Genomic DNA, 60,999 nt, shown 5'->3' with positions numbered 1-60,999 from the left:
CACTGTCCATTTTATCAGCTCCACTTACCATATAGAAGCACTTTGTAGTTCTACAATTATTGACTGTAGTCCATCTGTTTCTCTGCATGCTGCAGGTGACAAACTGTACCGAGCTATATATTGGCTACAGTCAGTAATTGTGTACACACAAAGTTCATCTGTATGGTGTGGTGGCTTATAAAAATGACTTATAAATGTACTTAATAGATTGTTGTACCTATTAAAGTGCTCAGTGAGTGCAAGGTCGACTTAATGTCAATGGAAAACCTTGAAAAACAGCAGAACATAATTTCGTTTTGTCTTGACTAAATTTTCAAAATAATTAGTATTTATGAAGGACCTGCTGGTCTTGGCATTACACTACAAAGGTGATTTTAAGGCCTTTATTTAATAACATGCTTACTCTTTTCTCAGTACAGAAGTACAGAAAATGTGCTTGATCAAAAACATTGTGAAAAAACATAATACTGATCAGCCATAACATTAAAACCACCTCCTTGTTTCTCCTTGTTACTGACTGTAGTCCATCTGTTGCTCTACATATTTTTTTTTTGCCTGCTTTCACACTGTTCTTCAATGGTCAGGACCCCCACAGAGCAGGTATTATTTAGGTGGTGGATCATTCTCAGCACTGCAGTGACAATGACATGGTGGTGGTGTGTTAGTGTGTGTTGTGCTGGTGTGAGTGGATCAGACACAGCAGCGCTGCTGGAGTTTTTAAATACCGTGTCCACTCACTGTCCACTCTATTAGAAACTCCTACCTAGTTGGTCCACCTTGTAGATGTAAAGTCAGACACGATCGCTCATCTCTTCCTGCTGTTTGAGTTGGTCATCTTTTAGACCTGTATTAGTGGTCATAGGATGCTGCCCACGGGGCGCTGTTGGCTGGATATATTTGGTTGGTGGACTATTCTCAGTCCAGCAGTGACAGTGAGGTGTTTAAAAACTCCATCAGCATTGCTGTGTCTGATCCACTCATACCAGCACAACACACACTAACACACCACCACCATGTCAGTGTCACTGCAGTGCTGAGAATGATCCACTACCTAAATAATACCTGCTCTGTAGTGGTCCTGACCATTGAAGAACAGCATGAAAGGGGGCCAACAAAGCATGCAGAGAAACAGATGGACTACAGTTAGTGGAGCTGATAAAATGGACAGTGAGTGTAGAAACAAGGAGTATGTGTGTATATAGTGGTCCGGATCATTTAAGTTATAGAAAGAAAAAAAAAAAAAAAAAGAACAGAATTGAACACTAAAATAGATACTGTAATATAACTCATCTAATAACCATACAGCCAGACTTCCCTTTAATTAAGTACCAACCTACCAAAACATTAAAATGTTTTCATACTCACATCTGGCAGAGATCACTGCTGATAATGTAATCAGACAACCACTGGAGGAAAAAAAAATACAGTCTGAGAACACACCAGGAGGGATGAGCAAAAAGAAAACACTTCTACAAAAAAAAGAACAAAGACAAACTTAGTGCCTTGTCACAGTTAAGATTTATTTCATTCAACATTTCACATTACAAATATTTAAAAATTATGCATATTGTTATAAATAGTTGGCTGCAAACAATTAAATAACATTAGATTTTTCTTTTTGTTTTACTAGCACTTACAGACCAACTGCTAGAATATGGACATTTGTATAACATAACTTAATTACAAAGGAAAATACAAAAATAGGAACTTATAAAGTGAAATGACAATACAAATTAAGGTGATATCTTAAGTAAAAAATGCTATTAATAAATACAACAACCTTCCCATACACAGTTAAAAACTATTGAAATTTAGCCATTAAGTAACATCATTAACAGACAGATATTTAAATATTTATTTTCCTTCAGAAAATGTGAACCATATATTGTGGAGCACAATATAGCAATTAGTAAAAACTAGACACTTTAACATATTAAAAGCTTCACCTCAAAAATATAACAAAAAATCTGATCAAAATTATAAAAATTAATTATACATTCCAATTAAAAATATACCAATAAACAGCTAAATACATTATTGACCTAATAATTACAATGCAATCACAGTAGCTTGAAATAAACAAAATAAGCAAATGAGCACAAAAACCTTTAATGTTTTAAAAATAACTTCAATTATTTTATATTAGTACAAATAGTTTTGATTTCTTTTCTTTTTTACAAACACCAGCATGAAAAGGATTACAATAACAGTAGAAAATGACTGTGAAAAACATATCAACATCTTCTTTTAAATGTCAGCAATTAAAAATGGCATTAAAGAATTACATTGCAAAGAGTCTTTATCTGGAAAAAAGTTCAAAAAAAGTATTGCACATAACAACTCGAAGTTAACTTGCAACATTTACCACATTCAAGTCTTAAAGTTCCCCTTCCTCCAAATAGGTTTCTGATTTAACTTCAGACAGACAGTAGGGATGAAGTTCTCAAGTCTTTTCAACAGTGTCTGATAAGATGCTCTTGCCCTGCACGGCTAACGTTTTAGTTCTCTCCAAAGTTCTCTTTACGCTTATAAGTTTGCTTTTTTTCCTGTGTGTCCTAAACATACTGGATTATGGGGAAGGCATAAGAGAATAATATACAAGAGGGTGCAGGGTGTCCTTAAAAAATTAAAAGTTTAGAAACATCTGGTGCACAACCACAACAATTAATTTTAATAGTTAATTTATGTACTTATTTTTGTCATCATGCATGCTAAGGATTACAATAGGAGCTAGTTGGCAGTTCAAGAATATATAGTTTTCAAATGGTAAAATATCTAAACATCAAACATCCATTCTTGTGATACGTGAGTCATCCAAATTTAGCATTCTCCTTACTTAGATTATAGTTTATATTCCAGCTATGGAGAGGAAACCAAAATGACACGTTATTTTTCCAACTAGAATAACAGTTTTAAATATTAACATTAAGTTAATGACAACTTGTTCTTGCCATGCGTTTTTAAATGTATTTTTTTACATATATTGTCATTAAAGTCTAGTGTACAAGATCCAAGACCTTAAGCTATATACTTTGATCTAACCTCTGCAGATTTGAAGTCGCATCAACGCAAGTGTGCGCTTAGTTGTAAAGATTCCTCAGCACTGAAATGTATAAAAAGCATAATTGAAAATAATATATATTAAAATCACTTGTCTTTTTTCTCTTAAATGAAAATTTCCATATATGCAGATCTCTCAGTAACAAAAGTACAAAAGCTACCTTTCACAATGCGAAAAATTGAGGTATTGCAAAAAGGAGTTTTCCCATTTGTGAAAAATGTGCCTAAAATGACTGTTGAAAAAAAACTAAAGTATTTAGAAAAGTAGTGCATAATAAATGTTTATATGTGCATGACAAAATAATTTAGCTAGAAAACACTGTACCAAAAATCATTAGGCCATGTAGAAAATAATCTTTATCTCATTAACAGCAAATTCTTCAAAAAGAGTTTTAACTTCTAAAATGTATAACCACCACACCCACAAGCTTAAAGTGGTGGCGCTGCGTGGGTGCACTGGACCAACATCAAGCCAGCGCGAGGATACGTTTCTCACTAGTGTAAGAAGTTTCTAATTCATAACTATTTCCCTGACTTTTTATATACTAGCACAATCAGGTCCTGAAAGTCTGGAATCAACCATCGACTAGATGCGAAGATTTAAAGCATCAGGTTTGAGCTTTAAAATCCGACAGCTAGCACAAACTCCTCTAAATGATCCCCGACTTCTGAACTACAAACGCCTCCTTTTTTTGACCTTTGGAAAAGAAGCAGGTGAACTTGTGGAAAAGCCAGCGTGCACTAGGCTCAGTGTTATTTTTTTGTTTATTTTTATTTAGATTTTTTTATTTTTCACTAGTGTTACTCTGGATTCTGACTGCATGCTTATGGATTCAAGGCCAATCTTTGGTTCGGTGGGGTTTGTCTGGTCTTAAATAGCGAAGGGGGGGTGAGGTGTGGGGCAAAAGTAATCGACTGAAATGAGACTTGGAGGGAAATGAAGAAATACGTGAGCTGTGATCCTGCTCACTACTGCACATCCGTCTTTGGTTCCCTAACGTCTGAAAGTAAAACTAGCTTGCAGGTCAGAGTGGAAGACCTGAAGACGTGTGTGTGTGTGTGTGTGTGTGTGTGTGTGTGTGAGTGAAGGGGTATGTGATGTGGACTACCTTCAGTTATGCTTCAAAACTCAGGCTGATTGGGCACAGGTGCTGCAGAACAGAAGGGATAAGTTTCCGGCACTTCAGCCCTACTCTTGTTTGCCATTAGAAAGGTGTAATCGGTCGGCTAAAGGGTTTGTTTTCTGAATAAAGGCCTGGAAATTAGCACACGTTAAAAGACAAAAGACAAACTGGTTTAGTTCTGTAGGGCCACCAAGAATGAAAATGCTGCTGAATGTTTAATGCCGTACATTCAGGAGTAAAATGCTTTGTATCATTTTCAATATTTTGTAATTAAGCAGTGACAGCACGATATTCTTTCCTTTCTGTGGTCTGCATGTAAAGGGGGAGACCAGCTTGGTTTCTACATTTTGCTTTAAAAACTAGCAGCTAAGCTTGAGGTATAAGTTTTCTTGCATGTATAATGGAGATTAAGCCCAGATGCGTAATCGATCGCTTTAAAAATGGCATTAGAGATTAGCATGGTCTCAAATTTTGAATGTTTGATTTTGTTAAAGGATTTCGTTTTTGCACTTGTTTGGCTGTTATTAAAAATCAATTGTGGTTTAGCTTTGGTTAAAACCCTGGGCTCTTAAACTGCATCTGCACACTATTTAAAATAATAAGTGCACTCTTTAAGCGACAGCTTTTCATGTCTGCTCTGTATCCTCTTAAATGAAATCAAACTACAACACAATACTACCAATTCTATTCGCAAATAGCCAATTTAAGTCACACAGATACCAATAACAAATTTCCAGTACTCAACTTTCACCATAGAAATTGAATCAAATTTTTTTTTCTGGCTACATCCACCTCAAATTTAAACAATGCCATTTTTGTTTTGATTAAATTAAAAAGGAAACAGCAACAGAAAGTGCATTTATTTAGACGATGATTTTGCGACTCCCAGCCTTCTCTCCTCTCCCCCATCTCTCTCCCTGCCTGCCTGCATCACCTCAATTCCAGCGGAAAGAGATGTGGCGAGGTCGGTCGCCGCCCTCCTTCACCAGTGGTTTGTGGAACTCCCGGCCTGCACGCGAGTGGATGGCCGCCCAGCAGTATTCACAGTAATACTGGAGGCACGTGACGTTGGCGCAGAAGAAAGGCGCGAACTTGCCTCCGCACCGTGTGCCCTGGCACTCGTCACACAGCTGGTCGTCCAAGACGTATGGCTTCACTTCAACCTGCCGAGAAAGTGAGAGAACTGGATTCAGGACCTTGACGTTAGATTTTTGTTGACTGTAAATTACACTATATTGTGCAGTAAGGCTTAATTAATTCTCCAGGCCACCCAAGGAGGAGGGGGGTCACTGCTGAGTCTGGTTCCTCTTAAGGTTTCTTCATGTAATTTTAAGGGAGTTTTTCCTTGCCACTGTCGCCCTCGGCTTGCTTAACAGGGGTTATTGGTCTGTCGGTCCTGGATTCTGTAAAGCTGCTTTGAGACAATGTCTAATGTAAAAAGTGCTATACAAATAAATTCGACCTGACTTTGACTAATATAAAAATAAACACAATCATGATTTCTAAAAGCTAAAAGCTAAAACTAGACTGTAGTGGCCACATTTATTTTACACTATTATAAATTAGAAGAGGAAAGTTCAACAAATGAAATTCCTTGAAGCATCAGCAGCAGAGTTGTAAAAACGTTTTAGTTAGTGTGCCAACAATACATCTCTGTGTGGTTGTGGTGGGAGGCAGCACTGACCCGTTTATCGATCTCGCCATGCTGCAGTTGTACAAAACGAGCGCTGATAGCAGCAATGTAACTCTGCTGATTAGAGAATGCGACCCGCCCTGCTCCTTTAGGGTATTTCAACTCCGGGTCTGTGTCGATCCCTGCATAGCACACGCCACCATACAGCCTGTCCATGATCATAGCCAGCTCCACTGTTCAACAAAATACACAAAGACAACTTTTTAGTGCTTAACCATTTTCAACCACATACATTTGACCAATTTGAGAAATGTCTTGATAGTGACTTGCATAGAAATATAGAGAAGCTACAAGGTATCTATTGTCAACCCATTGTTGTTTGCTTTGCTACTTATTGCTGTACATAAAGGCACATGTCGAAATGAACAAACTGCCCTGTCCAGGGTGAGTTACTGCATCGATCCCAGTGATTCTGGATAAACCGGACACACCGCTACCATGAGCTGGATAAACCAGTGGTATTTGAAGACTACACATTAGAGGCTCATGTTAATACATAAATGTAAATAAATAAAGTCTGATTAGAAGAAAAAAATGGTAAAACACTGCTTTCTGTCATTGACGTTTTAATGAAATTACTACAAAAGGAAAATTATTTGACTCTCTGTTTCTCTGTCCATTTTTAGCATTATCTGTTAACATTCTAGAAATAACTTGGCATACCTGCACGAAGAGGGCGAGGTACTCCACCCACAAAAATGGTCTTTCGGGGATCCAGCGGCTGAGATCCATCCATCACAAAGTCACTATCATTTAGATTCCAGGGGCGGATCTGGACCTGTTGTAACAGAGATTGGCAGCTTGTGAAATAACTTAAAAAGTTATATAGGTCATGATAGAAAACACACCCTGCCTTTGGCCTTAACAGACTTTAAAACATAATATTTATTTGATCTATATATTTATCAATATTTTTAACTGAAAATTATAAACAACTAGTAAAAAGTAACAATAAACCTGACCGATACGATTTCTGCTCGACTTATACTAGTTCATATTTTGATCAAACCCATATGATACAACCATAAATTAAAAAGGTTTTGTGTATGAAAGAACTCCTACAGGTTTGTCCTTGATGGTGGGGCTGGACACACACAGGTAGAGCTTGCCATCCTCTTCAATACAAGCATCGATCAGAGCCTGTACAGAGCTCTCGTCTTGGAACAGAAGGAACGCATAGCCTTTTAAAGAAACCAAAAAGCATAGAAATGATTATTAGGTTGACAATCCAAATCTTTCACAAAATATATGTCAGCTATAATTACTTAATACATTTAAATATATGTAAAATTGGGGCAGCTCAGGTGGCGCAGCGGTAAAAACATACGCTAGCACACCGGAGCTGGGATCCCGAATACATCGTATCATATCTCAGCTCTGCCATCCGGCTGGGCTGAGCGGCCACATGAACAACGATTTGCCTGTTGTTCATATAGGGGTGGGGTATTAAGCCGGATAGGGTCTCCTCGTAACTGATGCAACAAAGACCTCTGCTGGCTGATTGATGGTGCCTGCACAGAGGCGGGGAAAGAGTGCGGATAAGGGTGTGTCTCTCCGTACACAAGGCTGATTCGCATATAAGCACTCGCCTAGTGTGGGTGACAAAATGCATACAACTGCTGCCCACATAGGGCGGGAAAGGGGCGTGGGTTAGCTTCGTTCTACTCAAATCAAGCCGTAGCCTAGTGGTTAAGGTACTGCACTAGTAACCAGGAGGTCACTGGTTCAAGACCACTGCCAGGTTGCTGCTGTTGGGCCCATGAGCAAGGCCTTTAACCCTAAATTGCTCAGACGATATACTGTAACTGTAATGTAGGTCGCTTTGGATAAAGGCGTGTCCTAAATGACGAAAATTTAAAAATCAGAGCGGGGGTCGGCATTAGTGGAGAGGAAGCATGACGCAATCGGGCAATTGGACCCACTAAAAAAGTCGGGAAAAAATGCATAAACAATATATATACAGTGTATCACAAAAGTGAGTACACCCCTCACATTTCTGCAAATATTTCATTATATCTTTTCATGGGACAACACTATAGACATGAAACTTGGATATAACTTAGAGTAGTCAGTGTACAACTTGTATAGCAGTGTAGATTTACTGTCTTCTGAAAATAACTCAACACACAGCCATTAATGTCTAAATAGCTGGCAACGTAAGTGAGTACACCCCACAGTGAACATGTCCAAATTGTGCCCAAATGTGTCGTTGTCCCTCCCTGGTGTCATGTGTCAAGGTCCCAGGTGTAAATGGGGAGCAGGGCTGTTAAATTTGGTGTTTTGGGTACAATCCTCTCATACTGGCCACTGGATATTCAACATGGCACCTCATGGCAAAGAACTCTCTGAGGATGTGAGAAATAGAATTGTTGCTCTCCACAAAGATGGCCTGGGCTATAAGAAGATTGCTAACACCCTGAAACTGAGCTACAGCATGGTGGCCAAGGTCATACAGCGGTTTTCCAGGACAGGTTCCACTCGGAACAGGCTTCGCCAGGGTCGACCAAAGAAGTTGAGTCCACGTGTTCGGCGTCATATCCAGAGGTTGGCTTTAAAAAATAGACACATGAGTGCTGCCAGCATTGCTGCAGAGGTTGAAGACGTGGGAGGTCAGCCTGTCAGTGCTCAGACCATACACCGCACACTGCATCAACTCGGTCTGCATGGTCGTCATCCCAGAAGGAAGCTGACGCACAAGAAAGCCCGCAAACAGTTTGCTGAAGACAAGCAGTCCAAGAACATGGATCACTGGAATGCCCTGTGGTCTGACGAGACCAAGATAAACTTGTTTGGCTCAGATGGTGTCCAGCATGTGTGGCGGCGCCCTGGTGAGAAGTACCAAGACAACTGTATCTTGCCTACAGTCAAGCATGGTGGTGGTAGCATCATGGTCTTGGGCTGCATGAGTGTTGCCGGCACTGGGGAGCTGCAGTTCATTGAGGGAAACATGAATTCCAACATGTACTGTGACATTCTGAAACAGAGCATGATCCCCTCCCTTCGAAAACTGGGCCTCGTGGCAGTTTTCCAACAGGATAACGACCCCAAACACAACTTCCAAGATGACAACTGCCTTGCTGAGGAAGCTGAAGGTAAAGGTGATGGACTAAACCCAATTGAGCACCTGTGGCGCATCCTCAAGTGGAAGGTGGAGGAGTTCAAGGTGTCTAACATCCACCAGCTCCGTGATGTCATCATGGAGGAGTGGAAGAGGATTCCAGTAGCAACCTGTGCAGCTCTGGTGAATTCCATGCCCAGGAGGGTTAAGGCAGTGCTGGATAATAATGGTGGTCACACAAAATATTGACACTTTGAGCACAATTTGGACATGTTCACTGTGGGGTGTACTCACTTATGTTGCCAGCCATTTAGACATTAATGGCTGTGTGTTGAGTTATTTTCAGAAGACAGTAAATCTACACTGCTATACAAGCTGTACACTGACTACTCTAACTTATATCCAAGTTTTATTTCTATAGTGTTGTCCCATGAAAAGATATAATAAAATATTTGCAGAAATGTGAGGGGTGTACTCACTTTTGTGATACACTGTATATATATATATATATATATATATATATATATATATATATATATATATATGTAAAATCAAAGGACCAAACTCAGACCCTGTATTCACATACTTACAGTATGTGCTTTCAGAAAAGGGTTGGGGGGTTGGGTGGGTGGGTGGTTTGTGGTTACTCTGCCTGCAGGGGTCTTCACAATTTTCATGAAAACAGACTGGCACAGTGTGTTTTGTTTCTCATCTGTTTTTATGCAAATTTGGAATTTGCACTTAAGGAAACCCAGGACAGAAATATAAAAAACGCCTGTTGAAAAATTTTGCTTTAAAAAAAAAAAAAAAAAAAAAAAAAGGATGATGGAAACATGTTATCCAAAACCTTTGGCAAACGGTTAATTAGCTACCATTAAGAGGTTTAATAGCATCGTTGGTTCAATTACTGTTTAGTTTTTAATGTCACGTCTCCCCTTGGGCCTTATGTTCTTGGTAGGAAAGGTTTTATACAACCCCAAATCAGAAAAAGTTGGTTTCTTACATTTACTTTGACTTTTATTTCATCGCAGACAGGATGAACCTGAGATATTTCATGTTTTGTCCGCTCAACTTAATTTCATTTATTAATAAACATCCATTCCTGCATTTCAGGCCTGCAACAGGCGGTTCTTGATGCAGTGCCATCAAAGGGATTGAAGATCACGGGCGTTCAGCTTAAGCTTGCGCCCTTGGACTTTACGCACTGAAATTCCTCCCGATTCCTTGAATGATTTAATGATATTATGCACTGTAGAGGGAGAAATATGCAAATCCCTTCCAATCTTTCTTTGAGGTACATTGTTTTTAAACATTTCAATCATTTTCTCACGCATTTGTTGACAAACTGGAGATCCTCTGATCATCTTTGCTCATTAAAGACTCAGCCTTTCCTGGATGCTGCTTTTGTACCAAATCATGATTACAATCACCTGTTTGGAATCACATCATTATTTAGTTTTTTCACCTAATTACTAGCCCTAAATTGCCCCCGTCCCAACTTTTTTGGGAATGTGTTGCAGGTCTGAAATGCAGGAATTGAAGTATATTAAGAAATAAAATAAAGTTGAGCAGATAAAACATTAAATATCATTTACATTTTCAGCATTTAGCAGAGGCTTTTATGCAAAGCGACTTACAGTTATGACTGAACAAAATTTTTGAGCAATTGAGGGTTAAGGGCCTTGCTCAGGGGCCCAACAGTGGCAACTTGGCGGTGGTGGGGCTTGAACCGGCAACCTTCTGATTACTAGTCTAGTACATTAACCACTGAGCTATCACTGCCTTGGTATCACTGCTATCAAATATCTTGGGTTCAAACTGTCTGCAATCAAATAAAAGTCAAAGTACATGTAAGGAGCACTGCATTTTTATTTTATTTTTTATTATTTTTATTATATTACAAATGACTTTTCTGTCATTTTTATCTGAAACATTTAGATGGAACAATGCTTAGATCTTTAGATACCTTTTGGTGGAAAGTAAGACTTGCTTTCAGCCTTGTGAGGCCAGTCCACAAACAGGTGTCCAAAGCGGCGGAAGCTAGCAGTAATCTCATCTACAACAAAAATACACCACATACAAATTCATATTTCACTTTTTATGCAATACAATGCCATAGTGTATTTTTATAACACACAGCTAGGGTGTTGTTACCTTCATCTATGTCAGGGGGAAGGCCACCCACAAAGACCTTGCGCGAATAGCGCTCCACTCGCTCTCCATTCTGATGAGGGAAACAGTGAGGAGATCCCAGACCGGGTAGGCTCTGCTCAGCCCTCTCCTCATCAGGAAAGCCGTCCTCCATGGGGAACAAGGACGAGTGACCTGAAAGGAGGGCAGGGAAGAATTAGCAGCTGTTCTAAGCAGAGTACCGGCCAAACATGTTTGAAAGGCAAATTAACACCCAGCCCAGAGGCTGCTTGGAGGCAGGCAATCATTTTTTTTAAAGTTTTGCATTTTGGGTGTAATATTTTCGTGGAAACTTCTGTAAGCCTCTTGTATACTAAAGAAGTACTTAATTTAGGTTTGTATTTAATTCTTCCTTACGTATTTAACTCTTCCTTACGCATACTTGCTTATAAATCTTCAATTTGGTGGGGTGATACAGTTAATGTTCCCTTTCTGATGTCCTCTGATCTTTATCACACTGAATGATTTAATTCATTCATTAATTGTCTGTTTTACCACCACTTTATCTTGGTCAGGGTCATGGTGGGTCTGATTTATTGGGCAAAAGGTAGGAAACACCCCAGCCAGTCCATCAAAGGTCAGGCATACACACACAAACATGCACACTTGGGGCAATTTTAGTTGCACCAATTGGCCTGACTGCAAATCTTCGGACTTGTGAGAGGAAACTAGGAGCTTTGTACTTCCTATATAAAGGACCCTAGCTGTCCAGCTGGGGAATCAGCCAGGCCCTGTTAGGCAACAGTGCTACCCACTGTGCCACCGTGCCCCCTAAATGAATTGAGATAATAAAACATAACATGGCATAAGGGAATTCTAGACAAGTCACCTCATTCTGCATGTGTTGTGAATACGCCACACTTTACACAACACTTACCCTGCATTCACAACACAAAACACAATAAGGCAGCAAATGTTTTGCAAATGATCTGCCAATGTATGATAACAATTTGGGGCATATGAAGCCATGTGAAGCCAAGTAACAAATTCCTAAAGTCAATTAAGGCAGTATAAGCCGCTCAGGTGGCGCAGCGGTAAAGTACGCCAGTACACCAGAAATGGGGTTTTGAATACATCGCATCAAATCTCAGCTCTGCCTTTCCGACTGGGCTGGGCGGCTGCATGAACAACGATCGGCTGTTGTTCAGGGTTAGAGGGTAAGAAAGTCGGATCATATGTACTCATAACTGGTGCAACTGCGGCCCCTGCTGGCTGACTGATGGCGCCTGCACAGGGCTGAGGAATAATGCTGATGGGGGTGTGGCCCTCCATACACAGTGCCCGTCAAGTGTATGAACTCGACTCGTGCAGGTGAAAAATGCAGTCTGTACTGACTGTACGTGCCGGAGGGGGGACATACGCAGTTGAGAGGCGTCCTCAGTCAGCGGTGAAGGGTCGAATCAGTATACAGTAGAGGATGCAATCAGGGTAATTGGACACGACTAGATTAGGGGAGAAAAATTGGGGGAAAAATAGAAAATTACAAAAAAAAAAAAAAAATTAAGGCAATATAATATGAAAGTATATTGTCATGTTTTTAATTAAACATAAAATATATGGCCAAAACTATGTGGACACCCCACCTAATGAGAAAAATCAGGCATTTTAGCCACACCTAAATACAGATGTATTATATGCTTTCAAATTTGTGGTTCCGAACGTGACATGTTTTAACAAGCAATAGAAAAACTCCATGATTGCAAGCCAGGCGTTCTTGTCCTGTCCAACATAGCTGCCTGACCTCACTTTTCACATATTATGAAGTGCTGCCAAATCAATTCCGTCTCCTGGCGACCATGTGATGTGTTACTCCAGAAACAATTTGAAAGCATCAATGTTCTTCCTGTCCTGCTGGGTCACTGGTAGCCTAGAGTGTAGAGCTTTGGGCTATCATTTAGAATATTGTTGGTTCAAGTCCAGGCTCTGCTTTGCAGCCACTATTGGGTCCTAGAGCAAGGCTCTTAACCCTGTCTGCTTCAGGAGCGCTGTATAATGGCTGACCCTGCGCTCTGACCTCAGTTTCCAAACAAGCTGGGATATGCGGAAAACGAATTTCATTGCCCTTTTCACGTGTATATGTACATAACATTGACATGATTTTGTTTCTTCACTCACTGTCAATTTTAAAGGATTTTCACAGGACCACTACAGAGTAGGTATTATTTATGTGGTGGATCATTCTCAGCACTGCAGTGACACTGACATGGTGGTGGTGTACTAGTGTGTGTTGTGCTGGTATGAGTGGATAAGACACAGCAGCGCTGCTGGAGTTTTTAAGCACCTCACTGTCACTGCTGGACTGAATAGTCCACCAACCAAAAATATTTCAAGCCAACAGCGCCCCGTGGGCAGCGTCCTGTGACCACTGATGAAGGTCTAGAAGATGACCAACTCAAACAGCAGCAATAGATGAGCGATCGTTCCTGACTTTACATCTACAAGGTGGACCAACTAGGTAGGAGTGTCTAATAGAGTGGACAGTGAGTGGACACGGTATTTAAAAACTCCAGCAGCGCTGCTGTGTCTGATTCACTCATACCAGCACAACACACACTAACACACCACCACCATGTCAGTATCACTGCAGTGCTGAGAATGATCCACCACCCAAATAATACCTGCTCTGTGGTGGTCCTTAGCGGGTCCTGACCATTGAAGAACAGGGTGAAAGCAGGCTAAAAAGTATGTAGAGAAACAGATGGACTACAGTCAGTAATTGTAGAACTATTGAGTGCTTCTACATGGTAAGTGGAGCTGATAAAATGGACAGTGAGTGTAGAAACAAGGAGGTGGTCATAATGTTTTGCATGATTGGTGTATATATGTCAAATAAAAGCATTCTGCTATTCTTTAGTGTCCACATCCATAAAGAACCCAGAGAAGTATAAAATCTGGACAGAGCTGATCTTTTTTAAAGACAAAACATTACATCTGAAGATGTTTTCCAGTTTCTTCATACTTGTTGGGCCAAGTCCCAGTCTGTGTCATATTTTCTGACTGCTGAATCCTTTGATATTAATAATTGATTAAAGCAGGCAAAAGCTGTCCACCACTTCAACATCTCTTCCATCAATGCTAAAGCTGGTTTTCCAGTTGTCATGACTAATATCCCAAATTCTTAAAAGATTACTAAATCTTGTGGATGCTCAAATAGCAGAAAGTGGGGGGGGGGGGGGGTGTATGCTGTTAAACCAGAGAGCTGTTAGTGATAGGGGACTGCATATAAAATGCCTATGGTTTTAAAATGGCATGTCCAACAATCGCATGGTCAGGTATCCATATATGAATTGCTGGTATATACACTGTAAGTTAAAAAGGGACCTCTGTACTTTTGTCCATATAAAATGCCCATGATTTTAAAATGGGTTGACCTACAATCTCATGGTCAGGTGTCCATATAGGTATGACAGGTATATACACTGTAAGTTCAAAAGGGACCTCTGTAACTTTGCCCATATAAAATGCCCCTGGTTTTAGCATGGGATGACCAACAATCTCATGGTCATTTGATTGGAAGTTATAACTGAATGAAATTATTTGCTTAATTTCCAGAGGACAACTAAAAAAGGAGAACTTAAAATTGATGTTTAATACGTGAAACTGGTAGCTGCAAAGTGGCCGATTGAAAAGTGTGCGTACCTATAACAGCATAGCACAAGTTCAAGAACTAGTGCTCAGCCAATCAAACTTCATACCCATCTGTCAACATGTTAAATTTCTAGGGAAACTGGACTTAGCCAATCACCACTTTGAATTATTTATCATGATCTGGCACTGCTACAGTAAAATAAATTTAAAAATGTATCCACATTTGCAAAACGTATGGGATCTTGCAGAGGTACCTTTTTTGACTCACCGTGTGTTTAGCCCTGTGTCATTATCATGCTGGCAGTTCCTGGGCTAAAGACACACAAGTTCATTTTAAACTGACATGACAAAAAGCAGGCCTAACTGCTGACCCCAAATGTTTATGTGAGCATGAGTGAGGGAGCGTGTGTGTATTTCTAGCACAATTAAGTCCCAGCTCTATTCGTTTTTCATTAAATTAGGAAACTGTTATAAGAGATACAGCGTTATAAAAGAGACACAGTAAACAAAAATGAAGATGAAAGCAAGTACATGCACACAGTTTAACAAATTTCCACAAGACTTCATGCAGTCATTGACAATGGCATCATTCTCTACATCACAGATGAAAAACATTATACTATTCACTTTTGATCATTTTTGATTTGTCAAATGTTTGATCTTTACCTCGTCGCCTTCCATAATTCCTTGCTGCATGTAAAATAAGATCACATGTAAGGCAACACATGGTGGGGTGGGGGTTAAGGTTTAAAAAGTTCCCCATAACTACCACCTACGAGCTTCACCAGTATTTTTAGGCTCAAATGTTTTACTGACAGCATCACAAAGAATCATTCTATCATGGTGCAGTTTACATACCAAACAGAAAGTTGGACTATATCAACACTTCTTCATTCTTTCCTTTATTACCTTCAGTTTGGCAGGGTCGAGACGGACTCAAACACTGAGAGGAAATTGTCTAGATTCTTCTGGCTACATGCCTAAGTTTTGCCAGAATAATCTGAAAGCAAGCCTCTCCCCTGCTACTTCACAATAAGGAAGATTCAGCCTTTATGTCCAGGGCTTATGTAGCAGCGCTGTGGCAAGTTTATTCAAATAAACAAATATCTAAAGATATCTAGTAATTGTTTGTTTGATCTGGTATTGAAATATTGTGTGTGTAATTTGCAAAGATAAGCCAAAAACATTACCTAAATAAAAGTAATGTACTAATACTACTAATAGTACTGTAATAATAATAAGTTGAATAAATACTGTAGAGAAATGTAGACACAAAGCATTACAAGTTACACAAAATCTGATTTAAATTTCCAAGTGATCAGTGGTGCTGATCAATTAAATGTTAAGTATAAATTACAGGATACAAATATATTAAACTCCTGTAATAATGCATCTTAATAACCAATTTAATTTTACTTACATTTATGTTAATTCAATATACGATCAGCCATAACATTAAAACCACCTTCTTGTTTCTAAACACATTGTCCATTTAATCAGCTCCACTTACCATATAGAAGCACTTTGTAGTTCTACAATTACTGACTGTAGTCCATCTGTTTCTCTGCATGCTTTGTTAGCCCCCCTTTCATGCTGTTCTTCAATTGTCAGGACCGCCACAGGACCACTACAGAGTAGGTATTATTTGGGTGGTGGACCAATTTCAGCACTGCAGTGACACTGACATGGTGGTGATGTGTTAGTGTGTGTTGTGCTGGTATGAGTGAATCAGACACAGCAATGCTGATGGAGTTTTTAAACACCTCACTGTCACTGCTGGACTGAGAATAGCCCACCAACCACAAATATCCAGCCAACAGCACCCTGTAGGCAGCGTCCTGTGACCACTGATGAAGGTCTAGAAGATGATTAACTCAAACAACAGCAATAGATCATCTCTGACTTCACATCGACAAGGTGAACCATCTAGGTAGGAGTGTCTAACAGAGTGGACAGTGAGTGGACACGGTATTTAAAAACTCCAGCAGCGCTGCTGTGTCTGATCCACTCATACCAGCACAACACACACTATCACACCATCACCATGTCAGTGTCACTGCAGTGCTGAGAATGATCCACTACCTAAATAAAACCTGCTCTGTAGTGGTCCTGTGGGGGTCCTGACCATTGAAGAACAGCATGAAAGGGGGCAAACAAAGCATGCAGAGAAAAAGATGGACTTTAATTCAGTAATTGTAGAACTACAAAGTGCTTCTATATGGTAAATGAAGCTGATAAAATGGACAGTGAGTGTAGAAACAAGGAGGTGGTTTTAATGTTATGGCTGATCAGTGTATATTGGCCAAAAGAAAAACTTAAAAGAAAAACTATTCTTACACACTAATCATCCATATCTAATAAGTGAGTGCTACGGATAAGGGTTGTGATAGGTCATGACCCTGTTTACTAGTTGCAAGGCGCAATAGCAAGGCACAATATTTCAGCGATTTTGATTGTAAATCAAGCAGGGTAGATATAGCGTGTTACCATCCACTGCTGGTAATGTGGAGGAAAGTTATAAAGTTATTTTTTTTAGAATGATTCTGCTGTAGTTTTATGATGCCCTTAAAATGTTTAGCCCACATTATTTTCTTTATTTATTTAACTACTATTTGTATATTTCAAAACTACTTCTTTAATGCTGCAGACACACAGAAAGCAAAACAGATAACGGATTCATACGATAACTTAAACATAGTAGTTTTGAAAGTGGTTTCAAAATAGATACATTTTACTCTCCCCAAAGGGAAGCAGGTTAGAACCGTAGTGAAAAAGGACCAAATACCTGTCAAATTCAAATAAAAGAAGCTAAAAAGCTTTAAAATAAGTGTAAGTGTATCTCAATTGCAGGGGTGCTAATTTCTAAATTCATTACCCACAGAGCAAGTGAATCATCAAGTGTAATTATTCACTTTCATGTTTGTTTGCTCGAAAACTAAATTAAGACTAAAAATAGGCAGTGCTAGTTCGCCAATTAAGCACATTCACACAGACATGAGTTAATTATAGATGTAGCCTAGTACTTGCTAGTGACAGCACTGAGAAAACTCACTGAAGGTGTGGACTTACGGTATGCGGTTTTCTCAGGTCAGAGGGTGGTAAAGCATTTGGGAGAGTCTCAAAGTTCCAGCACTGCCTGGTAATTCTCGTAATCATTTATTTATATTGCTGTGTCACGAAAACAAATTATGAACCAATTCAAGTCTGTTGCAAACACCTTTAGATAAAAAAAAGCCATTTGAAACAATTTTACTTTAGGTTACTTGTCTGAGTAGCTTAAAACACTAGAACTATCTAAATGCACGTTATTCATCCAAATTTAAATTTAAATACTAAACATAGCGTTTTTATAACTTAATGCATTCCAATGGATTACAGGCCTTTTAATAAAACAAAGTTAAACAGCACACTGAGAAGTTCAGAAGAACCTCTGAATCTTTTGCTGTTTCATTTCTTAGATTAAAAGCAAAGTTTAAAAACAGCAAAAGCAAACGACTAAATATAGAACAAGAGAGATTAAATATACCCAGCCCATCCCACCCCACCATACAGAAGCAAACGGTACCACTAAAGCACATGAGTAGTGCTTCCTAGACACAAACATACAACTAATTCTGCTGACTATGTCAACATACACAGCCTGCTGGTCCTGTCCATCCGTCTGGTTGGACAGGGTTAGGCCGTTAGCACAATTAAGTAATAAAATCCATCTACGCACCATTTATGGGCAAAGGGCTGTCCCCTCCTGGGTGTGCAAATCCAAGGCGACCTTTGGAAAAGAAGGGTATAAATAATTGAATCCATGGCTGAAAAGAAAAACAGTACATGTGTGTGCACTGACTACTTGTCATGTGAACTTCAATCAATGCAAACATGTAAAATAAAATCAATCTGACACGATTTGGACAGTCACATAATTTGCAACTCTTATTGAACTTGCTATATAGTGTTGAAACAACTACTCAACCTTTTATGGGACTACTTAATGCTGAAAATTAGCATATTAAGTTGAAATAAACTGTCAATTGTCTTTTGGGTCGGCTCTTTTTAGTTACTGGACAAATCCCAGGAGGTTCTCTATTCTTTACATTCGCAGACTGCATGGAGTGAAACAAAATGATGTCGACACTCTATATAGTGTTTGTTTATTTAATTATTTGGATTTTAACATCATGTTTTATACATTTTAGTTACATTCATGACAGAAACGGTAGTTACTCGTTACACAAGATTCATCAGTTCACAAGTCATGCTACCCACTAAGCCACCATGCCGCCCACACTCTATATCAGGGGTGTCAAACTCACGGCCCGCGGGCCAGATCCGGCCCGCCACGTCATTTTATGTGGCCCGCTAGAGCTTAAACGACTGTATTGTTGTGATGGTTCGAGTCATTACAGAGACGCGCTTATAATTTAATGGGAGTCCTGCGCCTTTAACCGGCAACTGCTGACATCGTAGTCATGGCAACTAACTTTGACCTCGCTGAGTAGCCATGTGACTTTTACAGCAAAAGAACGCGGGTAGTAATGTAAACAATAATAATAATAAATATAAATAATTATCTTGCAATATATTACCAAAGCATCGTCTGTAAGTAGTGGCGTTTATATTCTCAGTTGTTTGTAAATGTTGAGTGAGTATATCACAGCGTTTTAGTTACGAATTTACCGTAATTAAATACAATTGTTACTGTTACTATAGCAATTAGTATCTTTACACAAAATGCTAACTCGTTAGCGCTATTTTACATTTGGTTAAATCTCATATTGTACCAGATGTAACACTTAACTACAGCTGTGTGCTTTTTACTGTATTAAGTTTTTTATTGTTTTTATTGTTTGTCTTTTTACTTCATTTTGATGCACACAGTGTATCACACAGCTGGGAAGCAAATAAATTAACTGTATTCTGAAGGGAGCTGTCTGTCTGTCTGTCTGTCTAGCTGGGAAAGGGGGATAAACTATTAGTGAGGGCAGAATGATTGTCTTAAAAATACACTGTAAAATCCTAAACAAACTGCATCTTTCAAAATGCATGCTGATTTTGTGACATGCAAAGTGACACAGCCCGCCAGTAGATGATGTTACACATATTTACACATGATCCTAAAATGTACAAGAAGATAAGTAAGAAAATTAAGCATAAGGAGGCAATTTAATGAAAATGAAAACAAGTTTGTGCTTCAGGAAGAAAAACCGGTGCGTCTCTTGTGTTATGAGGCCGTGTCTGTGGTAAAGTAAAACAATATAAATGCAGAATTCAGCCTCCAAGAAAAACAACAGACTGCAATCACAGCAGGATACGTTACAATCGGCCCTTTGAGGGCCACAATAATGCTGATGTGGCCCTCGGTGAAAATGAGTTTGACACCCCTGCTCTATATAGTGAAAATTTGACATAATTTAGGATTTACCCTCAGATATATCTGTCTGGCAATAGAAAACAGTCTACCAGTACAGATTTAACTGTTGTGACATTATACCACCATTAGTTCATTTATTTATTTGGGTTTTGAGTTACATTCATGACAGAAATGGTAGTTATTCGTTACACATCAGTTGACAAGTTTAATGTCAAACACAGTCGTGGACAATTTTGCATCTACAATTCACCTCACTTGCATGTTTTTGGACTGTGGGAGGAAACTCACAGACACGGGGAGAACATGCAAACTCCACACAGAAAATGCCCGGACCGCCCCACCTGGGGATAGAACCCAGGACCTTCTTGCTGACAGTGCTACCCACTAAGCCACTGTGCCGCCCGCACTTTATATAGGAAACTACATAGAAACTTTGACACAATTTAAGATTTAGCCTCAGATATATCTGTCTGGCAATAGAAACTGACTACCTGTACAGGTTTAACTCTACTGCTGTGACATTATACCACTAGTTAAAACCAAGTAATCCGATTTGACAGGAGTCCGATCAGTAAAACAGTACTGTGACTTTTTACTATATGTACCTATCTGCTATAAGTAACTATGGTATTATAACCATTAATTAGATACATTTACGATCTTTACCACTTCAATTGCACCGCAATAACAAACACATTTTCACAAACACTTTTTTTTTTACTTAAACTTTGATTGGTCATTAAGAAGACAACAAAAAAATGTATACCATTAAAGCGACTGTATACAGACTCTCATTTTTTTGATTGTGCAATACATGACAATAAAGACCTGCAGTAAGGTGTAGACTAGGGATACATCGATACCATTTTTTCCCAACCGAGTACAAGTACACGTATTTTTGTACTTGCCGATACCGATACCGATACCAATACCTATTTAGAATACCGTTTTTTTTTTTTTTAAACAAAAACACACGTGAGAAGTGACGAGAAGTTTAATACCACGTCCAAAAATGCCCGTCAACAAGTAGCGAGTGATCAAAGTGTTTGTGCGCTGACGTGATGAAATCAAGGAGGAAAAATAAATGAATCTGAGTGGATTTGGCAACACGAATAGCATGGATTGTTCTGTAGTGAGTTGGAGGTTAATAAATATTTTTGCAATGTTGGTGTTTTGTTGTTCTGTTTTGTAGAGAACAATCAGGTCAGAAATACTGTAATACGTGTGTGTGCCGGTGTATTCTGATATAAACCCACCTGTTTACACTCCTCTCCTGCGTTTCCCCTCACACCGTATCCTGCGTTCTCATTGGCTGTTCGACACGTCAGTCATTCCCAGTCGCACATCTGAGATCAGATATCTGACGTGCTAGAAAACTCGAGCGCTCGGTGAGCCGGTCGGATCGAGTTGTTGGATAGTTCACACTTAGCGATCGAGAGCCAAGTTTTGATCGCCGAGCGAATGCCGAGTTGCTCCCGAGCCGGCAAATCTAGCGCCGACCAGTCGCCGAGCGAAAATCAGGGCAAAAATCGTGTAGTGTGAACTAGACATAACGCAGCAACGTGCACTAGGCACACGGTATCGGATGTTTAGTATCGGAGCCTGGTTTGCGAGTACGAGTACAAGTTAATGAGCGCAGTATCGGGCAAATACCCGATACCAGTATCGGTACTCATGCATCTCTAGTGTAGACCTATCCAAAGTGGGGGCTAGCTAGTGTGTAGGAATATGTTTGTGTTGCCTGGCAACAGTCCAGGACTAAGAATGAATTGATAATATGTTGTTGCTTATTACTGTTAACTCAAGGTCATGCTGTTATATTAAACGTAAGCGTGCTGTGATTGTCTTTGCAGCACTCCCACACGTGATCTTGCTTAGGTATAGGTAGATCATTAATTTTTTTCTGTCAGTTTGGGCAACTGTTACCGTATGCATCTACAGTGTATCACAAAAGTGAGTACACCCCTCACATTTCTGCAAATATTTCATTATATCTTTTCATGGGACAACACTATAGAAATAAAACTTGGATATAAGTTAGAGTAGTCAGTGTACAACTTGTATAGCAGTGTAGATTTACTGTCTTCTGAAAATAACTCAACACACAGCCATTAATGTCTAAATGGCTGGCAACATAAGTGAGTACACCCCACAGTGAACATGTCCAAATTGTGCCCAAAGTGTCAATATTTTGTGTGACCACCATTATCATCCAGCACTGTCTTAACCCTCCTGGGCATGGAATTCACCAGAGCTGCACAGGTTGCTACTGGAATCCTCTTCCACTCCTCCATGATGACATCACGGAGCTGGTGGATGTTAGACACCTTGAACTCCTCCACCTTCCACTTGAGGATGCGTCACAGGTGCTCAATTGGGTTTAGTCCATCACCTTTACCTTCAGCTTCCTCAGCAAGGCAGTTGTCATCTTGGAGGTTGTGTTTGGGGTCGTTATCCTGTTGGAAAACTGCCATGAGGCTCAGTTTTCGAAGGGAGGGGATCATGCTCTGTTTCAGAATGTCACAGTACATGTTGGAATTCATGTTTCCCTCAATGAACTGCAGCTCCCCAGTGCCAGCAACACTCATGCAGCCCAAGACCATGATGCTACCACCACCATGCTTGACTGTAGGCAAGATACAGTTGTCTTGGTACTTCTCACCAGGGCGCCGCCACACATGCTGGACACCATCTGAGCCAAACAAGTTTATCTTGGTCTCGTCAGACCACAGGGCATTCCAGTAATCCATGTTCTTGGACTGCTTGTCTTCAGCAAACTGTTTGCGGGCTTTCTTGTGCGTCAGCTTCATTCTGGGATGACGACCATGCAGACCGAGTTGATGCAGTGTGCGGCGTATGGTCTGAGCACTGACAGGCTGACCTCCCACGTCTTCAACCTCTGCAGCAATGCTGGCAGCACTCATGTGTCTATTTTTTAAAGCCAACCTCTGGATATGACGCCGAACACGTGGACTCAACTTCTTTGGTCGACCCTGGCGAAGCCTGTTCCGAGTGGAACCTGTCCTGGAAAACCGCTGTATGACTTTGGCCACCATGCTGTAGCTCAGTTTCAGGGTGTTAGCAATCTTCTTATAGCCCAGGCCATCTTTGTGGAGAGCAACAATTCTATTTCTCACATCCTCAGAGAGTTCTTTGCCATGAGGTGCCATGTTGAATATCCAGTGGCCAGTATGAGAGAATTGTAACCAAAACACCAAATTTAACAGCCCTGCTCCCCATTTACACCTGGGACCTTGACACATGAGGGACAACGACACATTTGGGCACAATTTGGACATGTTCACTGTGGGGTGTACTCACTTATGTTGCCAGCCATTTAGACATTAATGGCTGTGTGTTGAGTTATTTTCAGAAGACAGTAAATCTACACTGCTATACAAGCTGTACACTGACTACTCTAAGTTATATCCAAGTTTCATGTCTATAGTGTTGTCCCATGAAAAGATATAATGAAATATTTGCAGAAATGTGAGGGGTGTACTCACTTTTGTGATACACTGTATATTTGTTGGGCTAACAAAAAACTAGACTGCTGTTTGCACAGGTGTGAGTATGCAAAACTACCGCAATTGGAATTTTCCTCACTAGCACAGTGTTAATTTAGTAAAATGCTTTAACTGTCAAAGACTAACAGTAAAATGTCAGTGTTACGGATGTCGGAAGTGAATATGAATACAAATCTTAACATTCACAATACAGCCAATCTTAAGGCAGATGGGCTACAACAGCAGAAGATCAAATCGGGTTCCACAATTACAGCTGCTATTAAGATTTATTATACCAAGGCACTGTTTGCAATTTACAGTGCCTCAGCTTTAGGCTGCCTTGAAAAGCTTAAAAACCCTCCTGACTTCTAATTCCCGTCACTTTGTTCTCTAGAATGGTGGTTTTCATTACACAAGCAAAATGACTGTTTACTTGCATCACACGTATTATGGAGAAATGTTAAAAATTCAGTCAAATTCCCTTTTGATCGCAATCCAAAGTACCCACTCCTCCTCCAGCTAGGCACTGAAGGAGCAGTGTGGCAGTGAGGCCAGTGTCAGTGCAGGAGATGGCACAATGTGTTGTTGCTTTAGAGAGAACAGAGGGCCCTTTCTACTAACACAAGACAATGCCAGAAGCTATTTAAAGGTTCTTTTCTATCACAGCTTTTGCTTTCACATCTTATCCTTTGTTGAATCTCTACTTTCAGATCCTACTGTGTATGTTCATTTAGCATTTTGGTGTTAGCTATTGGGTTATAATATTGGTTTTTAAAATGCAGCACAGAGTGTTGTGTAAATTGTTACAGTGCAGATTGGTGAAATAGCTCAGCTGAAAGACAGTAAGCTAATTGCACAATGAACAAGTTTAAAATACAAAACAGTTAAAAGAAGCTCATTGCAGCAGACTATGTTTCTGTTAGTGAAGGATGTTACTCCTGTGGTCATGTCTGTACCACAATCTGATACATTTCGGATGAAGCAGCATTGTTTACATCCTGAAAACTTACATTTGAAAACATTTGGACAAAAAAGAGCTATTGAGCTGCTCTGTGACTCTGCAAAGTAAGGACATCCTGAATAATAATATAATAGCAAGCTAGCTTAGTGAAGACTTTCACAAAAAGAGCCGTTTTAATGCTGTATGTGTTTTAGCTCACCTTTCAGAGTGTCCTGCTCAGCCCGCATGATGTCAATAAGTGAGTTCTCCAGAGAGTGCATGCTGAAGCCGTCGAATGATCGATTGCGTTCCTGTGTGGCAGAAAAACAGAAATGAAATGGCCATTAGTAGAATTATGAACTAAATAATAATAGCATTTTCATATCACACAGCTTAGGGATGACTTCAAATTTATTTGCAACATATTTCATACTTAAAGTTCATATTGCAATAGCTACAAAGACAATTTCCAGTACAAATTATTCTCTTGCTTGCTTAACTGTGCAGCAAGTTCTAGTTAGAATTTCAATTCAACAATGGAATAGACAGCACATTCCTAACCACACTAAGGTGTTGGTCATTTGGGTCCAGACTGCAATGATGATGAGGCAAACTGAATTACATAATTAGTCATTTATTAGGATTTTAACGTCATGCTTTGTAACATTTGACAGGACAGGTAGTTACTGGTTACAAAAGATTCATCAGTTCGGGTCTTAAATGTCAAACACAGTCATGAACAATTTTGTATCTCCAATTCACCTCACTTGCATGTCTTTGGACTGTGGGAGGAAACCAGAGCTCCTGGAGAAAACCCACACAGACATGGGGAGAACATGCAAACTCCACACAGAAAGGACCTGGCCCGCTCCACCTGGGAATCAAACTCCGTGGCAAACTGAAAATTGGCAGAAAGACTATGCACACATATACAGCTAATCTATTTTTGTACTAGGATTTTAATTTCATGTTTTACACTTTATGACCGGTTACATTTATGTCAGGACAGTTGGGATGGTTTGCACATGATTTATCAGTTCAAGTTCAATGTCAAACACAGTCACCGCTTCACCTAACTTGCATGTCTTTGGACTGTGGGAGGAAACCCATGCAGACACGAAGAGAGCATGCAACCTCCACAGAGAAAGGACCTGGACCGCTCCACCAGTGAATCAAACCCAAGACCTTCTCATGTGAGGCGACAGTGCTACCCACCGAGCCACCATGCCACCCACACACGTATAAAGATCAGCTGTTTTATTTTTCGATCAGTCATAGCCAAGAACAGGAATCAAAGTTAAAGACGTTGTGTAAAGAAGTTGCCTAGTCAGATGAATCTTCATTTCTGTGTGTGTATTGGCATTAATAACACAAATCTAGGCTTCCACCAGTCTTGTGCCCACACTTCACACAGTATAATGTTATAGGGGAAATGTTTGTGTGGTGTACATTGGGCCCCATAATACAGATCGAGCATTGTTTAAATGCCACAGCCTATCTGGGGTAGGGTTGCTGACCATGTGCATCTCTTTATGACAACAATTACTTTATGATGCACAACTTCAAAGTAGTTTATGAATATGATGCGTTTTGTAGAATTCAATGACCTCTCCAGTCACCAGATCCAAAGTTAATATAGCATTCAGTAAAGCAAAAAAGAGCTTCCCAACATCTGACAAATCAGTTACGCAACAATCATGTCAGCATGGAGCAATATCTTACAGTAATGCTTACAACACCCTGTGAAAGAGCATTAGTATGGTAAGACTAATAAGGCGGCCACTAAGTGTCTATTTGATCATGCATGTTTGCTTAAATGCACTGGCTATGACATTCGGCAGCATTTGATGTTTCAAAAACAAAAGGCGTCACTATGGAGCAGTAAGCACTGGAACAGGTTTTTCAAATAAGCTGATGACCTTCTGAAAGACCTTTTAACGTCATTCATATGCAAGATGACAAACTCCCTTTTTACATAATGAGAAACATTAACTTAATCAACTATCTAGGCATATGAAAAGATCTGACCCTATTGCGAGCAGGCCAATCCCTTAGCTCAGTGTTTCTCAACCTTTTTTCAGTCACGGCACCCTTTAAAAGTATGCAAAATCTCAAGTCACCCCAGTCTAAAATGTATAAAAAAAACTTACACTCTGCATCCCTCGGACTGCTAACACACACGCACACACACCATAAGGTGTCATTTAGGGAGGGAGGGGTAAACGTGACTTACTTTTAATGGGAAACCTGAGCCTGGGATGATGCACACAATCGCCCTATTCTGGCAGGGATGGATGAGAGGCAGAAATGGAGCTCCTGGTCCAGAGCCCTCAGTCGCTCCCTGTACTTGTTCTTGATGCAAGTTAGGCTTGAAAAGCTCAGTTCGCGCAATTAATGAATCAGATTTACCATAATTAAACAAGTTAATAGTTTATTTCTCAATTATTTGTCATTATACTAAGAACACTGCTTCTTTTCTGCATGTTCTCTCTGTAGCTCGGTTACGGCTCTCTCAACTCAAACTCAAAAGAAGCTTTATTGGCATAACAAATAAAGACATTCGTATTGCCAAAGCTCAGTTACAGAGAAATAATAAAAATAACAGTAAGAAAGAACAAATATATACAAAACAGCACTTTGGATGTAAATGTGCTTTATAAATAAATTACTTACTTACTAAAACAGTTACAAGTGCAAAAAAATATTATATTAATAAAAACAGTGCAAAATAATAACAAAATTATAATATTTTCAGTAATGAGGTAGTAATAACGATCAGTCTCTCTCTCTCTCTCTGTGTGTGCGCACATTAACTGATTGTTATTACTACCTCATTAATGTAAATATTATAATTTTTATTGTTATTATTTTGCACTGTTTTTATTATTATTTTATTCTATTTTATATTTTTGCACATGTAACTGTTTTGTATATATTTGTTCTTTCTTACTGTTATTTTTATAATTTCTCTGTAACTTGCTTTGGCAATACGAATGTCCTTATTTGTCATGCCAATAAAGCTTCTTTTGAGTTTGTGTGTGTGTGTGTCTCGCTCGCTCTCCGCTTTCGGATTTGAATTTCGACAATAAACAGCTCTTATTATGACTGATTAATTCCCTTCACTGATGGAAGCGGAATGGGTGGATTACAGTCGATAAGAATTGCACAGAAATAAAAAGATATACATATACAGTGAGGAAAGTAAGTATTTGATCCCCTGTTGATTTTGTAAGTTTACCCCCTTACAAAGACTTGAACAGTCTATAATTTTTATGGAATGTTTATTTTAAGAGAGAGACAGAATATCAACAAAAAATTCTGAAAAAAAACATTAAATAAAGGTTATAAATTAATTTGTATTTAATTAAGGGAAATACGTATTTGATCCCCTACCAACCAGCAAAAATTCTGACCCCCACAGACCGGTTATGTGCCCATGAGGCACACAAATTAGTCCTGTCCCTGTATAAAAGACTCCTGTCACAGAATCAGTTTCTTCCGTTCAAATCTCTCGACCACCATGGGCAAGACCAAAGAGCTATCAAAGGACATCAGGGACAAGATTGTAGACCTGCACAAGGCTGGAATGGGCTACAAGACCATCAGCAAGAAGCTTGGTGAGAAAGAGACGACTGTTGGTGCGATAATTCGAAAATGGAAGAAATACAAGATCACAGTCAATCACCCTCACTCTGGAGCTCCATGCAAGATCTCACCTGGTGGGGTAAGAATGATTCTGAGAAAGGTGAGGTCAGTCCAGAATTACATGGGAGGAGCTTGTCAATGATCTCAAGGGAGCTGGGAGCAGAGAAATGCTGAATATGACCCCAAGAACACCATCCCCACCGGGCATTTCTCTGCCTCCAAACACGGCGAGTGGAGTTGATGCCAAAGAGCTCAATTTTGGTCTCATCTGACCATATCACATTCTCCCAAGCTTTCTCTGAATCATTCAGGTGTTCATTGGCAAACTTCAGACGGGCCTGTACATGAGCCTTCTTGAGCAGAGGGACTTTGCGGGCACTGCAGGATCTCAATCCATTACGGCGAAGTGTGTTACTAATGGTTTTCTTGGTGACTGTGCTCCCAGCTCCCTTGAGATCATTGACAAGCTCCTCCCGTGTAATTCTGGACTGACCTCACCTTTCTCAGAACCCCTCTTACCCCACAAGGTGAGATCTTGCATGGAGCTCCAGAGCGAGGGTGATTGACTGTGATCTTGTATTTCTTCCATTTTCGAATTATCGCACCAACAGTCGTCTCTTTCTCACCAAGCTTCTTGCTGATGGTCTTGTAGCCCATTCCAGCCTTGTGCAGGTCTACAATCTTGTCCCTGATGTCCTTTGATAGCTCTTTGGTCTTGCCCATGGTGGTCGAGAGATTTGAACGGAAGAAACTGATTCTGTGACAGGAGTCTTTTATACAGGGACAGGACTAATTTGTGTGCCTCATGGGCACATAACTGGTCTGTGGGGGTCAGAATTCTTGCTGGTTGGTAGGGGATCAATACTTATTTCCCTTAATTAAATACAAATTAATTTATAACTTTTATTTAAAGTTTTTTTGATATTCTGTCTCTCTCTGTTAAAATAAACCTTCCATAAAAATTATAGACTGTTCAAGTCTTTGTAAGGGGGTAAACTTACAAAATCAGCAGGGGATCAAATACTTATTTTTCTCACTGTATAGCGGCTCCCAGAGGCGCAACTCGGTTCCTTTTGTTCATTTTAAAGAGCCGTTCAGTAGAATCGGATCGTTCGCGAACGACTCATCACTTTTAGAATATTTTTGACGGCACCCCTGACGAAGCCAGGCGGCACCCCGTTGAGAAAGGCTGCCTTAGCTCATGGAAAATCGAAACAACAAGCTTTAATGCACTTAACCAAAAAACTACAATCAAACGCTTGTGATTACTTGCAAATGAGGTTTTTACATCGCTGTAGAGAAAGTCTGACCTACTCTTCTTTCCAGCATTATTTTAATTTGGCTACACTGGAAGGTTTTCCTGACAGGAACTCAAACAGGCAGATCAGTGGGATTCAAGTCAAGACTCGCCCACTCCAAAACCTTCATTTTGTTTCTTTCGAGCCATTCAGGTGGACTTACTTGTGTGCTTTGGATCACCGTCCTGCTGCATACCCTGACTGCACTAGAGCTTTAGGTCACAAATGATGAGTGGACATTCTCTTTCAGGATTGTCTAATAGAGAGCAGAATTCATGGTTCCATCAAATATGGCAAGTCATCCATGTCCTGCAGAAGCAAAGCAGCCCCAAACCATCACACTACCACCATCATGTTTGACTGTTGGTATGATAACTAAGTGTTGACTAATCAGCCCACAGAAAATGATCCCCAAAGTATTGGAGGTCATCTAGACATATTGTACAACATCAACTGTAGTTAACTGGTTGATTTAGTGGATAAGAGGGCAATTACTTTTCACATTAATAAGGCTGAACTGACTTTTACACACAAACAATAGACCTGCTTTCTCAGGTGTGAAAAGACACTACAGTAAGACCTAAAACAAAGCCAAACATTGTAGTATGTAAAATGTCTAGTAGTACCCTAGTTCACTGCAGGCCCTACACTTATTTCAAAATAACAGTGGATGGCAATGGCCAGCTTTAAAATTACAGCTCACTCTATTTTGCTGAAAGGCCATACTACAGACACCATAATTGTATATTTGTATACAGCCAGCCTTAGCACATATAAAATTATGTCAAGGCATCTTGGTTTTAATAAAGGTGCCAACAGGCATTATTTTGGTCTGTTTTCACAAGACAGTAATGGGTTCCCATTTTAAATTGGGTGTTGATTAAACACCTTGACGATCCAGCATGGTATGCTACAATGGTTTCATAAATAACATTAATCTTAAATGTGATTGCTAGACTAAAAGAACTGGGAAAGGAAGAGATGTCAAAGCATTTTAAATCAAATCACTCTAAAACCATAGAGCATTTGCGCTCAGCTGCGAAAGTAAATAGGTGTGAAATGTTTCTACAGGGGAAAAACAAATGCCTTTGGTGATTAAGCGCCTAAATTGAGCGTTTGAGATAGTATGGCCGCAAACCCTAACAATCACCTTTTCTTTATCCACTCAGAACATTTGAACTGATTTTTTTATTTATTCATTTTCAGTGGGTGTCTTCGAAAACCTAGTGAGCTGCCTTACTGTCTTACTGCCTACGTAGGCAACTGCCTAAGTAGAGAGGATTCTAATAAGTCATCGACTTATAAGTCAGGTTATTCGAATGCACTACATAGACAGCAATTCCATCAGTTGTCGCTTACTAAGCTAACACAGTTAGCCTCATGCCATTCAAACCAATGGGATGGGGTGGCACAGCACGCTAGCATTCAACTAACATCTCCCTCCATGTACTGAAAACGGTTACATTTACTGACAAGCCCGAATTTGCAAATAAATGACACTTGTGCACTTTTATACAAATTAAAAATCAATGATGATTTATTTAAGTTTGAAAATAACTGCTCAGCATCCGTTCGCTATACTGTAATTTTTTTGTGAGGAAAGTTGTGCCACACTGAATGCTGGGATTGCCTTCACCGCTAAGGAAGCATCGGATGATCCCTCGTTATTCAGTCAAAATAGCGTTCAAATTTAACGTACCTTATTAGGCAGCATTTTAAAACATCTAAGAATTCGAACAGCCTTCTACTCGGGAGTGCGCATAGGATGACGTACAATGCTGTATATGTAGAGAGCTCACTAGGTTTTCAAACACACCCAATGTCACTGGGGACCCAGAACAACCAGGGAATACTGGGTGCAATGTATGGATACACCACAAGCAGGGCACCAATCTATTATACAGTACAACACACTCAACCTTTTAAACCCACGGAGCTGTTCAAGTCAGACTAACCACTTCACAATTGTGTTACATTTTGGAAAAAGTACCTAATGAATAATAAAGCTATTGTGTGAAACATACAAAATATGTGCATTATTTGATATGCTCAGATTTATGTACAGTTACCAGTCCAAACTAGGGCTGGGTGGTATGACCAAAAATTTGTATCACAGTATTGTTTATTAATTCTGATGGTTTTACAGTATATCACGTTATGTTTTATTTTTTTGTATGACTGGGACTTTTTATATGTCTGTGGTTTTTTATATGTCTGTGATTTTACTGTCATAAGTACGTAGAATATAAAATGTTAAAATTTCACCATGTATATAATGAAGGTTTTGAGTACTATAATGTTTGCTTGTTTATTTAATATTTAAGTGTTATACAATTGCCCGTAGCTCTCCCTTTAACAAAAAAAGCGATGTTTGCAGTCTCCCATTCATCACTGATGAAGTGCACCATTATATCGTTATACTGAGGTATGACTACACTATACAACTTGATCACATGTCTGTTGTAGAAAAGTGGATGACTTTATATATTTACGCTTCCAGCTTGCTTCGGTGTTGCTGGTATAAAATCGGTATAGCAATTAAATTGGAGTTTAGAAGGATTTTTTTTTTTTGTCATTTGTTTGTTTGGTTTTTTTCTGCAACAACCGCGTATGAAGACCCACCCACACATAGTCCGGCCCCCACCCTGCAGATACGGTGGACAGTGTCTGCTGCAGGCACTGCCAATTATGTCCGCCAGATGGCGCCCAGCCGACCGGTGGCAACACCGAGTTTCGAACCGAGGAGTTCAGATACTCTGTGCTGGTGTGCTAGCAAAATATCCCGCTGCGCCCCCCGGGCGCCCCAGTATTCTAGTCTTTTACGGTGCTACGATATGGCGGTATATGAAAAATCCATATCGTATGAAGAATCAAAGCCGGTATACCGAACGTACCGTCATACCTCCCAGCTCTAGTCCAAACTATAACCAATAACGCATCAGTTCAGAGATCAGAGCGGCTGCAAATCACAAAAAAGCTGAAGTATGGAATCGGCTGACATTTCTATAATTAGGTTGCTACTGGGAGCTGCTCCATAAGCCCTGTTTATTTTTTGAGGAAGAGATGTGGATGCCACAGAACCCAATATAGCAATTTTGAGGAACCTACGGCTGAAACTGGAAAACAAATGCATGAATATGAGTCACCAGAAATGAAAGAAAAATAAACCTTCCTTGTCCTTTTCTTAAATGGTCACACAGAAAACCAGCTTCCTTGCTACTTGCTACACAGTTTAATATACCAACACTTGACTAGAATTATTAGGTTGTGTCACACCTTGTACCTCATATTGTCTACTACCAACAGCTTTTCTATTAATTAGACTTTATAATGGTTTGATAACTGAGGACACTCATTGTTTTGCAAGTGGAATTTTTGTCCATTCTTGCCTTTAAAAAACAAACTGAAAAACTGGATTTTGTTGTTATATGCTGATAAAATAACTACCAAAATAGGTTTTGAAATGTGAATTTTGCAATTAAAAATAAAAGCAATGAGTAATCACAGACTAAAAATCAGTCCATTATATATATATATACATATATATATATATATATATATATATAAAATCAAAATGCATCACAAATCATGCATAACGATGGCTAACAATTACCACTCCAAGTCAGTTTAGTTCTTGAGACTAAGCCAAGGATCACGTCTCTATCTAATAAAATACTACAAAGCTGCTTGCAGATGTTTTTCAAAACCACATAATGGCCATGTGGAGGAATTCTGAACTTCTGCCCTGGCTGGAATAATGCAGGTTAAAGAGTTTCATACCACATATTGTTTGACTGTCTCATGCAGTGCCAAGATGACTAAAGGGTAAAAGTGTCTATTAAATTCAACGTGGCCTTCTGGTTACTAAAACAAACTGAGGTCTGAACTGGGTACAAACCAAGCTCATGCAATCATGGAAGGCTTTAGTACAGATTACAGGGAGCTAAGAGGATGCCTGAGGTTTAGAAAGTAAAATACCTGCCTGGCATATTTGCACAGAATGCTTAAACTCAAAATCACAAAATGACCCCAACAGAGGCAGAGGCCCTTAGGCATAGTGGAAACAACATTTACCATTAAGGGGATAAAGAGTGGACCTTAAAACATAATAAATAACCTCACCATTTGCTGGTGACATAAAGCACTTTCGAAGACAACACACTAACCTAATTGTGTTAAGTGAACATTAATGTACAGTATTGATACAAAACTATCTACAACAGTCTCAAACTTTTCACCTGTTACAAATTCACCTGCATATTGTGTATGGTGTCAACTGAATATTCTATTAAAACTCTTGTTTTGCCTCTGTCCTAGCTTTTGAGTATGTTGCACGCATTATATATATTTTTTAATTTAAATTTCCAAAATACTATAAAGCTGGACAACCATTTTTGACTATACAGCTCTTCTGGTTTTTGTATGGACTTATCAGCTTGTTTACTAAATGTATGTCTATACAGTTTAAGTCAAGTGTTTACATACACTCGCATGGAAGCTGTGTCATAGCATTTTTTGGTATTTTAGTGATTATGTCAATGGTCCTTTTTTAAAAAATAAATAACTAAAACATACCTCTAGATTAAAAATGTACATGAAGCAAACTAATTTGGTATTATATCTGCTATAATCAGCAACACGAACACACAATTGAAAAGCATGTGAGTCTTTACATGGTTATAAAACAGGATTTTAAAATGTTAAAACATTAGCATTTTAATATGCAACATTTTTACTTTTCAGCTGCTCCTGTGCTCCTGTATTAGGGCACGCAAAAGCCTGCACATAACTGAATTAACACATTTTTTTTTTATGCTGAAAGCCCTCCCTGATGCAACCCTCCTTATTTTTATCCGTGCTTGAGAGTGGCACTGAGAGCCCACTGACAAGTGCAATTCCCAATGGCTAGGCTGTTCGGTCATTCCCATCCTGCCTCAGACATAGCCAATCATGCCTGTGTAGACACCCAAGCAGCTGACAGCACCGCTGAGATTCAAACCCCAGGTATTGGGCTAGCGTGATTTACCAATGCACCTTTTAAGCAGCCAAACAACATGCAGCTACTCTATTTAGAAGGGTTAAACACAACATTTACTCATTTTGAGAGTTCCACTCTCAGGCTGCATTAAAATCATCATTTCAATGTTATTTTAGGTTTGATTTTGACATTTTGCGAAACAGTTGTAAATAGCTTTGATGGCATATTAAATAATAATTTGAAAAAATCTCTCGGCTTTATAACTCCCGGAATCATAATTACAATATATATAATTATAATTACCAGAATCAGGACACCCATAATAGCTACTGTGAGTCTGCCTATTGTACTTGCGTAAATACCAAGACAGGGACACTCCCATTAGCCATAGTTGTTTCTTGTTTAACGTCTTTCATTTGCTAAGAACCATCTTTAGTGCCGTGAGGATCCCATATTCAATTTCTTATTTTCTGAAAGAAACTGCTTAATTATCTACACACATGACCAGTGTCAGTGTCAGTGTGTGTGTGTGAGAGAGAGAGAGACTCCAGAGACAGCCTTTGCTTTCACACCAAACACCAGATACTCTTGGCCAAGACACACAGACTCTGTGGAAACTTCCATTGGCATTACGCAGGGCTGGGAATCACATCACGTATTCAACCAGCTGAAGTAGATAGCTGAAAACAAGGTTTGCTTATTCTCAGCACTGAAGTCACAGGTTCCAGCTACCATCAAATACCCCAGTCAGCTGGTTTATAAAGACTGCAAAATCTACAGCTTAACTACAGAACACCTGTAGAATTAAATCTGCATGCTGATCAGGTGCCAGTCAATGAAAAAAGCGGTTCAGTGAGCGTTATTATTGCAGTAAACTATAGAGCATCACATTGCTTAGCTTGTGTAAACACGGCACGCAACAACACAATCAACAATACAAAAGCCATTTTTCAATGAAGGCTGGAAATCTTCTGCAGATGAAGAGAAACCGTTAAGAGATGCAAAGCAGTTGTAGCTGGTAATGTGACAAAGTTAAGCGAGGTTTATGCAAATGACAAGCGAAATGATGTGATGAACGTATAGCAGTGTATGGGGTACAAGATGCAGCAAAAATGCATGTTGTTGCTTGTTTCTCTACAGTATCTTATATTATCTTTTATTTCCTTCCATTTTTTTCTTCAAGTTCCTCTGATAAACTTTCTAAAAATACAATACAAACTAAAAGCTTTAATGTGTTAAATCGCTGTAACCTTTATTTAACTACTAAGTACAAAGAAAACTATTTTTCCACTGACAAACCTAATTGTATTTTGTAAATATATAGAACAATACAATGTGACGCCTGCAACAGACAAAATAAAACTGATGTTATATAAGTTACACTGTTCTGGAAGGTTCCACAATTAACAGTTTAACTGGTAACGAGTGAGGTAATTAAGACAAAGTTATTTTTGTTATGAAAAGATACATGGAGTAAGGAGAAACTTGGTGCAGAAAGGCCAAGGGCGAAAACCACTGCTGAATGTGCGTAACCATCGAGCCCTGAGGCATGAGTCTGGAGTACTTTGGAAAAACATTGTCACTAAACACAGTCCGCTACTGCATCAAGAAATGCAACCTCACATTGTGTTATGCAATGAGAAATCCGTGTATTAATTCTGAGCAGAAACGCCAAAGTCATCTGTGAGGGACAAAAAGACAGTGGAAACATGTTCTGTGGTCAGGCGAGTCCATGTTTCAGCTCGTTTGTGGGAAAAATCATTGTTGGATTCTATGTGCCAAAAATTAAAAAGTCCATCTAGATTGTTACCAACAAAAAAGTGCAAAAAGAGCATCTGTGATGGCATGGGTGGTCTGCATATGTAAAAGTACCAATGATGAAAAGACTTGTATTGGTATTTTGAAGAGACACATGCTGCCATCAAGACGTCTTTTTCCATGAACTCCATGACTATTTCAGCAGACAAGGCCAGACCTCATCCTGCATGAGTTACAACAGTGTGGCTTTATTAACAGAGAGTATTTGCTTGACTAGCCTGCCTGCAGGCCAGATCTGTTCCTTATTGAAAATGTATGGTGCATCAAAAAGAGACTCAGACATCAGCGGTCATGGACTGTTGAGCAGCTGAAGTCTTGTATACAAAAAGAATGGGCAAAACTTCAACTGCAAAGCTTTAACAATTGTTAAGTATCTTTCATTTCCAAAGTATTAAAAAGCATAATTAAAACAAAATTAATGTGAAACAGTAGTAAACGTCCCTCTGTCCGAGCTTTTTTGAGTATGTTGCAGGACCAATTTCTAAATAAAAGCCAAGTTTGTCATTAAATTTGTCTCTTAAATAAAAGTGAATTAACAAATTACAATTTATAGAAGTTCTTGAATTTTTTAAAGTGTTCCAACTTTTCTGGAAATGCAGTTTGTATATACATACAATTAGTAGGAGGTGATCGACCCTTATTTATTTTCCTGCAGATAATAGCCGTTTCTATCATAAAAGCGTTAAAAGTGTTAATGGTGTTGTTAATGATGTTAACTGGTGTTCGTAATGGTGTTCATTGGTTGCTGATGTGGGGAATTGTAGCTTAGAGACTAAAACAGTGGATTTATGCCCCCAGGTGGTGCAGCGGGATATTCAGCAAGTGCACTAGCACCGAGATTCTGAACACCTTGGTTCGAATCTCGGCTCTGCTACCGGTCGGCAGGGCACCATCTAGCGGGCACAATTGGCCACAAATTGGTGTCTGCTGGGTGGGGAAATGACCAAACCAAGTGGGTGGGGTCTTCAAACGATGTGCAAGGACTCTGGTTAGCAGACCGAGGCGCTTGTGCAGAAGCACGGGAGTAAAGAAGGGGTCCGCTAGGACTGTGAACATGTCAGAGGGCACGTGAGCAGCAATATATCCTCCTCGAACGCAATCAGGAATCCACAGCAGTGGAAGACAAATTGACTACGCTAAATCGGGAGAAAATGCATAAATAAATAAGAAAAAAGTGAATTTATAACAACACCAAGTAGCCACTTTTGGGCCCTTAAGAAAGACGCTTAGCTCTCAATGGCTTGGACTGTATTCAGTCATAATTGTATGTCAATTTGAATAATTGCAAATGATAAATAAGAAAGGAAGGAAACATTCAACAGTGAAGAATGTCCATGTTAATACAGCATATAAAATAGCTAGTTCTTATTTCACAACACCAAATCAGACACGCCTTAAGGCAGGACAAAAAACACCTGAATCGCTTGGTATTATGTGCCAAAATGTCTTTTAAGTGTTGCGAGTAGGAATGGCAACATTACTGTTCCAACTGTTTTGGAATGTGTTGCAGGTCTTAAATGCAGGAATAGATGTCTATTAACAAATGAAATGAAGTTGACCAGACAAGACTGAAAATGCAGCATGTTTTGCAGTTTCCATACTGTCCCAACTCTTTCTAATTTGGGGTTGTAATGTAAATGACACCAGCTCAGCGTTTTTGTGCTTTCGACCAAGAAGGTACACTAAGAGCTCCATATGCACTTTATATTTAAACTCACTGTTTTCTCTAATTACTTCTATGAAACACAGAGATTTAGGATGTTCCCCCTTCAAGCAATCAAATATTAATTCATTTAACACAGAGAATGTAAAAGACAGATGTTAGACAGACACTATTAAACTTATGTTTAAGCTTGCTATACTGCCGTATTAAAAATCATTCGTTCTGCAGCTCGCATACCCGTCACATCTATTTCTGAAGGTGTGAACAAACAATGCATCTTTTTTGTGTAGTGAACAGAAAGTCAACTGTACTTTCTTTTTTAAATATGACATTTGTGCCGCCCAGGTGGCGCAGCAGTAAAATACGCTAGCACAACAGAGCTGGGCTTTTGAATACATCGTATCAAATCTCAGCTCTGCCATCCGGCTGGGCGGCTATATGAGCAACGTTTGGCTGTTGTTCATACAGGTATAGGGAGCCAGAAATTACGACCTCTGCTGGCTGGTTGATGGCGTCTGCACAGAGTAGAGGAGTAATGCTGATCAGGGTGTGGCTCTCCGTGCACAGGGCTGATTCGCATATGAACTCGGCTGGTGCAGGTGAAAAAATGCTGTGGGAGGGGACGTGTGTCAGGGGGACGTGTGTCAGTTCACTCTCCTCAATCAGGGGCGGGGGTCCGCACCAGTAGAGAGAAAGCATAACACAATTGGGTAAAAATTGGACGCGCTAAAAATTGGGAGAAAAAGGGAGCAAATGCATTAAGAAAAAAAATATATATCTGACATTTGTTAAAGTAAACATAGACGTTCTATCAAAACTGGATCTTTTTTAATACCTTACTGTTTGGACAGTATGTAAAATACCAAATAAATCAAAATTTGTAAACCGTCTCTGGCAGGTTTTTAAACAAAACAGGGGAAAAAGATTTGTTTACCTTATCAATTTTATAGATTATTGTAAATGTTTGCTAATTCGTAATTTTATGCCTCCAACACATTCCAAAAAACTTTTAGGAGAAACTAAGACCAGGGCTGGTGCAAAATGTCCCAAGAATAAAAAGTCTAATACAGTTAATACTTTCATAATTGGGTGTAAAAGGAACATTAAAGAACTGACTAGTTGTTCATAGGCAAAAATGGGTTGCGGTACATGAAAAATGCATGACCAAATAGCCCAACAGCTAAATGCAAACTGATTTTGACATCTACAAATCCATTTTTTCCCCATTCGGCTGCTCCTGTAGGGGACATTTTAGGGGTTGTCACAGCAGATTATTGCAGATTGTTTCACATGCCTGATTTGTACACCAGATGCCTTTCCTTTATCTGGGCTTGGGACCGGCACTGACAAGTGCACCTCCTGATGGCTGGGCAGTTTGGCCACCAACCAGTGCAAATGCAAGACTCTACTATGCAAAACAGAAGTCATACATCAACATCAGGAATCACCAACACTGTCTCTGGGTTTCATCTGCGATGAACAAACTCACAGTAAAAGTGTACTGTGATCCAACAAGTCCACCTTTCAAATTTTGGAAATGATAGATGCTGCGTTCTCTGAGCCAAAATGGAAGGAAGGACCATCCCAGTTTTACTGATGCAAAGTTTAATTACCACAGATCTGTCATGGTTTGAAGTACGTTAGTGCCAGTGGCATGGCTGACTTGCATCTGTGAAGGCACCTTTATTGCTGTGGGGTACATGTGCATTTTGGAACAACATATGTTTTCATGGATGTCACTGTTTGTTTTCTTTTTTAAACAATAACAATTTACATTCTGCACAAGAAGGTCGCATCATAATAAGAAAGTGCAGGTGCTAGACTGGTCCATCTGCAGTACAGATCTCTTATTGAAAAAGCATTACAAAGCACAATATACTACCACTAGACTGTTGAGCAGCAGGAAGAAAGGGGGGTGGGGGGTTTCAGAACTATACAAATTTTCAGTTTCAAAATGATTACAGATCACTGTAAAAAGACAGTTAATGTAACATAGTAGTAAACCTACTTGTGTTTATATGATGCAGCTATTTAAATTAAAATAAGTGCATATAAAAATGTATGCATTTTCCTCCTTTTTCTCGCACTTTAGCGTAGTCAATTTGTCTTCCACTGCTGGAAGATCCCTGATTGCAGTCGAGGTATATTGCTGCTCACGCCTCCTCCGACCCGCGTGCAGCCCTAAGCGGAACCCTTTTTCACTCATGCATTCTGCACAGGCGCCTCTCTATCTGCTAATCAGGGTTCTTACACAGCATTTGAAGACCCCACCCACATAGTCCGGTCATCCCGCCGTAGCAGAAACGTGTCTGCTGCCAATTATGCCTAGATGGGGCCCAGCCGACCGGTGGAAACACCGAGTTTCGAACTGAGGAGTTCTTGGCGCTGGTGTGCTAGCGGAATATCTAGCGCCGTCTGGGCGCCTTCAATAAAATAGTTTAGTCACAATATCTTGTATTTGATCTGTTTTTTAATTAATTAACACTACAAACAATGTGTTTAAAAAAAGCATTGCTTTCTGTTTTCTTTGAAAATTTTCCACTAACCCAACGTGTGTGAGGTTGTAATAAAAACATGAAGTGCATTTAAGAAACATGAAGTGAATTAATGTCAACTTAAAGCATTCCTAATTTGTGATGCATCCAGATATACAGTCCAAAATAAATTATAATATGCATGGTTAATAATATGTTACCAGTCTTTTGGGCTTTTTACCATTTCATTCTCTGTGACCACCCCACCCCCAGTGCTCACAGTCAAATCCTGCTCTGCTTGTACTAGAGAGGGTCTAAACAAATAAGAGCAGAACTTGTGACCAGCTGAGCTTATAGAGATCACATTCTGGGTGACGTTAAAGCATAGCTGCACCAGATTTGGGGCTATGGTGTGGTTATTATTTATATTACAAGACTCTTAAAGGACAGACTTCATCACTTCAAAATAAACTCTAGTATAAATTACCATGTTTTTACAGATGATTAAATCTGTGTTTCCACAACTATGCTAGATAGGCGCAACAAGTATCCCTCCTTTAAATGAAAGGTTAAAGCATATCTAATCAAAACTAAGTCATACAAATCTTCTTGCTAAATTATTCAAGGACCCATGTCAAGTTCACACAAGGCTATTCAAGTCTGTCTAGTCTCACTGGGAAAGTGTGTGTGTGTTGGGGGGCGGGGTTATTAAAGATATCTCAAGCATAAATTACATCTCCCAAAAAACTGCAAATATAGACATGCATATTTCCATATTAATGTTGTCCTATACATACCTGGAAGGGAAAGACGTTGTCACTACGCCCAACGGTCTCATCCATCCAAGTTTTGGGATTAAAGGCAGCGCCAGGGCGGGGATACTTCTGCGAGGCTGAATGATTGTTCGGGAAGGTCTTCTTGAGCGGTGAGACAGAGCTAAGTGGCGTCACGGCACCATTCAAGCCACGGCGGAAGTCAGCTCCGCGAGAACCACCCCAGCCAGATCCGGAACCATAGGCACCACCACCTGGACTCCAGGAGGCTGAAGAAGGTGAGGGTGAAGGGCTTGGATATGCACCCCAGGGTGAGGGTGGCTTGCTCAGGCCACTGGAGAGATGAGGAAGCTGGCCGAAGGTGGCACCGCGATGGGGAAAGGGTGGAGGGTTGTGGGGGCTGGCTGGAGAGCGGCGGTGCTGCTGGTGCTGGAAGTGCGGATGGGGTGGAGGAGCATGGTGTTGCGAGACGGCGCCAATCTGAGGAGAGAAGCTGCCACCAAAGCCTGGGCCTACATGATGCGAGAAGTTCTGGAACAGCAACGGGCCATTGCTAGCTGCGTTGAAGAAGCCCACATCCTCATTGACAATAGCTGATGGAGTGGGTGCTATAGCAGGTGACCAGTTGTTGAAGCTGGTCAAGGAGGATGAGGATGTGCTAGACTGGACTGAAGGTTCTTGATAGTCAAAGGGTGGCAGCACAGGAGATTCGAGGCGCAGCTTCTCTTTGCCATTAGTGCCCTCAGATGGGCCGTTCTCAGGTTTGCTGTCTTCAGATCGTGCCTTCTCCAGCTCCGAAATGATACTGCTGTCCTGATGAGCCGGGGAGAGCTGTTGCTGCTGCTGCTTCTCTTGCGTTTCTTGCAGCTCCTGTTGTTGGACTTTTGGCTTCTCAGTACCAAGGATTTCATCTTGTATGTTGTTATGGGCTGTGGTTGCCGGGAAGAGCCAAGGAGAGCCCCCGGTGCTGCCATTCCCAGTTGTGGTACTATTTATGAAAGCAGCGGCGTTTGGGCTCACGTTCTGGTGATGGTGAGGAGGCTGCAGGTGCGGGTGAATTCGTACAGGGAAAGCGGACTTGTTGCCAGTGTTGTTTTGCACCAAGACTCCAAACCCGTAATCCCCCATTTATGGTTTCCGGTCAGGACTGCCACACAGATTCTTATCCTGGGAGAGATTAAAATGGCTTAGTTTTATTTTTGAATATATCTTTGTGAATATCCTAACCATCTGTCAGCCTTGGACACAATTTGTGACATACAGGCAGTAACAAAATGTGAGTATTAAAATCCCAAATCAGAAAATGTTGGGACAGGATGGATTATGCAAATGAAACAGAATGCAGTGTTCCCTACATTTTTTTTTAATGTTTTGTCTGGTCAGCTTTATTTTATTTATAACTACACATCTATTCCTGCATTTCTAGCCTGCAACACATTTAAAAAAAAGTTGGAACAGGGCAAATTAAGTATTGAGGAAAAAAATAATAATAATGTGAATTCAAACAGGTGATTGTAATAATGATTTAGAACAAAAACAGTATCCAAAAAAGGGGCAAAAGATGGACAGAGGATCTCCAGTTCGTCAACAATTTGTTACGAGACACGGTGATCTCGTGTAGTTTTGTATTCCCAGCTGTTATACCAACCGACTGGGTGGACTCAAAAGCAGATCATAAGTCTCGCAGTTAGCGGGGTTTGAACCGGGATCGCTGGCGTGGATGCGCAGCGCTTATCCCCGTGCGCTATGGAGGAGTAATGAGTGCTTGTGACTGAGCGTTTATGAAGCGAAGGTCCGCTAGGCGGCGGATACTGAGATATTGCGGGATATGAATATACACACGAGGACTGAGTGTATGATAAAAGAAAAGAAACAAAAAACGGGATAAAGTAAATGAGATCGGTGGCAAGCACGATCTGAGTAAGGAAAACACAAAACGTGCAGTCTCGATCCCCGGACGTCGGGGCGAGGGCCTGTCACTCTAACCGCTATGCTGCGGAACGAACTGAGAAAACTGTGACCTGAATCGCTTGATGAGGGAGTCGCCTACAAACAGGCGGGAAGCGAAACAAAGGAACTCAGAAAAACAAACAAAGGAGCGCAAACTCAGGAAAAGAAAACTAACAAACTACCCGCTGGCCGTCGGGTAGTTTGGCTGGAACTAAAAGGAACCTCAACGCTGGTGTGAGGGTTTTTTTAAAAGGAATAATATTCAACGTCTAACGTGGACACCCTGAATGGCGTTAAGGAAGGAAACAGAGAAAGGGTTTTTTGGGAAACCGTTCCCCGAGAGAGAGAGAGAAGAGGAAATGTCTTTTACGACGAAAACCCACAGAAAATTACCGGCGAGGTCTGGCAACAATGATTAACACAAGACTCTGCGCCGAGTGAGCCGTGCAAAGCCCTTTTAAGAAGTGCCGGCCAGGTGATGTCAATTAGCTTGACTCGCCCTAGGTGTAGCGCGCGATCGCCCCCTAGCGGTGGGCGGATGGCGGTGTCTTACAGTACTCCCCCCCCGAGGGGTGTCTCCTGACATCCCCAGGCCGGCTGCTCGATCTTGATTAAACGTCCGAATGAGTTCGGGGTCGAGGATTCGGGCTGCTGGTACCCAGGAGCGTTCCTCCGGGCCATATCCCTCCCAGTCTACCAGATATTGGACCCGATTTTGGACTCGTCGGGAGTCGAGTATCCTGTTAACTGTGTAGGCTGGGGAGCCGTCAACCATGCGAACAGGGGGGGGTTCCGGAGGACGCGTCCCAGGGGAGCACAGGTAAGGTTTGAGGCGGGAGACGTGAAAGGTTGGGTTGATCCTGAACGAGGGTGGGAGTTGCAACCTGTAAGAAACCGGGTTGATACGTCGGACTATTTTGAAGGGTCCCACGTACCGAGGTGCCAGTTTCTTCTTGCCTACTTTTAGAGGTAGGTCTTTGGCGCTTAGCCAGACTCTTTGGCCCGGGCGGAAGGTGCTCGCCAACCTCCTCTTACGATCTGCCGTGTTCTTTCTTGAGGCAGTTTTGTCTACTAGAACTGCCCGAGCGCGTCGCCAGGTGGATCTGCAGCGACGTACCATGCGGCCGGCTGAAGAGGTGGCCAAGTGAGTCTCCTGTTCGGGGAACAGGGGGGGTGGATAACCAAATTGGCACTCAAAGGGGGACATGCCCAAGGAAGAGTGCCAGAGAGTGTTGTGTGCGTATTCAGCCCACAATAGGTGATCAGCCCAGGTGGAGGGGCTGGTTGAAGCCAGACACCTCAGAGACTGTTCTAGATCTTGGTTCACCCTCTCAGTCTGCCCATTGGACTGGGGGTGAAAACCTAAGGAGAGGCTGACCGAAGCCCCTAAAGAGGCACAGAAAGCCTTCCAAAATTGGCTTGCGAACTGAGGGCCTCTGTCAGAAACCAGGTCTGTGGGGAGACCATGGTAGCCAAGAGGTCTTTAAGCTCCTCATTAAGCCCCTGTTGGTAAACGGCCATCAGAGCTTCCGGGTTCCACCCACTCTCCGCTGCCCAAGTGCGGAAGGAGATGGTATAGTCGGCGACCGAAAGTGAACCCTGCCGGGCGTTCAAAAGTGCCGAGGCTGCTTCGGCACCACGTACCGGACTGTCGAAGGTCCGTTTCATAGCTGCGGTAAAATCCGCCACGGTACTGCAGTCCGGAGACTTGCTTTCCCACAGGGCGGTAGCCCAGATTAATGCCCTGTCCGAAAGGAGCGAGATCATATAGGCGACCTTAGCTCCTTCAGTGGGGAACCGAGCGGGTGCTAGCTGGAACGTCAGCGAACACTGAAGCAGGAATCCCCTGCATGCCCCTGGTTCACCACTGAACCGCACAGGGGCTGGTAGCATGACGTCCTGCACAGAGGCGGGTGGTTGAGCAGTGGAGACAGAAGGAGTCTCTTCCTTGGGTGGGGAAGTTAACTGTTGGACTACCAACGTTAACTCCTGCATGCGTTGGGCAAATTGGGTAAGCGCCTCCTCATGCTCCCCTAAGCGGGTCCCCTGGTTTACAATAGCCTGCTTTAAAGCTTTATTCTCTACTGAGTCCATGCTGGCAGAGTCTTACTGTTACGAGACACGGTGATCTCGTGTAGTTTTGTATTCCCAGCTGTTATACCAACCGACTGGGTGGACTCAAAAGCAGATCATAAGTCTCGCAGTTAGCGGGGTTTGAACCGGGATCGCTGGCGTGGATGCGCAGCGCTTATCCCCGTGCGCTATGGAGGAGTAATGAGTGCTTGTGACTGAGCGTTTATGAAGCGAAGGTCCGCTAGGCGGCGGATACTGAGATATTGCGGGATATGAATATACACACGAGGACTGAGTGTATGATAAAAGAAAAGAAACAAAAAACGGGATAAAGTAAATGAGATCGGTGGCAAGCACGATCTGAGTAAGGAAAACACAAAACGTGCAGTCTCGATCCCCGGACGTCGGGGCGAGGGCCTGTCACTCTAACCGCTATGCTGCGGAACGAACTGAGAAAACTGCGACCTGAATCGCTTGATGAGGGAGTCGCCTACAAACAGGCGGGAAGCGAAACAAAGGAACTCAGAAAAACAAACAAAGGAGCGCAAACTCAGGAAAAGAAAACTAACAAACTACCCGCTGGCCGTCGGGTAGTTTGGCTGGAACTAAAAGGAACCTCAACGCTGGTGTGAGGGTTTTTTTAAAAGGAATAATATTCAACGTCTAACGTGGACACCCTGAATGGCGTTAAGGAAGGAAACAGAGAAAGGGTTTTTTGGGAAACCGTTCCCCGAGAGAGAGAGAGAAGAGGAAATGTCTTTTACGACGAAAACCCACAGAAAATTACCGGCGAGGTCTGGCAACAATGATTAACACAAGACTCTGCGCCGAGTGAGCCGTGCAAAGCCCTTTTAAGAAGTGCCGGCCAGGTGATGTCAATTAGCTTGACTCGCCCTAGGTGTAGCGCGCGATCGCCCCCTAGCGGTGGGCGGATGGCGGTGTCTTACACAATTGCATGAGAAACGTATTGAAATGTTTAAAAACAATGTTTCCCAAAAAAAAGATTTGAAGGCATTTGCATATACCTCCCTGTAAAGTGCCGATCCCTCAGACGGCATTGCATCAAGAACCCTCATTCATCAACATGAAACATCAGTCAGACGAATCAGTATTCTAGATCCATTTTGAAAGAAAATGATGCCATGCGCTGAGGACCAAAAACGACCATCTACAACAAGTCTAAAACATGTGGTTCATCATGGTATGGGCTTGTCAGTGCCCTTGTTAAAGGTAATTTACACTTTGCCATGACAGCACCATGAGAGCAACATATGGTCCCTTTAAGACGACAAACATCAAGAAACGTCAATGCATTTTTCAACAAGACAATGCAAAACTACTATGTTGCACACATTACAAAGGCTGCAGAAGAAGAGGGCACAGGTACTAGACTGGCCTGTCCTCAACAGAGAATGTGTGAAGAACTATGAAACAAAAAGTGGGACCATGACAACCCGTACTGTTGAACACATTAAGGCCGGTTGCAGGAACAATAACACCTAAAACACTTCATTTAAGGGTTGTGAGAAGGAATAGCAACATTACAAAGTGGTAAATGCTTGACCGTACCAACTTTTTTGGGAATGCGTTGCAGGTCTGAAAAGCAGGAATGGACTTACAGTGTATCACAAAAGTGAGTACACCCCTCACATTTCTGCAAATATTTCATTATATCTTTTCATGGGACAACACTATAGACATGAAACTTGGATATAACTTAGAGTAGTCAGTGTACAACTTGTATAGCAGTGTAGATTTACTGTCTTCTGAAAATAACTCAACACACAGCCATTAATGTCTAAATAGCTGGCAACATAAGTGAGTACACCCCACAGTGAACATGTCCAAATTGTGCCCAAATGTGTCGTTGTCCCTCCCTGGTGTCATGTGTCAAGGTCCCAGGTGTAAATGGGGAGCAGGGCTGTTAAATTTGGTGTTTTGGGTACAATTCTCTCATACTGGCCACTGGATATTCAACATGGCACCTCATGGCAAAGAACTCTCTGAGGATGTGAGAAATAGAATTGTTGCTCTCCACAAAGATGGCCTGGGCTATAAGAAGATTGCTAACACCCTGAAACTGAGCTACAGCATGGTGGCCAAGGTCATACAGCGGTTTTCCAGGACAGGTTCCACTCGAAACAGGCTTCGCCAGGGTCGACCAAAGAAGTTGAGTCCACGTGTTCGGCGTCATATCCAGAGGTTGGCTTTAAAAAATAGACACATGAGTGCTGCCAGCATTGCTGCAGAGGTTGAAGACGTGGGAGGTCAGCCTGTCAGTGCTCAGACCATATGCCGCACACTGCATCAACTCGGTCTGCATGGTCGTCATCCCAGAAGGAAGCTGACGCACAAGAAAGCCAGCAAACAGTTTGCTGAAAACAAGCAGTCCAAGAACATGGATTACTGGAATGCCCTGTGGTCTGACGAGACCAAGATAAACTTGTTTGGCTCAGATGGTGTCCAGCATGTGTGGCGGCGCCCTGGTGAGAAGTACCAAGACAACTGTATCTTGCCTACAGTCAAGTATGGTGGTGGTAGCATCATGGTCTTGGGCTGCATGAGTGTTGCTGGCACTGGGGAGCTGCAGTTCATTGAGGGAAACATGAATTCCAACATGTACTGTAACATTCTGAAACAGAGCATGATCCCCTCCCTTCGAAAACTGGGCCTCATGGCAGTTTTCCAACAGGATAACGACCCCAAACACAACCTCCAAGATGACAACTGACTTGCTGAGGAAGCTGAAGGTAAAGGTGATAGACTAAACCCAATTGAGCACCTGTGGCTCATCCTCAAGTGGAAGGTGGAGGAGTTCAAGGTGTCTAACATCCACCAGCTCCGTGATGTCATCATGGAGGAGTGGAAGAGGATTCCAGTAGCAACCTGTGCAGCTCTGGTGAATTCCATGTCCAGGAGGGTTAAGGCAGTGCTGGATAATAATGGTGGTCACACAAAATATTGACACTTTGGGCACAATTTGGACATGTTCACTGTGGGGTGTACTCACTTATGTTGCCAGCCATTTAGACATTAATGGCTGTGTGTTGAGTTATTTTCAGAAGACAGTAAATCTACACTGCTATACAAGTTGTACACTGACTACTCTAAGTTATATCCAAGTTTTATTTCTATAGTGTTGTCCCATGAAAAGATATAATAAAATATATGCAGAAATGTGAGGGGTGTACTCACTTTTGTGATACACTGTATATTACAAATTAAAAAGTTAATTAAAATACTAAACATCCGATACCGTGTGCCTAGTGCACGTTGCTGTGTTATGCCTAGTTCACACTACACGATTTTTGCCCTGATTTTCGCTCGGCGACTGGTCGGCGCTAGATTTGTCGGCTCGGGAGCAACTCGCCGTTCGCTCGGCGATCAAAACTCGGCTCTCGATCGCCAAGTGTGAACTACCCAACAACTCAATCCGACCGCTCGGCAACCGGATCGAGTTTTCTAGCATGTCAGATATCTGATCCAATAGGTATTGGTATCGGTATCGGCAAGTACAAAAATACATGTACTTGTACTCGGTTGGGAAAAAATGGTATTGATGCATCCCTAGTTGTAAGAATAAAGAAGGACTTCAATTCAAAATATGGTTATAAAGTCAGCATTTAGAATATAATTTCTTTTACAATATATTTTTAACAATGCACCAGTCTACGGTCTTACCCTTGTGTTCTCACTGTTAAAATTTGGTAAAGATATTATGAATGTATTAAGTAAATGTGGAATGCCTTTTTTATTTAAAACAATCTCTATCAAAACATAAAACTATTTCAGGACTGTGGTCAAATACTTTTTGGGAGGCTGGTAAGTGGTGTGAGTTCTGCCAGTCAATCTCCAGCAATGCCACATCTGTGGCTGGAAGGTAGGAAGCTGATTGGCCCGGCTCTCTGGCTGAGAGGAGTGGCAGTCCTGCCTTTTTACTATCATTAATGCATTGCTAGCAAGTCTCGGGCAACTGCGAACTGATGTATTTGGTCAAGGAAAGTAAGCATCTTTTTCCAAGGCACGTTGATGTGCTCAGTAAAAGTGCATAATCCTCAAGTTGTAAAGACGTGGTGGCTGGCTTTACACATTTTGCAAGACAGTATTGCTAACCTCTCAACCTCTCGTAATACCTTTCAATACAAGCACTCAACTCTGCACTCCTAATGTAATTCGCTATTTGCACATTGTTGCATGCAATTTTCAAACAAACTAGACACAACGAATACCCTAATGTTTGGTGAACATTTGCTGTTAAAACTTTTTGTTCTCCAGTGACATTTAGTTGCCCTTCATTCCACTCACATTTATCATGTCACCACTTGCAGCAAAGGATTTGGTAATATAACTTTACATTTAGAGACCAATTAAATGATCCAGGTTTGTTGGCATAGTGTCATTGTTCCATTTGCCAACATCATTAAGGAACAGTGTAACCAGGTACTGAAAATACACTACTGAATTCATTTAAGACAACATATTTAGTATTTACCCAGGGGTATGTTTTCAATATCATGCTTGACCTGCACAAAACAAACGATCAATGGGCTTTCAAATGAGTTTACATGACAGCACACCTTGAAAAGCCTTTGACTGGTTGGTGAATGCATAACAAGGTTGCTAAGACAAATCGAATCCTTTAGTAACTGCTTTATCTGGGTATGATATGTGAAGACTATGCTGGGCACAAGACAAAATATGATTCAATAATTACATTTGCAACCAGGGAAAATTTAACGTAGTTATTCCATCTACTGACATGAATTATATATATGAGTGGGAAACGGAATACCCAGACAAAGAACTCATGTTTCAAACTCCACACAGCCTGTAATTAAAGCTGGGTTTTGAACCTAGGGCTAGCTATATTTGCCTGTCAATAATATGACCGGTCTCATCACTGTTCCAGCAGACGACAAATGAATACATTCCTCATTGGTAATCAATGGGTTGATCCTGATCAAGGTCGGGGTGGGTCTGGAATCTATCCAAGAAACATTAAATCCAAATCAGGAATACACCCATGAAAGAATGCCAATCTTTTACAGGGCATCCGACACTAGGCCATTAACACACAATTACAGACAATATTTGAGTGGTTTCAAGAACCCGAGACAGAGAACGAGAGAACATGCCAAATTCCACACCGACAAGGATCAAACCTGGATCGACGTATTTGTCAGGGTCTTAACACCCCGAGTGCTCTACCTGGAACTAAATTAGATCTGGTTTATTATAGACTTTGGTTACAGATGATTGAACCAGAGTGCAGGTTGCCTCGTAGCACTAATTATAGGCTCGTGACGTCACCACTGCTGCTAGCACTCGGCTAATAGCTTCGACCCGGCAGCTACTGACGACTAGCCTGCTAATAGGCTAACTGAAGAGAAAGGGCCAGCTCAAAGAATATATACATATTCTAAACAAATACCTTAACTCAAATCCTGTTTATATTACATAATAAACAAAGAAAGCATTGAGGTAGCAGCGTGGTTAACGGTTGAAAGAATTTCCTGAGCTTTTTATATCAAACGACGCTGGTTAGCTCGAAAAAAATGATGACGTCTTCTAATTTCTCAGTCTTTTAAAAGCACAATTCTTACAAATATAAGGTATCATTAATAAAATAAGCTTCCAATGTGTGGAAAAATTAATACTGTTACATAAAATACGAATATAAAGACGAATAAATAATAATAAAATTCACCTTACTGGCTACCCTTGGTCCAAGGCGATGACTGGAAGAAGATCCACTCCAATGCGACACCTCAAACTGTATGCTCAATGACAACTGGATTTAAAGAACAATCTAGAAAATATGGGCTTTTTATTCTGTCAGGATTACAGAATGGAGCTGAGCGGCAGCTTCCCAGCGTTTTCTTCCTCGTCCTGACGTGTCCTGGTTCTCAATGACACAGCCCTTCTGTCGCTAGCGAGCTGCTAACCTCAGCTTTAACCCAGCAACCTTACGTCATTGAATTTAAATGTACAGCGAACTGTTTTTTATTAGTATTCTGCAGTGAAATTCATCGACGGTTTCATTGTTTAGGAGATTTCTTTCTTATTTTTGAACCAGCAGTCTGTTTGTTTCACTGCTCCGCTGATGCTGCTGCCGTCTCTCTCACCCTAATCTGCCGGAGCTGAAATGACAAGGAGACAGGTCGCGAGACACTTCCGGTACAAACCCCGCCCGACAGCTCGTGACCACACCCATTAGAGGCACGAGACGCTCTGTTTCTCACACGCTCGATGAGGGCGCGTGATGTGGTTGGTCAGCGCATTATGTAACCCCGCCCATATTCCCTTAAATAGTCGCGATTCACACCGATCTCTCTCTGCCCTTTAAGGTAGTTTAATTCTCACTGCCGCCCCTTCTCATTCAAGCGCCGCCTGGTGAGGTCTGTGTGATACAATCAACGGGAAGTTAACACACAGAACTAAAAAAGTCTGCGTCACAAATCACATACTGCATACTACTTATTCTCAGTAAAATCAACATTACCGGGTGTGCATTTATCCAAAGCGACCAACAGTACTGTGACAGTATACAGTCTGTATACAATTGAGGGTTAAGAGCCTTGCTCAAGGGCCCATCTGGCAGTGGTGAGGCTTAAACCAGCGACGCTTTGATTACTAGTCCAGTACCTTAACCACTAGGCTACAACTGCCCTAATCTGTACTAATCTGACATTTTTAATACAGTAGTACATGGTTCACAATGCAGCCAAAATTCATGTTTTTGTTTATTTTGAATACCCCTGTCACTTTAACCTTGAATATTAACAATTTAATACATTAATACAAAGCGACTTACATTATACAGTCTAAGGAATTTAGCAATTTAAGGTCTGTGTAAAAAAAATTCAACGGGAAGTTGAACACGAACCTAAAAAGTCTGTGTCACAAATCATCAATACTGTATACTACTTAGTATCAGTAAAATTAACATTACTGGGTGTTACATTTTCGGCATTTAGCAGATGCTTTTATCCAAAGCAACTAACAGTACTGTGACAGTATACAGTCAGAGAAATTGAGTGTAAAGAGCCTTGCTCAGGGGCCCAACAGTGACAACCTGGCAGTGGTGGGGCTTAAAACCAGTAACCTTTTGATTACTAGTCCAGTACCTTAACCACTAGGCTACAACTGCACTAATCTGACAATTTTTTTTACAGTAGTACATGGTTCACAAGGCAACCGAAATTGATGTTCTTGTTTATTTTGAACACCTCGGGTGGCACGGTGGCTCGGTGGGTAGCACTGTCGCTTTACAGCAAGAAGGTCCTGGGTTCGATCCCCAGGTGGGCCGGTCCTCCCACAGTCCGAAGACATGCAAGTGAGGTGAATTGGAGATACTAAATTGTCCAGAACTGTGTTCGATACAACCTTGCGTAATGAGTAACTACCGTTCCTGTCATAAATGTAACCAAGTGTAAAACATTAAGTTAAAATCCTAATAAACAAACACATTTTGAACACCTCTGTCACTAACAAATTTTATCAGCATTGGTCATGAGTGGCTGAGTCTGTGATTCTAAACACTGACAATTTAATACATTTACATTTTCGGTATTCAGCAGACGTTTTGTCCAAAGCGACTTACATTATACAGTCTAAGCAGTTCAGTGTTAAGGGTCTTGCTCAAAGGCCCAACAGTATCAACCTGGTAGTGGTGGGGCTTGAACCAGCAACCTTCTGCTTACTAGTCCAGTACCTTAACCACTAGGCTACAACTGCCCTAATCTGCACTAATCTAACATTTTTAATACAGTAGTACATGGTTCACAATGCAGCCAAAATTCATGTTTTTGTTTATTTTGAACACATCTGTCATTCTGTCCTTGAATATCAACAATTTAAAACATTTACATTTTCGGTATTTAGCGGGCGCTTTTTTTCCAAAGCGACTTACATTATACAGTCTAAGGAGTTTAGCAATTTAAGGTCTGTGTAAAACAATTAAACGGGAAGTTAACACACAAACCTAAAAAAGTCTGTGTCACAAATCACGTACTGCATACTACTTAATGTCTGTAAAATCAACATTACTGGGTGTGCATTTACATTGTTGGCATTTAGCAGACGGCTTTATCCAAAGTGACTAACAGTACTGTGACAGTATACAGTCTGAGCAATTGAGGGTTAAGAGTCTTGCTCAAGGGCCCAACAGTGACAACCTGGCAGTGACCTTTTGATTACTAGTACCTTAACCACTAGGCTACAACTGCCCTAATCTGCACTAATCTGACATTTTTAATACAGTAGCACATGGTTCACAATGCATGAATTATCAAGATCATATTAAGACTATCACATTTATCAGCATTGGTCATAAGTGGCTGTCTGTGATTCTAAACATTGTCAATTTAATACATTTACATCTTCTGTATTTAGCAGACGCTTTTATCCAAAGTAACTAACAGTACTGTGACAGGGGTGGGGCTTAAACCAGTGACCTTTTGATTACTAGTCCAGTATCTTAACCACTAGGCTACAACTGCACTAATCTGACATTTTTAATACAGCAGTACATGGTTCACAATGCAGCCAAAATTTATGTTTTTGTTTATTTTGAACACCTCGGGTGGCACGGTGGCTCAGTGGGTAGCACTGTCGCCTCACAGCAAGAAGATCCTGGGTTCGATCCCAAGGAGGGTCCTTTCTGTGTAGTTTGCATGTTCTCCCTGTGTCTGCGTGGGTTTCCTCCCAGAGCTCTGGTTTCCTCCCACAGTCCAAAGACGTGCAAGTGAGGTGAATTGGAGATACTAAATTGTCCAGAAGTGTGTCTGATATAACCTTGTGAACTGATGAACCTTGTGTAATGAGTAACTACTGTTTCTGTCATGAATGTAACCAAAGTGTAAAACATGAAGTTAAAATGTCAATAAACAAACACATTTTTAACACCTCTGTCACTATCACATTTTATCAGCATTGGTTATGAGTGGCTGTGCCTGTGATTCAAAATATTGACAATTTAATACATTTACATTTTCAGTATTTAGCAGGCGCTTTTGTTTAAAGAGACTTACATTATACAGTCTAAGCAATTCAGTATTAAGGGTCTTGCTCAAGGCCCCAACAGTGACAATCTGGCAGTGGTGGGGCTTAAACCAGTGACCTTTTGATTACTAGTCCAGTACCTTAACTGCTAGGCTACAACTGCCACATCTTAATTGTCACCTGTGTGCTTGCTGTACTGCCCTCACACATTTATGCTCAATCTGGCAACAAGAACCACTCACTCACTTTAACTGCTTATCCAATTAGGGTCACGGGAAAGAGGTGGGGTGCTGGAGCCTATCCCAGCTTTTCAATAGGCGCAAGGCACACAGTAGTAGGCACACGCCAGTCCATCGCAGGGCAGACACACGCACGCACGCACGCACGCACGCACGCACGCACGCACACACACACACACACTCACCTATAGGGCAATTCAGTGTCTCCAATTAACCGGACTGCATGTTTTTGGACTGTGGGAGGAAACCGGAGCTCCCGGAGAAAACCCACACAGACATGGGGAAAACATGCACTCCGCACAGAAAGGACCCGAACAGCCTCACCTAGGGCTCGAACCCAGGACCTTCTTGCTGTGTGGCGACAGTGCTACCCACCGTGCCGCCCGTGTGGAACAATTTAATTTATATTAAATATGTGCAAAAATAGCATTTGATAAACTGTGGTAGTACGGACTTGCTGACTTGCACAAGTCAACATTTTTGACAGATACAGTGTATCACAAAAGTGAGTACACCCCTCACATTTCTGCAAATATTTCATTATATCTTTTCATGGGACAACACTATAGACATGAAACTTGGATATAACTTAGAGTAGTCAGTGTACAGCTTGTATAGCAGTGTAGATTTACTGTCTTCTGAAAATATCTCAACACACAGCCATTAATGTCTAAATAGCTGGCAACATAAGTGAGTACACCCCACAGTGAACATGTCCAAATTGTGCCCAAATGTGTCGTTGTCCCTCCCTGGTGTCATGTGTCAAGGTCCCAGGTGTAAATTGGGAGCAGAGCTGTTAAATTTGATGTTTTGGGTACAATTATAATATTAAAACTGGCCACTGGATATTCAACATGGCACCTCATGGCAAAGAACTCTCTGAGGATGTGAGAAATAGAATTGTTGCTCTCCACAAAGATGGCCTGGGCTATAAGAAGATTGCTAACACCCTGAAACTGAGCTACAGCATGGTGGCCAAGGTCATACAGCGGTTTTCCAGGACAGGTTCCACTCGGAACAGGCTTCGCCAGGGTCGACCAAAGAAGTTGAGTCCACGTGTTCGGCGTCATATCCAGAGGTTGGCTTTAAAAAATAGACACATGAGTGCTGCCAGCATTGCTGCAGAGGTTGAAGACGTGGGAGGTCAGCCTGTCAGTGCTCAGACCATATGCCGCACACTGCATCAACTCGGTCTGCATGGTCGTCATCCCAGAAGGAAGCTGACGCACAAGAAAGCCAGCAAACAGTTTGCTGAAAACAAGCAGTCCAAGAACATGGATTACTGGAATGCCCTGTGGTCTGACGAGACCAAGATAAACTTGTTTGGCTCAGATGGTGTCCAGCATGTGTGGCGGCGCCCTGGTGAGAAGTACCAAGACAACTGTATCTTGCCTACAGTCAAGCATGGTGGTGGTAGCATCATGGTCTTGGGCTGCATGAGTGTTGCAGGCACTGGGGAGCTGCAGTTCATTGAGGGAAACATGAATTCCAACATGTACTGTGACATTCTGAAACAGAGCATGATCCCCTCCCTTCGAAAACTGGGCCTCATGGCAGTTTTCCAACAGGATAACGACCCCAAACACAACCTCCAAGATGACAACTGCCTTGCTGAGGAAGCTGAAGGTAAAGGTGATGGACTAAACCCAATTGAGCACCTCTGGCGCATCCTCAAGTGGAAGGTGGAGGAGTTCAAGGTGTCTAACATCCACCAGCTCCGTGATGTCATCATGGAGGAGTGGAAGAGGATTCCAGTAGCAACCTGTGCAGCTCTGGTGAATTCCATGCCCAGGAGGGTTAAGGCAGTGCTGGATAATAATGGTGGTCACACAAAATATTGACACTTTGGGCACAATTTTGACATGTTCACTGTGGGGTGTACTCACTTATGTTGCCAGCCATTTAGACATTAATAGCTGTGTGTTGAGTTATTTTCAGAAGACAGTAAATCTACACTGCTATACAAGTTGTACACTGACTACTCTAAGTTATATCCAAGTTTTATTTCTATAGTGTTGTCCCATGAAAAGATATAATGAAATATTTGCAGAAATGTGAGGGGTGTACTCACTTTTGTGATACACTGTAGCTAGCAGACACAAAGTGGCAAGGCAAAGCAAAGCTGTCTTTGAATGCACCTTACTAAGAGGTGTGGCTTGAGACTCTAAGATTTATTCCAAATGCTTAAAACTTGAGCTACAATATTGTTGAATTTACAAATATTTGAACATAAATTAAATAGTCCCAGACCAAAACCAAATGAAGATAATAATGTAGTATACATTTAATGTACAGTAGTAAACATTGCAAGTAATTATTTCAAATACAAGAACAAAAATGATTTACATATTTACAAGAACAAACATAACTACATCAACCTACTATTATTTATGAATTCATCAAATCACATTACTTTCATGTGTTGCATTATTTACACTGAATATTAATATAAACAGCAATCAAATTAATTATACATTCTTTTTGTGTACTTTTTATCATTTATACCGCTGGCATAATACAGGCTTAATGGCTTACTCCTTATCTGTTTACTGAAACGCTGATTTAGTCATTGATGGAGAATAAACTGTCCCTGTCTTACTATTCCTTTATGGTAAAAAAATAATACACAAAGGGTCTTTAGCAGGTTGCAGAGCTCTAATTTAGGTTGGTCATCAGTCTGTTGTGAAATAAATCTTGAGACTCAGTCCTCTGCAAAAGTATGTCGGCAAGACACTGATTTAAGTTTATTGGTTGGTTGATGATAAGAATATTTACAATAAAATGGTGTTCACTTGGGTGACACAGCTGATCATGCTAGATCAGGATTTGAATCTCAGCAGCGCTATCAGCCAGCCAAGCACTTTAGAATGCCATAATGCTTTAATGGCATGGCAGATGGGCATGATTCCGTAACTCGTGCCCACTGCTGATCTCTACTTTGATTTGGTACGCTTTACACTTGGTCAGGAAGGAAACCACATTTAGTCTAGGAACTTTAGGGCAGTGGTCCTAAAGAAATCTTATTAATATTGAGCAGAAGTTCACCCTATTGGTCCAGCCATCCACAGCAATAACAGTTTCTTATGTGGCCCCTTGGAAAATGTAATTGCCCACCCCTGAATTAGACATATCTCCAACCATTTCCAACACACGGGTGTTTGTCGTCTCATATTAGCCCCAGGTGGAAGCAGCGTCTCGTTGCAGCGATAAAAACTCATTTGTGAGTAGTATAGTTATTCTATTTTAAGTCCCTCCGCCCCCGCCAGTCCGTGGAATTACATTTCGTATGAAACCGGTCCGTGGTGCAAAAAAGGTTGGGGACTGCTGCTTTAGTGCACTTGCTAATTAAACCACTAAAAGTGGGATCACATATTTAAAAAGTACCATGCAGTGGAAAGGAACTTCGAGTTACTTCTGTTTCTCAGTAATAAGCACTTTATATGTGTGAACAATGGGAGTGAAGAAGCAGGGCTGGGCTTATGCTATTTTTAAACGTTTAGGTACATAGGATCAATCTAATTACCGGCAAACCGATAGCTCAGAATGAAGAACAGGAACAAGAGCTCATGGTACATGACAGTTGTGTTCTCAGTTAGAGATCTCGTTAGGGACTTCCACTGCTGCTATTTTCATCCCGGAATGTTGGAACTGCCGTGTTAGAGACTTAAAATAGCATACAGTTTGCAATTTGATTCACAGACAATGCAATTTAAAGTACTGGACACAATGGTTTGTAAATGCATGTAACAGTGGGCTTTTAAGGTAGCCTACCTAAAGCTGCAAAAAAAAGGGTGTAAACTTGTTATTGCTCACCTTTTTTGACCTTTTTTTCAGTGTGACTTGGTAAGTAGCACTGTAACCTCACAGCAAGAAGTATCTATACTATTGTACATAATAACTGGTAGAACCTCCTGTGGCACCCCCCTTATCATAATAAGTACCCGACAACGCCACCCCTTGGTTTAAAGCTAGAGCAAAGGGGAGCTCTGATTTGAAGAAAATTTACAAACACAGGTTTAAAGAATATACAATGTTTTTTTATTTATTAAACAAGACTGGAAAGTTACATGTCACTGTCTATATAAATGCCTTCCCCAGGACCCCTGGTCTGACCACACAACTGTCTGCTCCACCTTTTCCACAAGTTATTACAGGCTAAAATGACACCAGCTACACTCCTAACAGCAATAATGTGTCCTGAAGCTGCTAATCAGAGTAATATTTTTAACTAGCTGGACAAGGTCTGGACTCTTACTTGGTTCTTCCAAAATACACACCGTCATCTTTGTAAATCATTCTTGTTGATTTACTTGTGTGTTTTGGGTCATAGTCTTGCTGCATCATTCAGCATATATTTTTAACCTCAGGTAATGGATTGCTACCTTAGTCTAGAGCCAACAAAGCGACAAAAACCATGATGCTTCTTTCAACGTGTTTTTAATTGTTCACATTGCTGCCAAAATGTTTAACCTTTATTTATGGAACATCCAGTTTGTCTACATAGTAGCATGTTGGGATCTTGGTGTGATTAATACTAACACTAATTAATACTCTGGTTTATTACATGGTTTTGTAGCCCATTTCAGTGTCATGAATCTATGCTGCTTTTCCTCCAAGATCTTATAGATAGATAGATAGATAGATAGATAGATAGATAGATAGATAGATAGATAGATAGATAGATAGATAGATAGATAGATAGATAGATAGATAGATAGATAGATAGATAGATAGATAGATAGATAGATAGATAGATAGATAGATCACTTTGTTAATCCCAGGGGAAAGTCAAGTATTACAACAGCTCAAGGTACAATGGAAAAAAGTATTAAGTAAATAAAAGACTCAGTTAAAAAATATTAATTAAATTACGTAAGTATTGCAGTACAATGTTGGTAGGTAATAAATATATATGTAATAAATATATATGCAATATGTAATATAATAGAAAAATTACAAAAGTGTTAATTTTTTATTACCTTTACGACACTTCTCTAGTGTAATTTTATTAATTGAAATAGCTGCCGCTCATTGATTAGTTCCTAGCCCAGAGAATCACATATGTTTACATCAGTGAAATCTTAACATTTCTCTTAAATTCTCTCTTCGTTATCATTATTTAGATATATTATTTATATTATTTATATTTATCATTGCGACAGCATGGAAAAAGCAAATAATAAAAAAAACACAGAGTTTCTTATATTTACTTTTTCATTTATTGATAAACATCCATTCCTCTATTTCAGACCTGCAACACATTCCAAAAAAAGTTGGGACAGCATTTACCACTTTGTAATGTTGCCATTCCTTTTCACCACACTTAAAAGACGTTTTGGCACCGAGGATACCAAGTGATTTAGAGTTTCAGCTTTTATTTTGTCCCATTCTTCCTGCAAACACGTCTTGTGTAAGATGTGTAACAGTACGGAGTCGACGTTGTCGCATTTTTTGTTTCAAAATTCTCCACACATTCTCTATTGGGGTCAGGTCAGGACTGCAGGCAGGCCAGTCCAGTACCCGTACCCTCTTCTTCTGCAGCCATGCCTTTTTATCTGTGCAGCATGTGGTTTTTGCATTGTCTTGTTGAAAAATGCATGGACGTCCCTGGAACAGATGACGTCTTGAAGGCAGCATATGTTGCTCTAAGATCTCAATGTACTTTTCTGCATCAATGCTGCCATCACAGAAGTGTAAATGACCTTTGCCAAGGGCACTGACACAAACCATGACAGACCCTGGCTTTTGGACTTGTTGCTGATAACAGTCTGGATGAAGCTTTTCATCTTTGGTCCGGAGCACACGGCGTCCATTTAAAAAAAAAAAAAAAAACCTGGAATGTTGATTCATCTGACCACAATACATGTTCCAAAGTAAATGTAAGGAACACTGCATTTTTATTTTATTTGCATCTTCCATTCTGTCCCAACTTTTCTGATTTGGGGTTGTATATTAAAAAAAAAAACAGTTTCTTCAGTAAATAAGACGTGTGTATTTCTATAGGGCATTAATTACTTCACAACACTGCGGCTCATTGAGAAGTTATTAGCCCAGAGATTCACATTAATATATTGTATATGAAATATTACGATCATCTTTGTGTTTGGGCAGAATCTCTTTGTCTTTTATCATTATTTGGATTAAATTAAGACCTTATTTTGTTCTTATTGTCTGCAAATATCAAGGACATTTTAACGGGTTGTATTGAATACAAAGGAAATGTATTCTTGTAACTCAAAATCATCCTTAGTTTATATTATATTTTCAGCATTTAGCTGACGTCTTTATCCAAAGTCACTTACAGTACTATGACAGTATACAGTCTGAGCAATTGAGCATTAAAAGCCTTGCTCAGGGGCCCAACAGCAGCAACTTGGCAGTCCAGTACCTTAACCACTAGGCTACAACGGTAAAATATGTTAAATGCTGTATCTTGCCATTCAAAATCATCCAGCTAATTGCTGTAAATGGCATACAGAATAAATGTATTTTAAATTGCCCTAATTAATCAAGCAAATACATTCTCAGGCTCTTTGTTTTTGCTTTTATCTGTTGCCTTTT

At 40.7% G+C, this 60,999-nt stretch overlaps 1 protein-coding gene across 4 annotated transcripts; it reads right to left on the bottom strand.

The window, feature by feature from the left end:
- Nucleotides 1-1,499: 1,499 nt before the first annotated feature.
- Nucleotides 1,500-51,312, bottom strand: cpeb4b (cytoplasmic polyadenylation element binding protein 4b). 4 transcript variants are annotated; one of them, XR_010014972.1, is made up of 12 exons: nt 50,904-51,312; nt 41,198-42,340; nt 24,745-24,835; nt 18,432-18,482; nt 15,380-15,403; nt 11,090-11,260; nt 10,902-10,991; nt 6,940-7,058; nt 6,541-6,655; nt 5,869-6,050; nt 4,170-5,347; nt 1,500-3,103 (listed from the first exon to the last, which is right to left on the bottom strand). XR_010014972.1 is itself a non-coding variant. In XM_063011023.1 (11 exons), exons 2-11 carry the CDS (start codon nt 42,299-42,301, stop codon nt 5,120-5,122), a joined length of 2,175 nt encoding a protein of 724 aa, XP_062867093.1. In that variant the 5' UTR covers nt 42,302-42,340; nt 50,904-51,312; the 3' UTR covers nt 1,500-5,119. The 4 variants fall into 4 exon arrangements, 3 of the variants coding, with proteins under 3 accessions (XP_062867093.1, XP_062867096.1, XP_062867097.1); XM_063011023.1 differs by having other exon boundaries at nt 1,500-5,347; XM_063011026.1 differs by lacking the exon at nt 15,380-15,403 and having other exon boundaries at nt 1,500-5,347.
- Between the last annotated feature and the right edge of the window lie 9,687 nt (nt 51,313-60,999).

Source organism: Trichomycterus rosablanca, chromosome 16 (assembly GCF_030014385.1).
Source record: "Trichomycterus rosablanca isolate fTriRos1 chromosome 16, fTriRos1.hap1, whole genome shotgun sequence".
NCBI classification, from domain to species: Eukaryota; Metazoa; Chordata; class Actinopteri; order Siluriformes; family Trichomycteridae; genus Trichomycterus; species Trichomycterus rosablanca.
The sequence above is the reverse complement of the archived record's forward strand: the minus strand, read 5'-3'. Positions and strand labels throughout refer to the sequence as shown.

Bases quoted from the DNA above. Each gene is read 5' to 3' on its own strand.
- cpeb4b (XM_063011023.1), bottom strand. From the start codon at position 42,301: ATGGGGGATTACGGGTTTGGAGTCTTGGTGCAAAACAACACTGGCAAC. The intron at 24,836-41,197 runs GTATGTATAGGA...TCTGCCACACAG, and splicing joins ACAACGTCTTTCCCTTCCAG to GAACGCAATCGATCATTCGA. The intron at 5,348-5,868 runs GTCAGTGCTGCC...CTTTCTCGGCAG, and splicing joins ATGGCGAGATCGATAAACGG to GTTGAAGTGAAGCCATACGT.